We start from the raw sequence: 71,023 nt of genomic DNA, 5'->3' as shown, positions 1-71,023 counted from the left end.
ACTCTGTGAGATTGTTTTCCCAACTTCAGCTATGAGAAACTAAGACTCAGAGAGGTGAAGTAAGTTGCCCAAGGTCATGCACTAGTCAGGATTCGAACACCAGTCTGACTGACTTCAAACCCTGTTCTCTTTCCACTATTGTTGTTGTTAATGTGTCGAGTCGATTCTGATTCATAACAACCCTTTGTACAACAGAACAAAACACTGCCCAGTCCCACACCATCCTCACAATCGTTGCTATGTGTGAGCCTATTGTTGTAGCCACTGTGTCAATCCATCTCATTGAGGGTCTCCCTCTTTTTTGCTGACTCTCAATCAAGCATGATTTCCTTCTTCTCCAGGGGCTGGTCCCTCCTGATAATATGTCCACTACACCACAGGTAATTATCTGACTGAAGGAGTGGCTAATAATTCTTTTAGAAAACACAGAAAGAAGGTTTCAATTTTCCTCATTGTTTTTAACCAAGCTGAAGCAGGTTATAGATTATGGCAGGGTCTGGCCTTTATGCAGAGGGGACTTGAGGCCATGCATATTAGAGATTTCAAATGTGTCCCAGCATAAAATGTCTAGTGTATAGATTCATCAATGTTTATGAAGTATTGAACATGGGCCACACAATGTACTAGAGACTTTCTTGAATACATTCTCACATTTAACCTCAAAGCAACACTGCAACACTGAAACCTACATGTCATCAACCTCACTTTACAGATGAGGAAACTGAGGCTCAAAGGGCAGAAGTAACCAGCCTAAACCAAGATTCAAACTCGGGCCTCCTGAGTTCCTTTCTGCTATACCACAGCGTCACCTTTCAAAAATGTCTCATAGGACTAAAATTTCTGTAAAAGTTGCCTCTTGACTGCTCGGCACTTTTACGTTTCTGCCCCGAGACTGACGACTTCACCAACCAAAGGTTGAGGATCAGACAGGAGATGAGAAGGACACCAAAGACCTAGTGTCAAACTGTTTTTCTGCCCTTTGTTAACTCAGGTCACTGAATTCAAGAAGTCATCTGAGGTGGCTGCTCCCAGTGCTTCAGGACATACACTTTCCAAGAGAAGCAAGACCCTTGTGAGGAAAAGAAGTGCTCCTAGGTTGAGAGAGATAGGGCCTTACCATTATTTCAAGGGCAGTAATCCTGTGCAAGAAGGGAAGTGAGCCATAGTAACAGCAGCCAGCTTCTATCAGGAAATGACTCTGGGCTGGAGTCCCTGTATTGCGCAAACAGTTAACATACTTGGTTGCTGTCATGGATTAAATTGTGTCCCCCCAAAATTTGTGTCAACTTGGCTAGGCCATGATTCCCAGTAGTATGTGGTTGTCCTCCACTTTGTGATCGGATGTGACTGTCCTTCATTTTGTGAGGTGTTATAAATCCTAACCTCTGCCTGTGGTTATAATCCCATTTGTAAATGGGTTGTGTTTGTTACCTTAAGGAGGCGGGATTAGGTTATGTTAATGAGGATTAGGTTATGTTTGTTATGTTAATGAGGCAAGATTAGGGTGTATCTTTAGTCAATCTCTTTTGAGATATAAAAGAGATTAAACAAGCAAGCTAGAGAGCAGAGTTGGAGAAGAGAGAGAGATTCCAAGCCACACTGAGATCTCCAAGGGAACAAGCTGAAGGGACAAGGACCTTCCCCCAGAGCCAACAGAGAGAGAAAGACTTCCCCTAGAATCGGCGCCCTGAGTTTGGACTTCTAGCCTCCTAAACTGTGAGGAAATAAGTTTCTGTTTCTTAAAGCCATCTACTTGCAGTATTTCTGTTATAGCAGCACTAGATAACTAAGACAGCTGCTAACCAAAAGGTTGGAGATTTGAGTCCACCCAGAGTCACCTCGGAAGAAAAACCAGGCAATCTACTTCTGAAAAATCACACTGAAAACCTTATGGGGCACAGTTTTACTCTGATACATATGGGGTTGCCATGAGTTGGAGTCAACTCGACGGCAACTGGTTTTGGTTGGACTCTGGGCCAGCACTGTCTTGTCTTCCTTACAACCGCCCTGCAAAGGAGCTGCCATTGCTATCCCCATCTCATACAGCCAGTCCGTGGAAGAGCCAGGGTGTCAATCCAGTGAGTCTAATTCTGGAGAATTTCATCCCTCACAAAGGGACCTTGCACAGTGACTTGCACTCACATGCTCAGTAAATACTGGCAATGATGATGATGATATTTAATGAATAAACAAGGAAATAGTTTATGAGCCTTAGATCTGCACTGCCTAATACGGTAGCCACTAGCTGTAGGTGGCTTTTGAGCATTTGAAATGTGGCTAATGCAGCAGAGTGACTAAATTTTTTATTTTATTTAGTTTTAAATTTAAAAACTGAAACAATGTAAAGTTTTTTTTTTTCCATTAAACACAACTTTATTGTTTTGGTAAGACTACATTTCACTTCAATATTGCATCCTGTAAGATATTGCCATTGCATCGTGGTGTCCGTGTTGGACATGTGTGTCATTATCACATTAAAATTTGCATATTAATTATATGTTGAAATGTTATATTTTAGGATATATTGGGTTAAATAAAATATATTATTAAAATTAATTTCAACTGTGCCTTTTTACAGTGTTTAATGTGGCTACTAAGATTTTTTTTTAATTGCGTATGTGGCTCACATATTTCTAGAAGCATGCTGGTATAAATCTTTGGGAGAATTCAGTTCAGAACATTTGGGATGTTCTAAACAATGGAAGTCAAGTTTTTTTAAGTAAAAATTTGCTTTCAGTAGTAGTGACCATTCTGTCCATAATTCTTTCCCTGGAAATTATTGATAACCTCAGTAAAACACAAACCAGAAAACTATGATGAAAATTTTGGATGTACTTGATTTCTTCTCTCTTTTTTAATATTATAGTTGAGAGATAAACCTAACTACAGGCCTGAGATTTATTCTATATGTTTCTGCTTTTGACAACAACCTATTGACCCCTTGGGAGTTACCTACCCTTTGGGAAGCCCCTCTGGCTTCTTTGACTCTAAGTTGCGGCTGTTGCTGCCTATTTTCTTTTTTGCTTATCAGACCAGAAAAGAGTACCTGGAAATAAGCCCATCCCTGCAGCCCCTTCAATCCCTATCATTATTTTGCCCCTACGCATTTTACCACGTCTGACTTTCAATCATTTCCTGAACTTTTATGAGATTCTAGCCCAGTCCACTGATTCCTACCTTTAATTTTTCTTCTTTTCTTTAACCGGTCTACATTGTCGATCATAGTGGATTCTGAAACAGATCTTGGAACCCTGGAGAATAAGGATTCCTCAGATATCCAACTTGACTCCTGCCAAGTGATATTCCAAGATTTAAACCAACACCCTGATGACTTCTGCCACACAGCTTGGCTTTCAAAGTACAATCAAACTTTTCTCCTTCCCTTGCCCTGCTGACTCCCATGGACCCCCTGGACCTGGTGAGAGGAGTAGCAATCCCATTCCGCAGGAGGACCGCAACGTGTCCCAGAGCAAAGGTGAGGGAAGCCAGGACTGGAACTTTTCTGAGCTCACAGGTGGTGAGGCAGTCCAGCAGAGCCTGCACCCAGTAGCCCACCCTACCTGCTCCCCTTCTCCCCAGAGGCCTCCTTCTCCAGGACACCCTCAAGGGCACAAAAGCAACTAGGTGATGGTAGGGCCCTCCACAATTGCTACCAGCCCTACCTTCGCTGTGTAGGCTTTCTGCCTGCAGAGTCGTGACATTCCCGGCTTTATATGCATTCGGTCACTCACAGGCCAAAGTGAAGGAGACTGGGCTTGACATGCATGCTACCACGTGGCTTTTGAAATGTTTGCTATTTCCATAGAGGAGAAAGCTTATTCTTTCCCCATCCTGCTCACTACGGTCCATTGTAAACTGGGTTCCTGAGCCAAAGAAACACCATAGTATCTTCTGTAGGCAAAGGACTTCCTAGAACTGGGGTTCTCAATCCTGACTGCACATTGAAATGACCTGGGGAGCTGTTAAATTCCAGAGCCTCACGCCCCATCCCAGACAAGTTAAATCAGAACCTCTGGAGGTAGGTCTGGCATCAGTTTTTTTTAATGCTCTGAGAGAGATTCTGGCTGGCAGGCAGGGTTGAGACGTCTGCTCTAGATTCTAGAGTTTAGAACGTGTCCTTCAGGGCCTCCAGTTTGCCTGTGATGATCTCTCTTAGACTCCAGTCTCATGTTTTACCTCAATCCCACTTCATGTGATTTTGACTCTGCATCTTCATACGCCCCAGAAGACTCAGGCAGGGGTCATTTTACAGAAACCAGCTAGGCCTTCCAGACTCAGTATCTTAGTTATCTAGTACTGCCATAACTGAAATACCACAAGTGGGTGACTATAACGAAGAGAAAATTATTCTCTCACAGTCTAGAAGGCTAGAAGTCGGAATTCAGGGTGCTAGCTCTAGGAGAAGGCTTTCTATTTCTGTTGGCTCTGAGGGAAGGTCCTTGTCAGCAATCTTCATTTGGCCTAGGAGCTTCTCAGCACAGGGACCCCAGGTCCAAAGGACACACTTCACTCCTGGGGCTACTTTCTTGATGGTTTGAGGATCCCCTGTCTCTCTGCTTGTTTCTCTCTTTTATATCTCAGAAGAGGTTGATTCAAGATACAATCTAATCCTGTAGATCAAGTCCTGCCTTGTTAACATAACTGCCTCTAATCCTGCATCATTAATATTATAGAGGTTAGGATTTACAAAATGTAGGAAAATCAGATCACAAAATGGTGGACAACTGCAGGATACTGTGAATCATGGACTAGCCAAATTGACACACATTTTGGGGGGACACAATTCAATCCACGCCACTCAGACTCTGGCAGTAGGAGCCCAGATGCAGGTACAGCACATTGTCCCTCCCGGAGCAGTGGTTCTCAGACACTCGGGCCCTACCCCAGGCTGATTTCATTAGCTGAGATGAGCACAGCAGGATTATTTTTTAAGTTCTCCAGGAGATTCAGATGCAGGTCCAAGGCTGAGAACCATTGATTAGCGTGCCCTAGATCCCCGATTGCACTTGAATTTGTTCTCCGTACGTACAACTCATTTTCTTAATGTATTATTTAATTTAAAAAACCTACAGTTTGCTTTTGTTCAAATATCACTATCAACTTTCCTTTGCCAGCAGAAAGCTGCCCTCACATAGACTTTCATATATGGAACTATATAGGAGGAGACAGATCCTGAAACATACAAGTGTTGGAAAACAATCCCAGTTCTTTGGGGCCACCCAATGTGATGGTCCTGTCTGTGCCACACTCCTAGAGCCTAGAAAACACTCATCTTCTTTGTTGTTTAGGTTTGTTTTGTTTTTTGATCTTACCAGTTGCTATCGAGTTGATTCCAGCTCATGGTGACCCCATATGTGTCAGAGTAGAACTGTGCTCTATAGGGTTTTCGATGGCTGATTTTTCAGAAGTAGATTGCCAGGCCCTTCTTCTGAGGCACCTGTGGGTGGAACTGAACCTCCAACATTTCTGTTAGCAGTTGAGCATGTTAACCATTTACACCACCCAGGTGTTCCTTTTAAAATCTAAACCACTGCAAGTACTATAAGGAGCATAATCTAATCACAATTAATTTTAAAAATCAGTGACTTAAAAAAAAGTCAGTGATATCGAGGTCTTAGGCCAAGTCCCTCATCTGTAGCTGTGGAAATGGCCTGAATCCCTCTGCAAGGCAGATCGGCAAGGCCCCTCAAATCGCCAGCAAACTTGAGGGGGTACTTTTAGGTTAGAATTGTTGATAAAATGAGGTAATGCAAATCTCTCTGTAATAAGATAAAGATGGCTCCATTCATTTTGGAGCATTTCAATGGTAATAAAAATAAAACCAGAAAAAACCAAACCTGTTGCCTCCGTTGGTCGATTCAGACTCATAGCAGCCCTATAGAGTAGAACTGCCCCACAGGGCTTCCAAGGAGCAGCTGGTGGATTCGAAATGCTGACCTTTTTAGGTTAGCAGCCAAATGCTTAACCACTGTACCAGGGACCCATGGTAATAAAAGCTACTATTTATTGGCACCTATTTTTTATTTATATGTAAGATACCATACACTATACCAGATACTTGCATTATCTTATTAATTCTCAGCAGCCATACAAAGTTTTCGTTGTTGTTATGTGCCATCAAGTCAGTTCAGACTCATGGCGACCCTGTGTACAACAGAATGAAACATTGCCCAGTCCTGTGCCATCCTCCCAGTGGCTTTTAGGCTTGAGCCCATTGTTGCAGCCACTTTGTCAATCTATCTCATTGAGGGTCTTCCTCTTTTCCGTTGACCCTCTACTTTACCAAGCATGCTGTCCTTCTCCAGGAACTAATCCCTCCTGATAACATGCCCAAAGTATATGAGACTAAGTCTTGCCATCCTTGCTTCTAAGGAGCATTCTGGCCATATTTCTTCCAAGACAGATTTGTATGTTCTTCTGGCAGTCCTGGTATATTCATTTTATGTTAGTTTGGCTAGGTTGTGTGTCTCTAAAAATTTGTCCATTTCCTCTAGGTTTTCAAATTTGTTGGAGTATAGTTTTTCATAACACTCTGTTATGATCCTTTTTATTTCAGTTGGGTCTGTTGTAATATCCATTTCATTTCTTATTTGGGTCATTTGCGTTCTCTCCTGTTTTTCTTTGTCAGTTTGGCCAGTGGTTTGTCAATTCTTTCAAAGAACCAACTTTTGGTTTTGTTGATTCCTTCTATTGTTTTTCTATTCTCTATTTCATTTATTTCTGCTCTGATCTTTATTATTTCCTTTCTTATGGTGGCTGTGGGCTTCTTCTGCTGTTCTCTTTCTATTTGTTCAAGTTATATAACTAATGTTTTGATTTTGCCCCTTTCTTCTTTTTTTGACGTGTGCATCTAGTGCTATAAATTGGCCTCTAAGGACTGCCTTTGCTGTGTCCCAAACATTTTGGTATGATGTGTTTTCATTCTTGTTTGATTCTAGGAACGTTTTGATTCCCTCTTTGATTTCTTCCATTATCCAGTGGTTTTTAAGCAGGGTGTTATTCAGTTTCCATGTAACTGATTTTTTTTTCCTTACTCTTCCTGTTGTTAATTTCTACTTTAACAGCATTGTGGTCAGAGAAGATACTTTGTATTATCTCAACATTTTGGATTTTGTTGAGGGTTGCTCTGTGGCCTAAGATGTGGCCTATCCTGGAGGACGTTCCATGTGCATTGGAAAAGAATGTGTACTTTGCAGCTGTTGGGTGGAGCGTCCTATATATGTCTATGAGATCAAGTGGGCTGATTATGCTCATTAGCTCTTCTGTGTCTTTGTTGAGTTTCTTTCTGGATGTTCTGTCCTTTATTGAGAGAGAGCAGTGTGTTGAAGTCTCCTACTATTATTGTGGAACTGTCAATTTCTGCTTTCAGTGCTGTTAGAGTTTGTTTTATGTATTTTGGAGCCCTGTCATTGGGTGTGTAGATGTTTATTATGGTTAAGTCTTCATGACGGATCATCCCTTTAATCATTACATAGTGCCTTTCTTTGTCTTTTATGGTGAATTTTGTTTTAAAGCCTATCTTATCTAAGATTAGTATTGCCACTCCTGCTTTTTTTGGTAGTTATTTGCTTGATATATATTTTTCCATCCTTTGATTTTTAATAAATTTATGTCTTTGTTTCTAAGGTGTGTCTCTTGTAGACAGCATATTGATGGATCCTGTTTTTTATCCATTCAGCCACTCTGTGTCTCTTTATGGGTGCATTTAGGTAATTTACACTCAGTGTAATTATTGATAGGTGTGAGTTTATTGCTGTCATTTTGTAGTACTTTGTTTTTTTTTTTTTTTGTGGTGCTAATATTTCCTTTGTTCCTCTTACTCTCCTGTGCTGACTTCCTTTTGTGGATTTCTTTTGTTTTTGTAGATTTTGATTTTATTGAGACTTTATGTTTTTCTTCTTTATTTTGATGAGTGGGTTTGCTAACTTTCTTTGTGGTTACCTTGAAATTTACCCTTATCTTCCTAGGTTTGAACCAGTCTATTATTACTTGGTATCGCCTTGCCTTCCTCTCCATTAGAAAGTTCTATACTTACACCGTTTATTCCCTCTTTTATTGTTCTGACGTTGTTGTCATTTACAGATTAACCTTTCTGGTTGCCTGTTGCAATTCTTTTCGCTTTGGATAGTCCTTGAGTATTCATTTCCTATGTTAGTAACTGGACAGTACAATCTTGTGTCCTAGATTCAGGCTGTGGTCTGATGTTTGTTCTCAGACTGAAGGACTCCCTTTAATAATTCTTGTAGGTTTGGTTTGGTTTTTACATAGTCCCTTAATTTTTGTTTTTCTGGAAACATCCGAATTTCACCATCATATTTGAACGAAAGTTTTGCAGGATATACTACTCTTGGTTGATAATTTTTTTCTTTCAAGGTTGTATATATGTCATCTCATTGTCTTCTTGCATGCATGGTTCTGCCGAATAAAGAGCTTAGTCTTATTGTTTCTTCTCTGTACGTGGCTTTTTGTTTTTCTTAAGCTGCTCGCAGGATTTTTTCTTTGTTATTGTTTTTAGTGAGTGTAATTATGATATGCCTTGGTGTTTTTCTTTTGGGGTCTATATGAGGTTCATTGAGCTTCTTGGATGGTCAGCTTTTCGTCATTCATGATATTAGGATAGTTTTCTGCCAGCAATTCTTCAACGATCCTTTCTGTGTTTTCCGTTTTCTCTCCCTGTTCTGGAACTCTGATCACTCCCAAATTTTTTCTTTTGATTGTATCCCACATAATTCTCAGGGTTTCCTCATTTTTCCTCATTCTTTTTTCTGGCTTTTCCTCAGAGTTTTATCCAAGTGTTTGTCTTCAATTTTGCTGATTCAGTCTTCCATCATTTCAAACCTGTTCTTTAGCCCTTCTATGACACTGTCCATTTCTCAAATCTTGTTTATCTTTTGGAGTTTTAATTTTTTTTGTATGATTTCTAGTTGTGAATTTATTTTAGCATTTTGTTCCTGTATTACTTTCCTGAATTGTTCCATTTTTTTGTCTGTATTTTCCATGAATTTGTCTGCCTTTTTCATAAATTTATCTATTTTTCCCTCATTTTTGTCTGCTTTTTCCTTTAACTCTTGGATTTCTTTGAATATTAGAGATTTGAACTCCCTGTCAGGTAGTTCTAGTGCATTTCCATCTACTGGAAAGTCACCTGGTGTTTTATTTTGGACGCCTACTGGAACCATCGTATCCTTTTATATATATATATATATATGTTTTTATATTGTCTGCTGTCTTCGGGACATTCAGTAGTTATTTTCTTCATTTCTTGGTTGTAGATTTGTTTGTTTCATCCTGCTTCTTTGCTTTATTTGGTTATGTCTGAGCAGGTGGGCTGTGCATTCTTTGTTGTTTGCTTGTCTGTAACAATGATACTTTTCACCTCCTTGTCCAATGGGCATGGCCAGTCATTCAGCTATGGTGCAGCAGGGCAGGCCCAGCTGAAGCAGAGGGGCTGGGATGAGTTTGTGGCATGTACTAGGGCCGACAGGGAGAGCCAGGAATCAGTGCTGGGCAGGTTCCAGTAGGCCATGCCTGTGCTACTTGGGGGTGTGATGTTCAGTGCACAGTGCAGGTAGGCAGAAAAGAGGGGGAAGGTTGTGATGTGTGGAGCTAATAGGGGTATGGGAAAGAGGAGAGAGAAACAGGAGCCAAAAACAAATAAGCAAACAAAGAATGAGAAAAAAAAAAAAAAAGAGTGCTAAAGGAGCTTGCTGTTGGAGTGGAGAGATGAGAAACCATGAAATGGAGAAAAGAAAAAAAGAAGAAGAAAACAGAAAAAAGGAGACAGGAAAAGAAGACAGGTATAGAGAGACAAGAACTAAGACATGAAGACAGAAAGGGAAAAAAAGAGAGAAAAGAAAAAAAGAAATGCCCTCAGGGATCCTACCTACGTGGCTGTGCAGATTGGGGGAGTGGCTCCTAAGCCATGCGGTGCAGCCCAGGTAGAAGGGGCTCCCATGCTGTGAAAAGAAAACAAAGACAACAAAGCAAAACAAGAAAAAAAGCCCCAGGGATCCCACCAGAGTGGTGTCACAGGCCGGGGGAGTGGTTCCCCAGTTGAGCCTGGCTTCACAGCCTTTTAAGAAGAAGCAAAGATGGCACATGGAGCCAGGTGTTCCAGAGAAAGGAGAAGGAGGTGGTACGAGGCACAGAAGAAACCAAAAGAAACAGAAAGAACCAACACCAGTTCAAGGGCCTGACCAGTGCCGGCAAGGTGAATCCAAGCAGCCTAAGGCCAAAGCAGTTTCTTCCCAATCAAGGGACTGCAGCTGGCAAAAAGCAGAGGAGGCCAAAGCGGGGCCAGGGCGTTAGGAAAGGGTATATCGCTGGTTACCCGATGGTCTGTCTCTTGCTGGGAACTTTCTGAACCTGCTTTCCCTACTCCCTGTCTGCAGATCTCCGATGTGGGTGGGGCAAATCCAAGCGGCATGGACACTGCACTTCCCGGCCAGCCGAGCCACTGCAGCCAGCCAGAAAGCTTGGAGGTAGAGCAACGGGGAGAGAATAGGGGGTGGGAGAGCTTGTATCGCTGGTTACCGAGTGCTCTGTCTCATGCTGAGTGTTCCGTGAAGCTGCTTTCCCGTGCTCCCTGTCTGCCAATCCCTAACAGGAATCCAAAATGGTGGCTCCTTGTTAAGTTAGCTGATGGGGCCCTGGCATGTATCTCTCCTTGCTCTCTGTCCTCTGTCAGTTTCTTATTCCATTCGGTGCTTGGCTGAGTTTTTTATTTCTTCACTTGACACTTCAGGTTCCAGAAATGACATTTGTCTCTGTTTTACTTAGTTTTTCAGGTCTTTGCTGTGAAGGGACAGCATGTTGCTTCTGTCTATGGCTCCATGTTGGTCAGAAGTCAGACCTGGTTTATTCAATATTCTTTGCCAGCACTACAATTCAAAGGTGTCAATTCTTCTTCGGTCTTCCTTATTCACTGTCCAGCTTTAGAATGCACATGAGGCGATTGAAAATACCATGGCTTGGGTCAGGCGCACCTTAGTCTTCAAGGTGACATCTTTGCTCTTCAACACTTTAAAGAGGTCCTCTGCAGCAGATTTACCCAATGCAATGCGTCTTTTGATTTCTTGACTGCTGCTGCCACGGGTGTTGATCGTGGATCCAAGTAAAATGAAATCCTTGACAACTTCTATCTTTTCTCCATTTATCATGGTGTTGCTCATTGGTCCAGTTGTGAGGATTTTTGTTTTCTTTATGTTGAGGTGCAATCCATACTGAAGGCTGTGGTCTTTGATCTTCATTAGTAAGTGAGTCAAGTCCTCTTCATTTTCAGCAAGCAAGGTTGTGTCATCTGCATAACGCAGGTTGTTAGTTAGTCTTCCTCCAGTCCTGATGCCCTGTTCTTCTTCATATAGTCCAGCTTCTCGTATTATTTGCTCAGCATACAGACGAAATAGGTATGGTGAAAGACTACAGCCCTGACGCACACCTTTCCTGACTTTAAACCGCTCAGTATCCCCTTGTTCTGTCCGAACAGCTGCCTCTTGTTCTATGTAAAGGTTCCTCATGAGCACAATTAAGTGTTTTGGAATTCCCCTTCTTCGCAATGTTATCCATAATTTGTTATGATCCACACAGTCGAATGCCTTTGCATAGTCAATAAAACACAGGTAAACATCTTTCTGGTATTCTCTGCTTTCAGTCAGGATCCATCTGACATCAGCAGTGATATCCCTGGTGCAACGTCCTCTTCTGGCAGTTCCCTGTTGATATACTGCTGTAGCCATTTTTGGATGATCTTCAGCAAACTTTTGCTTGCGTGTGATATTAATGATATTGTTCTATAATTTCCACATTCGGTTGGATCACCTTTCTTGGGAATAGGCATAAATATGGATCTCTTCCAGTCGATTGGCCAGGAAGCTGTCTTCCATATTTCTTGGCAAGGTAGACAAGTATTATTTCATCTACTTTAGAGATGTAGAAACTGAAGTTCAGAGAGGTTTAGTGGCTTGCCCAAGGTTGCATGGTGAAATAATGGTGGAGGTGGAATTCATACCTGGTTTGGCAGAGTCCAAAGTCCCAATCCCAGGCCCAAGAGTTTCTACCCTCCCAGACAAGTCTCATTGACCCTCTGTTCCTGCCTGCCCTACCTCCAGCCTTGGGTTCATTTCCATGAGAAGCAAGATGGTTTAATTACGTGTAAATGAGTCTTCTGTAGCATCGGAAAGTGCGTTGTGGAGGGGATGTGACAATGTGTTAGGAAAGTCTGCATTCACCTTTGGTGGTGGGATTCTAGACCACTGCACAGAAAGGGCATTCCAGTTGGACAAAAATTTATCTTCTGTTTTTACCAGCTGAAAGGGTGAAAAGAGAACATTCCCTTTCAGAAACACTGTTCCTGAACCTCCCTCTCACTCCAAATCCCAGGGAGGAGAGCACACCCTCCCCTGCTGGGTTGTGGTCCCCTGGGTCGTGTGAGGTCTAATGCCCCTGAAATGAGGACCTGGCGGAAAGGGGTCATAGCTGTGAGGAGAAAAGTCACCACACAAGGCAGGTGAGCCCCAAATTGCACTTTGTGCTTCTCAACCCTTAGCATTCAGAATTTTCCCAGCATGTTCCACTGACCTCATGCCCAACAGTAACTGAGCAGTGATGTCCTGACTTACTTCAGCCTTCCCTCTGTCCCCAGGAAAGGGCTTTCTGGGAAATACCTAACGTTGGGCCTGGGAACAGAGTTCTGCTTTAGGGAGTTTCCAGAGGGAAGGAAACTGACATTTCAGGAGCACCTTTTCCATGCTTCTCTGTGCTAATTAGCAAAAGTAAAACAGGGAAGCCCAGAACAGGCACTACCCTTCAGGGGACTGCAACATTGTTCTTAAAAGGGGAATTTGTACAAATGAGCTTCAGTGAACCAGAATGAAGGCTGGCAGATAGCACAGGAACTGCTGGCAGGCAGATGAACAAGGTGGAAATGGCAAGTGAACAAAGGTCAAGCCCAGTTGTGGGGAAAGGACAGTGCCAGATCTCCAGGGCAGAACAGAAAAGTAGTGCATCAGTCTTTGGGGGAGAGGAGGCCTGAGCAAGAGAAGCTAAACCTAGGGGCTGGAACCTGCTAACTGTATGGCATGTGGGTTGCAGGGATTTTTACCTTTTCAACTTGCTTGTTTGCTCTTCCTGAAGATTCCTTAATCTCAGGGAGCATTGATACCAGGCCATGTTCCAGACCCAGAGTAAGAAGTTTTCTTCCCAAGGTGGGGTAAACCTGTCCCCAGTTCGTTGATGACCCATTGAGGTCCTCAGGACAGCCCTTCCTGCTGGCCTTGGTACTCCTAGTTTTGTGTATTCTCTGAAGGTTCTGGGTTCTCCTCCAAATTCTTTCAAGAAGCCTCTTGTGCTTGGTCCTGCAATTCTGGAAGCTAACATTCATCTTCAAGAGTAATCCAGTAAGACAGTCTCTCCTTCTTGCTTTAGCCATCTTCCCACCCACCACTAGCCCGGAGAAGGCACCTACTGATTCATAAGGATCTGTCAGGATCTCCCAGGCACCTCCCTTTCTGAATCTCCGCATCTTCTGAAGCCTTTTCTCTTACTTACCTCAGAGTTTCTCAACGGGAGCACTGTTGACACTTTGGGGCTGAATAAGTCTTTGTTGTGGGAGCTGTCCTGTACTTTTTGATAGCATTCCTGTCCTCTACCCACTAGACGCCAGTAACGTATACCAGTTGTGGCAACAAGAAAATGTCTCCAGATGTTGCCACATGTTCCCAGCCCTAGCCTAAGGTCTTTTTCCTCACCTTCTAGAGATACAGCAGAACCTGGACTGGGGCTAGAGGCTGGGCAGTGGTAGCTGACAAGTTGGGGGAACCACTGGAAGGGAAGCACGTGCCTTCAAGACCACCCCAGCCCCACTGTCCATGAATCTGAGTTCCCTCAGACCAGAGCTTTTCACAAGTTGTCTCCTCTTGGCTCACGCTGTGTAGTTTTTGTTTCCCTTTTTTTTTTTTTTTATATAGGCTTCATTTCTTAGAACAGTTTTAGATTTACAGAAAAATTACAAAGAAAGGTCCCACATATCCTACATCTATTATTAACATCTTAAATTAGTAAGGTAATTAATTAATGAGCCAATATTGATACATTATTAACCATTATTCAGATTTCCTTCATTTTTACCTAATGTCCTTTTCCTGTTCCAGGATCCTATCCAGGATGCCACATTACATTTGGTCATCATGTCTCCTTAGGGTCCTCTTGGTCGTGATATTTTCTCAGACTTTCCTTGTTTTTGATGACCTTGCCTTGACAGTTCTGAGGAGTACTGGTCAGGTATTTTATAGACTGCCCTTCAATTAGGATTTGTCTGATGTTTTTCTCATGATCAGACAGGGGTTTTTGACAGGAAGACCACAGAATCAAAGTGCTATTTTCCTCACATTATATCAAGGGTACATACTATCAACATGATTTATTACTGCTGATGTTGACTGTGATCACCTGGCTAAGGTAGTGTTGGTTGAGTTTTTCTACTATAGAGTTACTTTTTTCCCCCTTTCCATACTGTACGCTTTGGAAGGAAGTCACTATGCACAGCCCACACTTACAAAGTGGGGATTTATGCTCTCCTTCCTTGAGGGCACAATATCTACATAAAATATCTGTGATTGTTCTGTGTGGGATATTTGTCTCTTCTTTTACATCTGCTAATTTAGTCAATCACTTACCAGTGTGGACTCATGGGTATTTATTTTATACTTTGGTTTATAATCCAATACTTCTTTATTTTGTTATTCAAATTGTTCCACATTTGGCCATTGGGAGCTCTTTCAACTGACTCCTGTGTTCCTTTGACATACTTCCATCAATTTTTTTTTTTTTTTTAACATTTCCTTACTTACTGGCACTACAAGATGTTTCAGGCTCATCTTGCATGTTTCCTGCCCTAGTCCTAGAATCAGTTATTTCTCCAAGGAGCCCTGGTTCCTTTCACTGGAGAATGATATTAGAAACCAAGGTCTGGGCTAGGTTAGCTGTTCTTGTTGCTACTAGGGTGTCATCGCATCTAGGCCCTCTCAGCTGACAGAACAAGGAAATATATATGTATATACTAAAAAAAATACTAACCCGTGTATATACACATATCTATGTCTGTATTAAGCTAAACATGAGTTTATATTGATGTCTCTAATCCATTACCATATGGATCATTCTAGCCTCTCTAACCCACCTTGTTTATTTGTAAACTCCCCCCCAACAGTGATCAACCTAGCTCCCACCATCTGCCATCCCTTTACTTAATTGCTTAGTTCTAATTTACATATATAGTAATATTAGAATCGTTAACCCCACCCCCGTATCCCTGTAGGAAACAATTTTATCAACTAAAGAACAGTACTGATGTGCGGTTCCTTTTGCCTTTAGTTTTATAGACTTCATTCATTTCTAAAGTTACTTAAGTCAACACCGTTCCCCTCAACCCCGTCAGTGAGGATGTTTCATACATTTGTAATACAGTTAGATTCTCTTGTCCCAGTCTGCATTCCTTCCTGGGTCTCCCCAACCTCTTAAATGATTTGTTTGTATTTGCATACATTAAGATTCATTCTTTGTGCTATAAAGTTCTATGGGTTTTGATGAATGCACCATTACAGTATCATACAGAATATCTTCACTGCTCTAAAAATCCCCTATGCTTCATCTGTTCAACCCTTCTCCCTACCCCAAACAGCAGGCAACCACTGATCTTTTTAATGTCCCTATAGTTTTGTCTTTTCCAGATTGTCATACAATTAGAGTGATTCAGCTTGTAGCCTTTTCAGACTGGCTTCTTTCACTTAGCAATATTCATTTAAGGTTGTCCATGTCTTTTTTATGACTTGATAGCACATTTCCTTTTATCACTGAATAATATTCCATTGTACAGATGTACCACAGTTTTTTATGCTTTTAGCTATTGAAAGATATTTTGGTTGCTTCCAATTTTTAGTGATTATAAATAAAACTGCTGTAAACATTTGTGTTTGGGTTTTTGTGTGGACATATGTTTTCCTCTCATTTGGGTAAATATCTAGGAGCATGATTGCTGAATCATACGGTAAGATCACGTATAGCTCTGTATGAAACTGCCAGACTATCTTCTGAAGTGGCTGTACTATTCTGCGTTCCCACCAGCGACAAATGAGAGTTCTTCTTGCTCTGAATCCTCACCAGCGTTCGGATTTGTCAGGATTGGATTTTAGCCATTCTTATAAGTGTATAGTGGTATCTCACTGTTATTTTAACTTGCAGTTCCCTAAGGAATTGGGATCAACTAGAAGGCAATTAACAACAACAAAAACAACAACGACAAATGATGTTGAAGATCTTCTAATATGCTTATTTGCCATTTGTGTATCTTTTTGGTAAGGTGTGTGTTCAGATCTTTTGCTCATTTTTTAATTTGATTATTTGATTTCTTATTATTGAGCTTTGTTATTTGCATATTTTGGATGCTGTCATTGTATGCCATTGAGTCGATTCTGACTCCTAGTGACCCTACAGGACAGAGTAGAACTGGCCCATAGTGCTTCCTAGGCTATAATCTTTACTGCAGCTGATTGCCAGATCTTTTCCCCCACGGAGCCACTAGCGGGTTCAAACCGCCAACCTTTTGGTTAGTAGCCGAGCTCTTAACCACTTTGTCACCAGGGCTCCTTGAATTTGCAATATATATTTAAAGTTAATCTAAGTTCACTTTCAAATAACACTGTGCCACTTTTTGGGTAGTATAGGTAGTTTATAACAGATTATTCCAAATTCTTTCCTCCTGTCCCTTCCAACATTACTGTCATGCATTTCACTTACCTGTAAACTATAGTCATCCAATATATTGTTGCCAGTGGTAATTTAAACAAACTGTTATCAGTTAGATCAATAAAAAGAAATTAAAAGATGTTATTTATTCCTTCTCTGACACTCTTCCTTTCTTTATGTAGCTCCAAGTTTCTGATCTATATGATTTTCCTTCTCTCTGAAGAACTTTTAATTTTCTTGTAAGGCAAGCTACTGGCAACAAATTCTCTCAATGTGTGTTTGAGAAAGTCATTATTTCTCCTTCACTTTTTCAAAATGTAAATCAAGATGAGTATTCACATACATAGGTAAAAACAACATAATTTGATTATATTTACAAAGACAAGTCACTTACAAACTGAGAATGCCAGTGGCTTGATCCTTTGTCATGTGTATTTTTAACAGTTAATATTTTTTTTAAAGATAATTTTACACTTACAGAAGAGTTGCAAAAGTAATCGAGTTCCTGTATACCCTTTACCCAGCTTCCTCTAGATGTGAACATCTTACATAACCATAGAACATTGATCAAAACTAAGAAATTCACCTTGGATTTAGGACTAATTTAGGATTTATTTGGATTTGACCGGTTTTTCCACTCAAGTCCTTCCTCTGTTCCAGAATCCCATCCAGCATCCCACATTGCATTCAGTTGGGATGTCTCCATAGTCTGCCCTGATCTGTGGCGACTTCTTAGTCTTTCCACGTCTTTCATGACCCTGATAGTTTTGAAGAGGACTGGTCAGTTATTCTGTAGAATGCCCCTCAATTTGGGATTATCTGATATTTTCTCCATTTCCAGCTTTTTCACTGACTACATTACATTCACTTTACTGCCCAGGCCAGGGATACAGTGACTACTATATGATCTAAGTATTTCTGAGACTAGCCTGGCAGGGTATTACAGAAGCTGGGGGTCAAAGAGTATGGACTGTGGAGCCATACAGCCTAGGTTCTGATCCTGGCTCTGCCACTTACCTGCTATGTGACCTTGTGAAAGTCACTTGACCACTCTGTGCCTCACTGTCCTTGTCTGCAAAATAGACACAATAATTGAACTGACTTCATAGGATTGCAGTGAGGATTAAATGGGTTAAAGTATGAAGCACATAGAACAGTGCCTCACATTAGCAGTCACTCCGTACGCCTTAGCTGTTACCGTGGCTACATTCTCTGCTACGGTCCTCCCTACCCCCCAGTCAAACTAGTGATACCTTGATGTTACTTCTCAGGTCTGCAATTATGAGCATGGTTCTGACCAGAGTGATGACTTTGCAGTAAAGCCCTGGAGTTTTTGGAAATGATCCTCATGTGCCATCCAGAAAAGCCATGTCAACTGGAGGGCCCAAACTTTGGATGCCTGGGCCACATGGAGGTCCAGGTTTCCAGATCCTCCTTGCTGTGCTCAGCTCTTACACTGCCCTCGTTATGCCCCACCCCCTCCCATCCAGCCCACATCAGCAGCCCTGGGATCTGCTCAGAAATTGTTCCGGGTCCCCTTTCTCTACTCCGTTTTTATGTTCCCTTTGTTCTTCATCCTTTTGGGCATCTTGCCTTGGACTCCTCTTCACCTTGCTCCTCTGAATTGATGTGAGGAATTGAAGCATGGTGGTATACACCCAGCTTTTCTAGAAAGCCCGTCTGGGTTAGATTTCCAGCTTTATCACTTAAAAATTATTTCGATCTGTTCTGTGTGCTTCAGTTTCTTTGTATCTAAACAAGGCTAATAATAGTAATAATAATTATAGCTACATTTAAAAACTAAAAACCAAACCCATTGCCGTTGAGTCGATTCCGACTCATAGCGACCCAATAGGATAGAGTAGAACTGCCCCATAGAGTTTCCAAGGAACGCCTGGTGGATTTGAACTGCCAACCTTTTGATTAGCAGCCACAGCACTTAACCACTATACCATCAGGGTTTCCATAGTTACACTTACTGAGGCTTTACTCTGTGTGAGGCACCACTCTGTTACCTCTCTTATTTAATGCTCCTCACAACTGTGTGACATAAGTAGTAGCATTATCCACTTTGCAGATGAGGAAATTGAGTGTCTAAGCGACCCTCCCAAGATCACACAGCTAAGACATGGAGAAGCCAGGATTCAAATCCAACCTGGCTTTAAAGTCCACACTCTTATTCCCTGCACTCTTTACCACATATGGTCTCATTGGGTTTCTGGGGCTAAGTAAAATAATCTATATAAAACAGCAACATGCCTGGCTCAGAGTTAATGTTCAGTAAACTTTAGCTATTTTTGTTGTTGTTAGGTGCCGTTGACTCAGTTCTGACTCATAGCGACCCTACATACAAGAGAACAAAATGCTGCCCAGTCCTGTGCCACCCCCACAATTGTTGTTATGCTTGAGCCCATTGTTGCAGCCACTGTGTCAAACCACCTCATCGAGGGTCTTCCTCTTTTTTGCTGACCCTCTACTTTACTAAGAGTGATGTACTTCTCCAGGGACTGGTTCCTCCTGATAACATGTCAAAAATATGTGACATGAACTCTCACCATCCTTGCTTCCAATGAGCATTCTGGCTGTACTTCTTCTAAGACAGATTAGTTCGTTCTTATGGGAGTCCATGGTATATTCAATATTCTTCACCAACTCTATAATTCAAAGGCATCAGTTCTTCTTCAGTCTTCCTTATTCATCGCCCAGCTTTTGCATGCCTATGAGGTTGAAAGGTGCGGCGTGAGAAAGAGATCATAGGGGCCTAGCACACCGGGTATTGTAGCATAGTTTCTGCACAGCTCACATAGTTAGTTTTCACATACCCTGGTGATTTTGAGATTTGTGGTTTGTTTCTTCCCTTCCCTCTCACTTTCTCCATGATTTTATGAAGCTTAAAATTAACCTATGTTCCTTTTGGAGAAGCAGAACAGCAATCAATAAGACCTGGGACGAGACAACTAGACAAGGGGAGCCCATCTTGTGACCAAAACCAGGATGGCATCAGAGGACCACTAAGAATACCCACAGAAGGTCAACATGTTTGAAATGTGGTCAACATGCCCCCTCAAAGGAGAACTGCCAATCTCCAGGTTCTTCAAGCCTAAGCCCTAACTCTATAAAAGCCTCCGGTCGGTCTCTGAGAGACAGGTTTTGGAGGAGCCCATTCCCCTCTGTCTCTTGTATGCCGGTATACAATAAAGCCTTCTTGCTGCTCACCTCACCCCTATCTCAGTATCTCAGTATGGTCTTTGAGGCAGGTGGCTCAAACCTGTGTTTTGCAGTAACAAGGTGACTGAAAACACCATGGCTTGAGCCAGACACAGCTTAGTCCTTAAAGTGACATCTTTGCTTTTTAACACTTTGAAAAGGTCTTTCACAGCAGATTTACCCAATGCAATGCATTGTTTGATTTCTTGACTACTGCTTCCATGGGCGTTGATTATGGATCCAAGTAAAATGAAATCCTTGCCAACTTCAATATTTTCTCCAATTATCATGATTTTGCTTATTGGTCCAGTTGTAAGGTTTTTTGTTTACTTCATGTTGAGGTGTAATCCATACCGAAGGCTATTATCAGTCTCCTATGATTTCTCTGTCTCCTTCACTTTTTTTTTCAATTGTGGTGAAAATATGCACAGCAAAACATACTCCAACAATTTCTACATGTATAATTCAGTGACATTGATTACATTCTTTAAGCCGTGTAACCATTCTTGCTATCTTTTCCCAAATTATTCCACCACCATTAACATAAACTCAATGACCCTGTAAGAGCCACGTGGGGCCGGCACATGACCTCCTCTAACTTCACAAGGTGGAAGGAGAATCAAGATCAACAGCCCAAGGCTGAGTCCTGTGAGGTGGAGCTCAAACATGCCTCCTCTCTCTCCCATCTTTACCAATTCTGACACCAACTGTCCCTCCCATGCCACCCTATACTTCTCAGCCGGGTTCGATAATTCATCGCAATGGCCACACAGAACTCACAGGCCATACTCACAGTTATGGTGTTTATTAGGGAAGTAAAAGGTTACCAGTAAGTTTCAGGAACTGTTCAGGATACAGTTCTTCTGTCAGGACAGCATCTTTTCAGCCACGCTCACAGTCACGCCTCTGTTTGGCCACTGGGCCTCTGCCCTGCTCTGGCAAGTGTTGTTACAAATCTCTTTCACTCTGCTAATAAATGCCGAGAGGCACCCCACTCTGCCAATAAGCCTCGGCCCAAAGATGCTCAGCTATAGCTCCATGGGTTGGAAAACGTAGCTCCACCAAGTGCCCAGAGGCACACGACTCCGCCAGCAAATCTCCTGCTCAAAAGCTCTCAGCTTTCCTACTCTGTGGGCCAGGAAGCCTACTGTGCTGTCTCCTACTGGTCCCCTAGTTCTGCTGCTGTTTGTCTGCCACCATTCCTTGCCATCTTCAATGTTAAAGCTCTCTCGGTCACCTGGTTTCAGAAGCTTCTCAGCACAGGGATCCTAGATCCAAAAGACACACTCCGCTCTCGGTTCTTTTTCCTTGGTGGTAGTGAGATCCTCTCTTCCCACGCCTGGGATGGCTCGTTTGAAGCTTAGAGGGATGGCAAAACTGACGAATCCCTTTGGTGGGTCACAATTACCTTATTTGCACAGTCCTGCCCAATAACTTGGGTGGGAATTACAGGACCATGGTAAGGCCACACAAAAGTGATCCATTACACCACAGCTCCCTAAGCACAAACTCTCCCTTCCTCCCTGAGGTGCAATGGATTACTTTTAATGTGGCCTTTCTTGCCATGGTCTTGTAACTCCCTCCAAATGATTGAGTAGGACCACGCAAATAAGGTACTTGTGGACTACCAAGGGGATTGGACAACTTGCTAACAATGCAAATAAAGTGTATGGCACCCTTGTTGGGTTGTTGTTGTTGTTGTTAGGTGCTGTAGAGTCAGTTCCAGTTCATGACCCCATGAACAACAGACCAAAACACTACCCGCTCCTGCGCCATCCTCACAATCCTTGTTATGTTTGAATTCATTGTTGTAGCCACTGTGTCAGTCCGTCTTTTCAAGGGTCTTCCTCTTTTTCACTGACCTTCTTCTTTACCAAGCAAGATGTCCTTCTCCAGAGACTGGTTCCTCCTGATAACATGTCCAAAGTATGTGAGACAAAGTCTCACCATACTTACTTCCAAGGAGCACTCTGGCTGTATTTCTTACAAGACAGACTTGTTCATTCTTCTGGCAGTCCATGTTATATTCAATATTCTTCACCAACACCATAATCCAAAGGCATAAATTCTTTGGTCTTCCTTATTCATTGTCCAGCTTTCCCATGCATATGATGCAACTGAAAATATCATGGCTTGGGTCAGGCATACCTTGGTCCTTAAAGTGACCAAGGTATTCTTCATGATGCTATCCATACTTTGTTATGATCCACACAGTCGAATGCCTTTGCATAGTCAATAAAACACAGGTAAACATCTTTCTGGTAGTCTCTGCTTTCAGCCAGGATCCATCTGACATCACCAATGATATCCCTGGTTCTACATCCTCTTCTGAATCCGGCTTGAATTTCTAGCAGTTCCCTGTCAATGTACTGCTACATCCTGTTTTGAATGCTCTTCTGCAAAATTTTACTTGTGTGTGATAGATATTGTTCGATAATTTCCACATTTTGTTGGACCACCTTTCTTTGGAATGGGCACAAATACGGATCTCTTCCAGTCAGTTGGCCAGGTAGCTGTCTTCCAAATTTTTTGGCATAGATGAGTGAGTGCCTACAGCGTTGCATTCGTTTGATGAAACATCTCAATTGGTATTCCGTCAATTCCTGAAGCCTTGTTTTTTGCCAATGCCTTCAGTGCAGCTTGGACCTCTTCCTTCAGTACTATCGGTTCCAGATCACATGCTACCTCCGGAAACAGTTGAACGTCAATAAATTCTCTTTGGTACAGTGACTCTGTGTACTCCTTCCATCTGCTTTTGTTGCTTCCTGCATCATTCAGTATTTTGCCTATAAACCAAAAAACCAAACCCTTTGCCGTCAAGTCGATTCCAACTCCTTCAAAATTACAACTCAAGGCTTGAAATTTTTCTTCAGTTCTTTTGGCTTAAGAAATGCTAAGGGTGTTCTTCCCTTTTGGTTTTCTAACTTCAAGTCTTTGCACATTTCATTATAATACTTACTTTGCCTTCTCTAGCTGCCCTTTGAAATCTTCTGTACAGTTCTTTTACTTCATCATTTCTTCCATTCACTTTAGCTACTCTATGTTCAAGAGCAAGTTTCAGAGTCTCTTCTGACACCCATTTTGGTCTTTTCTTTTTTCCTGTCTTTTTAATGACACTTTGCCTTCTTCATGTATGATGTCCTTGACGTCTTCCCACAACTCGTCTGGTCTTCGGTCATTAGTGTTCAATGCGTCAAATCTCTTTCTTGAGATGGTCTCCAAATACAGGTGGATATACTCAAGATATATGGAGTGAGACCAAGCAAATAAGTTGTACGGAACACTAATGAGGAGTTTGGTGAATTTTGCCTTCCCGCTAACTTAAAGGGAGACGCAGGGAGAGAGGGGGAAGCTGTAACACGGGAGACAGAAAGAGATGGTGGCGCAGCAACAGCACGAGCAAAAGCAACACGAGACAGTAGGAACCAAGAGATTGGCAGGAGATGGCTGCGGTGGGGATTGCCGACCCACGGAGCTAGGAGCTTTGTAATACTCGCCCTAGTAGGGCAGAGGTGAGGCCAAGAGATGGAAGAGAGGCCTGCTGGCAAGCATGACTAAAAAAAAGCTGTCCTGATTGAAAAACTGTACCCTGAGTCATTTCTGACCCTGAGTTTTACCCTGTTACTTCTCTAATAAACCACTTAACTATCAGTACAATCTATGAGTTCTGTGAGACACTGCAGAGAATTACAGAAACCAAAGACTAGAGGGAGAGTACTGAGGGGAGGAGGAGGAGTTGATGTTAGAGATGATGGAGTGGTACAGCAGTTTGGAAAAGTTGGACATTTGGGGCATATTTAACCAGCTTTGTGCTGATCCTTGTAAAAGAAAGTATACATTGCTCTCCCTCACCCCTGGTAACCACTAACAATTTTTGGTTTCTATACATTTTCCTATTCCATATAAGTGAGATCATATAGTATTTACTCTTTTTTGACTAATTTTGTTCAGCATAATGTATTCAAGGTTCATCCATGTGTGGCATGCATCAGAACTTCATTTCTCTTTATCACTGAATAATACTCCATTGTATATTTATATACCACATTCACTTATCCATTCATCTCTTGATAGACATTTTCATTGTTTCCCCCTTTTAGCTATTGTGAATGGTGCTGCAATGAACACTGATGTACGTGTGTCTGTTCGTGTTGCTGCTTTCAAGTCTCTTGGGCATATACCGAAGAGTGAAATAGTTGGGTCCTATGGTAGTTTATCCACTGCTGGTGGCAATGTTTTAGTACTGCCATTGTGGAAAACAGTTTGGTGGGTCCTCAGAAAGTTAAACATAGAACTACCATACACCAAAACCAAACCCACTGCTGTCAAGTCAATTCCAACTCATAGCAACCCCGTAGGACAAAGTAGACCTGCCCTACAGAGTTTTCAGAGAGCCCAGCTCTTAACCACTGCACCATCAGGGCTCCATTAAAACATTAAAAAATTACAGTTCCCCTCTAAGTCAATTGGCAAAATAATACTATTATGAAAACATTCTGCATCCTACTTTGAAATGTGGCGTCTGGGGTCTTAAATGCTAACAAGCGGCCATCTAAGATACATCAATTCGTCTCAACCCACCTGGATCAAAGGAGAATGAAGAACACCAAGGTCACACGACAACTATGAGCCCAAGAGACAGAAAGGGCCACATGAACCAGAGACTTACATCATCCTGAGACCAGAAGAACTAGATGGTGTCCGGCCACAACCGATGACTGCCCTGACAGGGAGCGCAACAGAGAACCCTTGAGGGAGCAGGAAATCAGTGGGATGCAGACCCCAAATTCTCATAAAAAGACCAGACTTAACGGTCTGACTGAGACTAGAGGAATCCCGGCGGTCATGGTCCCCAAACCTTCTGTTGGCCCACGACAGGAACCATTCCCAAAGACAACTCATCAGACATGGAAGGGACTGGACAATGGGTGGGAGAGAGATGTTGATGAAGAGTGAGCTACTTGTATCAGGTGGACACTTGAGACTGTGTTGGCATCTCCTGTCTGGAGGGGAGGTGGGAGGGTAGAGAGGGTTAGAAACTGGCAAAATTGTTATGAAAGGAGAGACTGGAAGGGCTGACTCATTAGGGGGAGAGTAAGTGGGAGTATGGAGTAAGGTGTATATAAGCTTATATGTGACTGACTGACTTGATCTGTAAACATTCACTTAAAGCTCAATAAAAATTATTAAAAAAAAAAAAATTACAGTTCCCTAATACAGGGTTGCTATGAGTCAGAAACAACTCAACAGCAATGGGTTTGGTTTTGGTTTATGGTAGTTCTATAGTTCTATGTCCAGCTTTTTGAGGAAACACCCAAGTGTGTTCTACAATGGCAGTACCAAAACGTGCCCACCGGCAGTGGGTGAGGTTTCCTGTTTCTCCATAATCTTGCCAACACATTTTTTTTTTTTTTTTTTTTGTGGGTGTGAGGTGATATCTCATTTGGTTTTCATTTGCTCTTTCACTTTTGAAGGATAATTTTACTGGGTATAGAATTCTAGGTTGGTTGGTTTTTTTCTTAAAATACTTTAAATATTTCATGCTGCTTTCTTCTTGTTTGCATAGTTTCTGAAGAGAAAAAAGTTCAATGTATTTCTTATCCTTGTTCCTTTATAGGAAAGACATTTTTTCCTCTGATATCTTTCAAGATTTTCTTTATTTTTGGTTTTCTGCAATTTGCATATTGTATACCTATGTGTAGATTGTTTGATGCATATTTGTGTTCATTCCAAAGAAAGGTGATCCAACAAAATGCAGAAATTATCAAACAATATCATTAATATCACACACAAGTAAAATTTTGCTGAAGCTCATTCAAAAAGCATTTGCAGCAGCACATTGACAGGGAACTGCCAGAAGTTCAAGTTGGATTCAGAAGAGGACATGGAATGAGAAATATCATTGCTGATGTTAGATGGTTCTGGGCTGAAAACAGAGAATACTAGAAAGATGTTTATCTGTGTTTTATTGACTATGCAAAGGCATTTGGCTGCATGGATCATAACAAATTATGGGTAACACTGGCAAAGAAAGGGAATTTCAGAACACTTAATTGTACCCAAGCAGAACCTGTACATAGACCAAGAGGCAGTCATTCGACCATAACAAGGGGATACTGCATCATTTAAAGTCAAGAAAGGTGTGCGTCAGGGTTGTATCCTTTCACCGTACTTATTCAATGTGTATACTGAGCAAATAATCTGAGAAGCCGGACTACATGAAGAAGAATGGGGCATCAGGATAGGAGGAAGACTTATTAACAACCTGGGATATGCAGATGACACAACCTTGCTTGCTGAAAATGAAGAGTACTTGAAGCACTTACTGATGAAGATCAAAGGCTACACCCTTCAGTATGGATTGCACCTCAACATAAACAAAACAAAGATTCTCACAACTGGACCAATAAGCAAGATCACAATAAATGGAGAAAACATTGAAGTTGCTAGTGATTTTATTTTACTTGGATCCACAATCAATGCCCATGGAAGCAGCAGTCAAGAAGTCAAACAATGCATTGCATTGGGCAAATCTGCTGCAAAGGACATCTTTAATGTGTTAAAAGTAAAGATGTTACTTTGAGGACTAAGGCACACCTGACCCAACCCATGGTATTTTCAATTGCCTCATATGCATGGGAAAGCTGGACAATGAATAAAGAAGACCAAAGAGAAATTGACGCCTTTGAGTTATGGTGTTGGCAAAGAATATTGAATACACCAGGTACTGCCAGAAGAGCAAACAAATCTGTCTTTGAAGAAGTACAGCCAGAATGTTCCTTAGAAGCAAGGATGGCGAGATTTGGTCTCACTTACTTTGGACATGTTATCAGGAGGGACCAGTCCCTGGAGAAGGACATTATGCTTGGTAAAGTCGAAGGTCAGTGAAAGAGAGGAAGACCCTTAGCAAGATGGATTGACACAGTGGGCTCAAACACAGCAACAATTGTGAGGCTGACACAGGACCAGGCAGTGTTTGGTTCTGCTGTACATAGGGTCATAACCGACTCGATGGCACCTACCAACAACAGTGTTCTCTGAGCTTCCTAGATCGGTGGTTGGTAACATTAATTTTGTAACATTCTCAGCCATTATTACTTCAAATATTTCTTCCTTTCTTTTCCTTGTGGTATATCAATTGTGTGAAAGTTATAACTTTAGTAATTGTCCCAGTCTTTTGATATTCTGTTCCTTTTTTTTTTTTTTTCATTCTTTTTTCTCTTTGTATTTCAGTTTGGGAACTTTCTATTGACTTATCTTTGAGCTCACCGATTCCGTCGTTGGCTGGGTCTAGTCTGCTGATGAACCCATCAAAGCCATTCTTCATTTCTGCTGCAGTGTGATTTCTAGCATTGATTTTTGATTCTTCCTTAGGTTTTCCATCTCTCTGCTTAGCTTACCCATCTGTCCTGCATGATGTCTGCTTTGTCCATTAGTACTCTTAGCATATCAATCATAGCATTTAGAATTCCTGGTCTGACAGCCCCAAAAATCTCTGCCATATCTGAGCCTGGTTCTGATGTTTGCTCTGTCTCTTCAGACTGTGTTTTTTTGCCTTTTAGCATGTCTTGTAACTTTTTGTTGAAAGCCAAACATGACATATCAGGTAATAGGAACTGAGATAAGAGGCGAGGTTTGATGTTAATCTGGCTAGGAGTTGGGCTGAGATTAATATCCTTGTAGCTTTAGGTGAAAAAAAAAAAAAAAAACAGAGGCTTCAAGTACCTTCTGTGTCCTTGTTTTTGTCTCCCCTGTTGTCTTGGGGGAAACCCTGGTGGCGTAGTGGTTAAGAGCTATGGCTGCTAACCAAAAGGTGTCTTTGGATTTCCCTAAGAATGCCTCGTTAAGTAGAGTCTATGCTTTGCTGTTCTTTCTGCTGTAATTCACTCTTGTTACACTGGAGTCCTGTTGATATGGCAGTGAGGTATGGGGGAGAGGAAAAATTCCACAGTTTCATGGATAAATTTCGGTCTTTTAGTGGGTCTGGGTCCCTGGGCTGTCTTTTAGCTCCCCTTACCCCCATATACTCCTTAGGTGAGACAGAAATGCTAGAAGCAGCTGGAATTAGGTAACTGCCCTTCATCCTAGGTGAGATAAACAAAACAAAACAAAAAACCCCATTGCCATAGATTCCAACTCATGGCAACCCCATGTGTTACACAGTAAAACTGAGCTCCGCAGAATTTTCTTAGTTGTAATCTTTATGGAAGCAGATCACCGTTGGGTATGATTAAAACGCCAACCTTTAGGTTAGTAAAACCTGTTGCCGTAGAGTAGTTTCCGACTTCTTGTGACTCTACAGGATACAGTAGAACTGCCACATAGGGTTTCCAAGGAGCACCTGGTGGAGTCAAACTGCCAACCTTTTGGTTAGCAGCTGTAGCTCTTAACCACTACACCACCAGGGTTTCCTTTAGGTTAGTAGCCTAGTGGGAACCATGAATTCTTTTCCCCTGGAGAGTAAGCCTTTGTTATTAAGAATGCTATGGGCAAATTTCAAAATGGTTACTCTACCACCACCACCACCACTATAAGACATAAGGGGATTTTTCTTGGCTTTTCACCATGAGAACCTGGCAGGGTTCCTGGAGTTAAGATCCATGAAAGTCTGGTGCCCCTCCTAAGACCGGGCCCCCAGAAGTTTCTCTCACAAGTCCACACTCAGCCTCCAGCAATTTGTCAAAATTACCACTTAAGCGCAGAACCCTCTGGAAACTCTTCCCACTCTTCTGACTGGCAAACTCTTACTCCACCAGCAAGCCTTCTGTGGGGACACCCTCTCCAAGCTCTCTGTACACCCGTTACAGTGCCATGCCCTGGGTGTTGCTGCTGCTCTGTCAGTGTTCCTCAGCCCGAAAGGGCCCCCCCCGGCAGCTGAATCCTCCCCTCACCTGAGGCAGAGGAGTCATGGGGCAGGCACTGTACCTCCCCTATGGCCCTTTTTTCATCCTAAAGGGACACCAGGACACCTTGGCTGCCCTTGACCTCGGCCCTCTACAACCGGGGAGAGAAAGGGAGGTGTGGAGGGGAAGGAACACCTGTGCATGACACCTGCTGTTCAGGGCAGTAGGGGAAGGAATCTGGCTCTGAAGGCAGGATCTTTCAAATCCCAAGCTCCACCCTTTATCAGCTCTGTGAGCTTCAGTAAGCTATTTACCTTCTCTGTGCGTCACTTACTTCATCTATAAAACTGGTTAATAAACAGTATCTAGGTCAGTCCCACAGCCTCCGCCACCGGCCGCCCCTCTGCCAGCAACTCCAGCGCCACCTCGGGCCGGCGGTCCTCGGGCAGGAGGGAGCGAGGCGGGCCGGCCACTGACCGGGCGGCGGAGGCGGCGGGGACCACGCCGGAGCAGCTCTTCCCGCGCACCCTGTGCGGCATCTCCGTGGGGCCCGCCAGGGAAGACCGTGCGCTGTAAGAAGTTTCCACAGCTGGAGGAAGCCTACAAGTGGAATTTGGAATTCCCGAAGTGCCTTTGTGAAAAGCTGGAAATAATTTCTTTAGAAATGTCTCTTAGTTTTCCATAGGACATCCAGAAACCATGAACAGCTTTAGTCGTAAAGAGTTTGACTGCCATTTCCTTGTTGCAGGTTTTACTGCCAAGGACATTCTGGACTAAAAAACTAATGAAGTCTCTTCTTCAGATGAAGATGCCTTGGTGACATCCTAAAGGAACATCGAAGATGGTTCAAAGCTCTTCCACGTGTCACCCCCTTTTATGCCGTCAAATGTAATGACAGTAGAGCCCTGGTGAAGACCCTAGCTGCTATCGGGACAGGATCTGACTGCGCTAGCAAGACTGTAACACCACTGGGGCTTGGTGTACCTCCAGAGAGGATAATCTATGCAAATCCTTGTAAACAAGTATCTCAAATTAAGTATGCTGCCAGGAATGGAGTTCAGATGATGACTTTTGATAGCGAGGTCGAGTTGATTAAAGTTGCCAGGGCACATCCCAAGGCCGAGTTGGTTCCAAAGCAGTCCGTGGCCTGCGTGTTAAATCTGGTACCTGTCTTACCCATGTAGTGCTGCCTAACAAGTGGATGGCTTTAACAAAGAGTTTATTCCTTCAACAGTAAAGTAGGCTGAAAGTCCAAATTCAGGGCGTCAGCTCCAGGGGAAGGCTTTTTCTCTCTGTCAGCCTTCTCATCAGTCTTCCCCCAGACTAGGAGCTCCTCTGTGCAGGGACTCCGGGTCCAAAGGACACACTCTGCTCCCAGCACTGTTTTCTTGGTGGTAAGAGGTCCCCTTCTCTCTGCTTGCTTTCTTTTATATCTCAAGAGATTGCCTCAAGACACAACCCAAACTTGTAGATTGAGTCCTGCGTCACTAACACAACTGCCTCGCATTCTCCCTCATTAACATCATAGAGGCAGGATTTGCAACGTATAGGAAAATCACACAATACTGGGAATTGCAGCTCAGCCAAATTGATACACACATTTTGGGGGGGGCAGTGCCGCACTCAGAACCAGCAAGCTTCCTTTGGAATGGGCTGAAGAGCTAAATATTGATATCATTGGTGTCAGCTTCCATGTGGGAAGTGGCTGTACCGACCCTGAGACCTTTGTGCTGGCCATCTCTGATAACCGCTGTGTCTTTGACATGGGAGCTGAGGTTGGTTTCAGCATGTGTCTGCTTGATATTGGTGGCGGCTTTCCTGGATCTGAGGATGTGACGCTTAAATTTGAAGAGATCACCAGTGTAATCAACCCAGCAATTGACAAGTATTTTCCATCAGATTCTGGAGTGAAAATCATAGTTGAGCCAGGCAGATCCTATGTTGCATCAGCTTTCACCCTTGGTGTTAATATTGTAAAGAAAATTGTATGAAAGAAACAGATAGGCTCTGATAAAGCTGAATCAAGTGAACAAACCTTTATGTATTATGTGAATGATGGAGTTTATGGATCAGTTCAACTGCGTCCTTTATGATCACGCACATGTAAAGCCCCTTCTGCAAAAGTGCCCCAAGCCAGATGAGAAGTATTATTCATCTAGCATGTGGGGACTGACATGTGATGGCCTTGATTGGATTGTTGAACACTGTGACCTGCTAGAAATGCATGTGGGTGATTAAATGCTGTTCGAAAAGTTCGGTGCTTACACTGTTGCTGCTGCTTCTACTTTCGATGGGTTCCAGAGGCCAGCTATCTGCTATGTGATGTCCAGGCCAACATGGCAACTCATGCAGCAAATCGAGAGCCACGACTTCCCATCTGAAGTGGAGGAGCAGGATGTCAGCACGCTGCCTGCCCTGTGCTTGGGTAAGGGGCGTGCAACGCCATCCAGCGACTTGTGCTTCAGCCAGTACTAACGTGTAGGTGCCATTTCTCTAGGTGTTAACCGTGAGTTTAGCTTGAATTAAGGGATCTGGGGGGGACCATTTAACTTAATTATTGCTAGTTTTGAAATGTCTTTATAAGAGTTAGTTGGCACAGATACAACAATATGGAAGACTAGGAGATGGGGTCACACTTATCTGTGTTCCTGTGGAAACTATTTGAATATTTGTTTTATATGCATTCTTATTCATTTTTCAAACATGCTACTAAAGAATGCACCCAGCTGCCGAGCAAGCATTTGTACCTTGTCCAGTGGCAGGATGGGCCAAAAGCTGTGTTGTAACCTGCCTTAAAGTATCTTCAAATAAATAAATAGTATCTAGTGGGTGTCTAAGGATCCCTGGTGGCACAGTGGTTAAAGTGCTCAGCAGCTAACCTTTTGGTTCAAAGCCACCAGCTGCTCCTTGGGAGAGAGATGTGGCATTCTGCTTCCATAAAGATTACAGCCTTAGGAACCCCTTGCGGCAGTTCCACTGTCCCATAGGATAGAAAGCTGGAATCGACCGTAGTGGGTTTGGCTTTTTGTTCTACTGGGTGTTTGTTTAGTGATGGGAAAACGGGCAACACTACGGGTGATGGTTACACAACGTGATTAATGTCACTGATATCATTAAACTGTACACCTAAAAGATGCTGAATTGGGAAATGTGTTATATCTATTTCTACAACAATAAAAATACCTTTAAAATAAATAGCACCTAGCTCTCAGGTGAGACATTAGTGGTTCGGAGGTAGAATTCTCACCTTCCATGCGAGAGACCTGGCTTTGATTTATTGCCAATGAGCCCATGTGCAGCCACCACCCATCCATCAGTGGAGGTTTGTGTACTGCTATGATGCTGAACCGGTTTCAACAGACCTTCCAGATTATGACATATAGACTAGGAACAAAGGCCTGGCAAGCTACTTCTGAAAAAAATCACCCAGTAAAAACCCTATGAATCACAGTGGTCTGATCTGCAATCAATCACGGAATGGCAAAGGACTGGGCAGCATTTTGTTCAGTTGTACAAGGGGCTGCCACGAGTCGGGGGGGCCAACAGCTCTTAGGTAGGATGGCTTAAGGGAAATAACCCAATGTAAAGAAACTTTACCTTGTGAATGCTCAACAAGTGTTCCTTATTATTACTACGACGACCACGCTGGCCAAGCACCATGCCAGATGTGCCTACACCCTGGGTTCATTTAAACCATGGCCTAGCCAACAAGGCAGGGATGTTAGTCCCTCTCGTGGAGGAAGCAACTGAGGTGCAGAAAGGCAGAGCCATCTGCTTCCCCATGGCAACCACCATTCAGACCTCTTCCTTCCCTACAGTGGCTCAGTGGAGGCCCAGGGTGGGAAGTGAGGGGGGCTGTAGATTTGGGCTACACTAGGCCCAGCCCAAGGCACCCACTGGTGTGCTATGCAGAGAAGGTGGAGGATCGCAGGGGCATGGGGCAGGTAGCTGCGCCTCTAGCCCAGGCCGTGTCAGCTGTGCTGTGAGGTGAAGGAATCCTCACGTTCTCCAGAGCTCTGCCTACTCCTCTTTCCCTGGTACAGGTGGAAAGGAACTTCAAGGTTTTCCTCCATGCCAGGTGACTACAGGTCTGGGGGCTTTGATATCATATCCATCCCCACCAACTCCAGGGGGCTGCATTACTGTCCCCATTTTATATAACTCCCAGGTGACACAGCCAGGGCTGCCCAGGAGACTGGTCACAGAAAGCATCTCATTCCCCTCTCCTGGGCCTGGAGTTGAGAAAATCCCTCCCTCCAGCCCTGCACTGTGGTTCTGGCCTGTGTGCCCCTCACTGTAGTACGTGAGGCCAGTTTAGGTTCACAAGGGCCCTCAGCCATATATCTGAACAGTCACGTGAAGTCTGAAGCTTCACCTCAGCCATCTTTGTTTAAATCTCTTGGCTTATGCACAAGTGGTACAGTGCACAACCCATACAACAGCACACAGCAGCCCTGAGATTATCCCAGCAGAGTCTTTTGAGACCAGCACTGTTGACTCCACCCTCCTAAACTCTGGGCCTCAATCCTTCCCTTTTCCAGCACCTCAGGTGTCCCAACATTATCTTTAAGCCAACCTTAACTGGTTGTAACAGTCTCCTCTGGCTTCTGCCCCAAACATTTGCAGTCAAACACCTAGTAGGGGCCATCTACCTTGCAGGGCCTGCAACCTCGCGTTCTCTTGTTGGCCCCAGGCTTCCCTCAGAATGTTTTCCCAAGACCAATCCCAGGGCTTCCCTCGGCTCTTGCTCTTGATCTCTCCTTGGCATCTGGTGATCACTGGTGATCTGCCCTGTACTTTGGGAACGCTCCAGAGATTCTACTTCTCTGCATCTTCCTCCTCCTCCTCAGGAACGTCACCTGCCCTCCCTCAAGCCAAGACCTCAGTCCTTGCCACTGCGCCCTGTCTGCCCTCAGCCCAGTCCTGCAGATCTATTTCTTCAGTTGCCCTCCTTTCTCCATCTACCTCCATGAGGCAGGATGAAGCAGCCCTCCTGGGGGAGATCGGAGTCCAAGCCCGACAGGGCCTGCAGGTGGCCAGACTGCCCAGAGGGGCACAGAGGGAGCGCCCTGGAATCCCACAGGCCTGTGGGGGCACAGGAACCTTGTGCTTTGGGTTTCTCCTCTCACCCGGAGCTTCCCCTGGATGTGTTGTCCCCAGCCCTGCACCAATTCCTTGCCAGCTTAGAATTCAGAAAGGTGTCATCTTTTCCCCATCCCCTACCCCTCAACCAAAGGTGACAAACTAGTGGCCCACAATACATTTTGTTTGGTCTGCCATATTTTTTGAAAGTTTCAATTGCTATCTTTTAAAAATCAGAAGATTTCACTTAAGGATCCAGAATTCTGGTTTCTTTTGAAGAAACAGGAGATCTGGCAACACTAAGTCCACACTCCTGCCTGGTGACAAACAGCTGGAGCTGAGCCTCAGCTGTCCCTCTTTGCGGGGCTTGCACCCTGGTTTCTGGAGTTCCAGCCCTCCCTGCGTCTCAGTCCACTGACATCAGCTGCCTGGCTTCCAAACTGTGTCTCTGCCCAAGGTGGCTCAGAGCAGAAGGGCCAAAACCAGGCTGATCAGAGATGGTCCTGTTCAGCCCCGCTGGCCCAGGAACCCTCCCACCATGCTCAGATCTCAGCATTTGAAGGAGGGTGAGTGGGGCAGGCAGACAGCAGGGTGGACAGTCCCAGGGGGCCTCACTCCAGCCTCTCCCCATCACTGTTTATTGCTGGTGGTGTCCAGGCACAATGTATGTCCTGGCCCAGCTCTGCCTGCCACTGGGCTGGCTGTCGGTAGCTTCAGGCCACTCACATCCTATGGGAGCTGGCCTGGCCCAAAGCCTTGCACTGGGTGAGCAGCAGTGTAGCCTGCAGGCACAGGCTTTGTACTGTCCAGCCCACTCAGCCGAATGTGCACCAAGGGGTGGCAGCCTGATCGCAGTCCAGCATGATGTTGAGGACCGTGCAGGGGGCTCCACCCACAGACAGCGCTGTCCGGGCATCCACACGGTACCGCACGGTGCTTAGGCCTCCCTCCCGGTCCACCTTGAATTGCTCCTAGGGAGGAATGGAGGGGAAGCATGCACTCAGGGTTTCTGGGGGTCAACTGTCCATTGATCCTGCACAGCCGTGTCCTCAGAGGTTCTGTGGTCCCCACTGAAGAGGAGGAACCCAAAGCTCCCAGAATGGGCGCCCATGCCCATGGCTACAGCCCACTGGGAAGTAGGACAGCAGGGGTTCTTGTTGGACTAAATGCTTCCTGGTGAAGAGGCTGTTTGAGTGACAGGGCATCTGGGATTCTGGCACCTTTGTCTGAGCTGACCCCACCCTGGCCTGGATCCTGAGGTCTCTGTGACCCACAGTGCCCAGGGTGCCCCTAGCGGCCACCAGTGCAGGACATGGCGCCCAAGCAGAATGCCCATCAACTGACCAAAGGGCAAGCAGAGGAGGTCAGGCCGCATAAGCCCCAGGAGTGCTTGGTGACTTGCTTGGGCCAACTGGTCCCACATCACCACCTACCCGTCCCCAGTGAGGGGCCAGCCAGCACCTGTTTTTGAGCTGCAATGCGCTTCTGGTCCCTCTTGCGCCAGGCTGGGTCATGCAGGTGTTGAAATGTCTTATACCCAGTTGTGATTCCGGAAGGGCGGAAAAGCTAAGGAGATCAAAGAAAGTTAGTGTCAGACAGCTCCTCCCTGGAGCTCTGGCCTCAGCACCAGCACCCTGGGGTCCCACAGCCTACCAGGGAAAGAGTCAGGGGCCCACACTCCCACTTTACAGAAGAGGAGACAGAGGTGCAGAGGGCAAGGGACAGTTAAATGACCACGAGTCAGGGTCAGGGCTGGGATTGTCTCCAAACACCCAGAACTGCACCTGAGGAAGGAGAAGGGAGGCTCAGGGTCGTTACTGCTGTGATGGCTGAGGGAGGCGGGGCCCAGGAGTATTACCTGGAGTCCAGCTCCTTTAATGCGGCGGTAGAACTCGTCATCCTCACGGCCCCAGCCCCAGAAGCGGTTGGACATGCCGTTGCACTGACAGAGACAGGCAATGTCACTTGCCTGTCCTCCTGGTGCACAGCATGGTCTCCTGTCACTCAGGGGCACCCAGCCCGCGCCAGCTCATCCAGAACACCCTCTCCTCCTCCTCCCCTTGTTATTCTGAGTGAACACCCAGGGGTGTGCATGGCAATGTAGTCTCTGCTGTTGTGGCTCCCCCAACCTCTGCAGTAGGCAATTGGGGAAAATAGTCAGCACACCCCAGCCTCTTTCCCTTTTCTAATGGGGCCTTGGAATTGTACGTGATGATCAACTTCTCAGAAACTTCTGACTAGCCTAAGGAGCCCTCTCTGGGGAATGGGCTGAAGGGCCAGCTCTTGCTTGAGAACTACCCTCCCCCCATACTCCCATTTCTCTGGGGTAAGTCTGCCCAAATCTCTTCCTGTGTGTGAGAGGGACAGGAGGGCTCTGTGGTCAACACATTCTGTCACCTGGCTCAGGGGCTCAGTTCCAGCCACAGCTTGAAGAGAGGAGCAGGACACCTTGGCCCAAGCCCCTCAGTTCTTCCCACCCTGTGACTGATACAGGGACAGGCCCAGGACATGAGTCAGACCAACTAAGAGCCAGTGTGACTCAGTTCTAGGCTCCTGTTTGGGTGGTTGGGAAAGGGGGGGCTCTATCTTCCAGCAGACTTGAAGCTAGAGGGACACAGGTGGCAGCTGGGACAACCATCTTGCACCCTCAAGTCTGAAAATGAACTCAAGAGAGGGAAGGTGGGGCCGAGATGTGGAAGGAGAATTGGGGTCTCGGGGACACTGTCTCAGGCTGGGCAAGCTGCACTGAAGCCAGACCCCCACCTCCCACCCAGACTTCTCAGCCTTGAGAGCCAAGACACCTCCAGTTTCCTTCAGCCCCCCAGGAAGGTGGCTCTGCTGCACAGCCCTGACTGCTGAGCCCTCCCTGCTCCTCTTGAAGCTCTCTGGCTGCTCCGGGCTCCCTGCAGAGTGCCAGCGAGGGCTCCGTCCTCCCAGTGGCCTCCCTTGGGCAGGCGGCTCACCAGCTGGTAGTGCTGCTTGGAGAGCAGCAGGATGCCGCCCACGTAGGTCTTGTAGTGGTAGAGAGGGTGAAGCTCCGGGGAGGCCACGTGGAAGGGCCCGGCCTCAGGGAAGCCGTAGTCCAGCTCCTCATTGAGGGGCAGCAGGTCCACGTCGTGCATGGCAATATAGTCTGTGCTGTTGCTGCTCTCCAGGAAGCCCACGTTGATGAGTGCCGCTCGGTTAAACCTGTGCAGGGTGGCTGAGGCTGGGCACGCAGGGGCGAGCGTGTGCACCACACTCTCCCCGTCCCACCCTCCGGGGGAGCCTCTTCTTCACGGGGCTCTCCCCGGGACTCCCTCGCACCAGTGCTGCCTCCACCCTGACACTGGCACACCTGTCTCTCCATCCATCCCACAGGCCTGTCTTGAGCACCTACCATGTGCCACAAACTGTTCAGAGCACCAGGGACACAGCATGAAAAAACAACGTCCCCGCCCTCCAGCAGCTTACAGTTCAATAGGAAAACCAAAAAACCAAACCCGTTGCTGTTGAGTTGATTCCAACTTATAGTGACCCTATAGGACAGAGTAGAGCTGCCCCATAGAGCTTACAAGGAGCACCTGGTGGATTCGAACTCTTGACCTTTTGGTTAGCAGCCTGAGCTCTTAACCACTATTCCACCAGGGTCTCCAGTCTAACAGAACGAGACAAAAATAAACCAACAAACGTGTAATCAGCTCGATGATGGTAAGTGCTGTGGAAAGGCCGAGAAGGGTGAGAAGGGTCAAGCACTGTCAGGGATGCAGGGCTGTCAGGGAGGGTCATGGTAACAAGGTGACATGTGAGTGGAGGCCTGAGGCTGTACGGGATAAGTCGCAGGAAATCAGGGGGATAGGGCCCCAAGCAGAGGAACAGCAACCGCCGAAGCCTGAGACAGGAGTAGCCCCCAGTGTGGCTGGGCAGAGTGCGGGAGGGGAGTGCGGGGGGGAGGTTGGAGGTACCGGTGGGCTGTGCAGGACCTGGGGGGCGCTGGCAGGCTCCTTTAGCCCACAGAGGTGGGGGCCCAGGGAGGGTTCTGAGCACAGGCATGCCGTGCTTTGACTTCAGCCGTACAGGCTCAGTGCACCTGGTGTCTTAAGAAAAGGCTGCAGGGACAAGGGGGAGGCAGGGAGACCCGCTGGAGGCTGCTACAACTGAGGCAAGTTCATGAAGGCAGTCATGGAGGTGATAAGAAGGAGGCAAATTGCAGATGGTTTTAAAGTTGAAGCCTAGTGGATTTGCAGAGGAACTAGACTGGTGTGTGACTGAGGCTGACCCCGAGGTTTTCCGGCCTGAGCTGCTGGAAGCGCTGGCTGGAGCGGGGACAGAAAGCAGTAATTCAGCTCTCACCTTATTAAGCGTGAGATGCCTCTGAGGCCACAAGAGGGGCTGCATGGGCAGCTGGGTGCCAGTTCAGAGCTCAAGAGAGAAGCCAGGGACTCAATGGGACCCCCAGGAAGAGACTAACTAGGAAACGGGGGATCCTAAGCACCGAGCCCCACGGAGCACCGATTTTGAAAGACTAGGGAGATGCGGAAGCAGCAGCAAAGGAGACGAGAAATGGTGGCCAGTGAGGAAGGGGGAGAGCCAGAGAGTGCTGTCCCAGGGGTGGGGGAGGTCCTTTAAGAAGGAAGAAGAAATCCACTTGGCAAATGCTGCTGGCAAGTGGATGGGACGAAGGTGAGGATGGGCCTGAGAGCCGATGGGGAGCAAAGCCTGAGCAGGTCAAGAGAGAATGAGGGAAGGAAAGGGGTGGGAACAAGGAGACACTGCTCTCTAGGAGTTCTGCTCCAACAGGGAGCCAAGAAAGGGGGGAACCTGGGAGCAAGGGGGCCACTTTTTCCTTTTAGATGGGAGCTAGTTTGTACGTATGCATGCTGATGCAAATGCTCCAGGAAGAAGGAAGAACTGAGCGTGCAGGAGGGAAAAGGGTCGACTGCTGGAGTGACGTCCTTGAGGAGTGAGGGGGCTTGGGTGGGAGCAGGCATGGCTCATCCTCAATAACGGGCAGGAAGCTGGATGTGTGTACAGACACTGGTAGGTAGCTGCAGGGATACTTGTGAAACTTCTCTTCCAATTGGTTGTATTTTCTCAGTTAAACAGGAAGCAAAGCCACCAGTTGAGAGTGAGGAACGAGAGGTGAGGGGAAGGTGGGAAATGGCAGCTGTGAAGGAGAGGGAGAGCCGAAGGACAGAAGAGTGAGGTGACCAGCGTACGGATGCCTTCTGGTAGCAGTGGTCATAAGGGGGCCCAGCAGTGAGGCTGTGCGTGTGGATGGTTTTCTCCAGCCATAGTCGGCTGCCCGGGTGCAGGTGTGCAGTAGACAGAGTTGGATTCAGTAGGCTGGGTCTTGCCAGGCAGGAAGGGGAAAGGGCATTGAGGTGTATGCAGGGTGTGATTTAATGTATGTAGACTCATGGCCATGGAATCAAAGTCAGGTCAGGAAAAAGTATGGACTGGAGGGAGGGTGGTGACATGTGAGGCATCTGCAAACTAAAGGGCCTAGTGGGGTCCCAGAACCGGTAGAGTCCCTCTTCCAGAGGGAGGGCTGGAGGGAAAGGAGAGGAGGCTGGAGTATGAGATGCTTGGACTGTGGTTGTCAAGGGCGTAGTCTCTGGTAATGGCAAGTATTTTAGGGTGATGGCAGCTATGAGCACCTTGACCCTCCCTTTCCTGAATCCCCATGTCCAATCCATCAGCAAGTTCTGTCTCTATTCCCCCTCACTACTTCTCCCACCTTTCCTTCCACCACTCTGGCCCAGCCGCCATGGTCTTAGACAACTGCACTGACCACAAAGTGGCCTCCCTGCTTGCCCTCTGTCCTGGCATAATCTACTGCACATACATTAGCCACAGTTAGCTTTCTAAGATGGAAATCAGATCAGGGCCCTTCCCAGCCTCAAACCCTCCCTTAGATTCCCATCTCCCACCCTCCTGCCACTGCCCATGGAAATGCTCCCAGCCTGAGACACGCCGAGGCTGGCCTGCTGCCGGGAAAGGGAGCAGGCCTCGAGAAGCCAGGCAAGGCCAGGCCCTGGAGAGGAGGCACTGGGCCAGAGGGGAGTGTGAAGGTGGCCCCTACCTGAAATGGTCCACTTGGTTGAGCACATAGATGTGGTGCTGGATCTTCTTCCTGCTCAGGAAGCGATGCAGGTGGGGCACGAAGACCAGGAGCTCCTCGAAGCGCTCGCGGAAGGGCACCAGCACTGCCAGGCGGTGGGGACCCCAGGATGGGTCTTCTTCCCAGTGCTCAGGAGGCAGCTCTGGGGGGCAGACCCGAGGTGGGCCTGGGGTCTCCTGCCCTTGTCCCCTGGCCACCTGGGCCACGTCACCTGAGCAGCTGAGCTGCAGCCAGAGCAGGGAGAGGAAGCCCAGTAAGAGACAGGCAACGAAGAGGTGGAAGACAGAGCATTTCCGGGGCAGGCCAGCAGGAAGCAACCTGGACCTGGGACAAAAGCAGGCGGTGGGTCAGAGGGCAGGGCCAGGCCCCTAAGAGACCCCTTCCTGGCCTCCCCGAGAGTCAGCACACGTGGCCAGCCCACCCCAAGTGCCTTGGAGTTAGTGCAGAAGCAACTTCAGTGCTTTTGCTCGAGCCGCTCCCTGTGCGTTCGAATCCTGCCCACCTTTCTAGCCCGGCCCGTGCCACTCTACTCCCGGGAAGCCCCATCACCACTCTCAAGTCACAGAACTGTCCCAGTTCCTCAATGCTTTCTCTGTGAATCCTGGTCAGACCACGAGCTGCCTGCATGCAGAGCAAGGCTCCTCTGTCCTTGCACTCTCCCCTTCCCAGGACAGTGGCTCCATGTCCTGAGCCCATGGCAGGAGCACCACCTTACAGACATCCAAGGCACTCCCTTCCAAAGCCGCGCCCCTGCAGATCCACCCCAGCAGAAGCCTCAGCTTCATCCTGCTCCTCAGGCTTAGGAGAAAGACCCCAAGACAGGCGTGGGTGGTGGCATCCATCCCAGATGTAGTCACCAATACTTATGCTGGGAGGATCAGAGCTACCCCAAAACTAATGCAAGACCCACGGTGACAGCGTTAGTTCCCTGAACAAGTTTTAAAGCTTCAGACCAAGAGGCAGCCCATGTGACGAGAGATGAGGGACAGAAGAGGGGAAGAAAGATGAGGGCTCGGGACAGCCCCAGCTCGTTTCAGAGACTAGAAAGACAGCTGAGCATCTTGGACATTGGGGTGATGCTGGGAGAGGCTGCCTTTTAGGTTAGAAAGTACAAAGAATTCACCTGATTCCTCTGCCCTTCTCTCTGGAATTCCTGAGGATGCTGAAAAAGGAGCTGAGGAACCCAAGAAGAGGAAAGCTTCCTCCACACTTTCTCTGAAATAATCTGCAAAGGGGTCAACTTTTTAACTTCCATTTGGCTACCAGGTCCTGAAGAGTCTACCCCCTAAACCCCACTTTGATCATGAACAGCACTCCTCTGTTTACAAGGTGGAGTCCCTGAGTGGCACAAATGATTAAGAGCTCAGCTGCTAACTGAAAGGTTGTTTCAAGTCTACACCAACGTGCCTTGGAAGAAAGGCCTGGTGATCTATTTCTGAAAAATCAGCCATTGAAAGGCAACTGATTTGATTTGTTTGTTTGTTTACAAGACACAGGCCAGACTCTTTGGCTTGACAGTGAAAGCCCTTTGTGACCCGGCCCTTCTCAGGTTGCTCCCTACTGACCTGGGGCTGTCACACTGTGTGACACCCGTCATAGTCCTTCCTGCTCCAGCCCTCACACAGGCTGCTCCATCTGCCTGAATTGCCCTTCCTTATCTGCCTGGAAGCCCCCACTGACCCTCAGGACAAAACTCCAATGTCATTGTCAGCACTGCCCCACCCAAACACCTCTCTGGGCTCCCTCCCATGGGCATCTGGTGCTGCCCTCCTTTAAGCACGACTGTCTTCCACATTAGGTATCCCGGGGCTCAGACCTTGTCAGATTCACGTCTGTAGCCCCAGCCCAGGTCAGACAGTGAGGGCATGCTCATTTGCTTGGTAAGTTAGAGGATGAGTCAAAGCAGTCAGGGCATGCTTAAGGCCACACACTAGAGCCAGCCCAGCTCCTACCTTTCTCTAGAGGCGCACGTGCCAACCTGTAAGCCAGCAGCCCTGAAGCCAGGCCCAGGTCCCACACGTAGGACTTCTGACTTACCCCCCACTGTGCTGTGGTGATGCTTTCCACTGGGGAGGAGCAGAGCCCAGTCCTGGGAGTGACCTGGGAAGGCTGGAACCTCTACAGATTCTCCCTTGCCCTCTAGGCTCTTTCTGAGGGTGGAGTGGAGACCAGGGAGACGGACATGGGGTAATATCCCGCCTTGAGGCAAAGGAGCAGTGACCATTAACCAGGGCATGGATTGGGCATTATCTGCACTTGCTGTTCCCTCGGTCCACCTTCACCTTCCTTTGGGGATCACGTCCCCACAGGCAGCCTCATCCTGTGCCCCAAGGGCCCAAAGCGCTGAGCACCTTACCAATTCTGCAAGACGGCAGGCACTGAGAACAGCTGTCCTGGTGCCACCTGGTGGCAAACTCCAAATCTGCAGTCCCAGCACTCCCAGGCCCAGGCCACCCAAGCTCTAAGGGGCAATTCAGACCAGGATGTGTCTCCTTCACCAGTCTGTGCCCAAGGCTAGGAGGAGGAGGATTTAAACCCAGGCAGGCTGGCACCAGAGCCACCACTTTTAACTGCTACACTGGCCAGCATTTGTTGCATGGGTCTTTGTATCCCTGTATGAAAGGCACAGAGTTGACATCAGTACATTTTTCTGGCTATCATGTTCCAGAGGTTTACGGAAAGGGATCGGGAACTGGAAATGTTCCTCCATTACTTTCCTTTCTTCCCTCATACAAACCCTAGTGATACAAGGTTTGAACATTTAGCTGTTCTAGTTAAAGCACCCCAAAACTGCAAAATGACTGGAAGACAAATGGCACCTCATCTGTGCCAGACACAGTGTCAAGGGCTTTACATACATGATCTGCTTTCATCTTCAGACAGCCCTGCAGAGTAGATATTATGATCCCAATTTCAGAGATGGAAAAGCAGAGGTCAGAAAGATTAAGGGCTCCGTTCCTGGTCCCCTGGCTATTAAAGGGGTTCCAGTCCTGACTCCGAAATCCGTGCTTTCTATTACATTCCTGTCTTATTTCAACAAGAAGTCTGCAAAAGCCCCAAAAGTAAAGAGTTGTGCCCACTAAGTTCCAGAAGCTTTTGGCACCTGGCAAACTTAAAAGACATAAATGGAATGAGGTGTCATTTGCTGGGTGGAGAGCCACTATCAGGTGTTCTGCGTGAGAAGTTTTCTGGGCATATCTCAAGACTGAAGTGTTGGTGTCCCCCTAAATCTAGGCAGCCAATACCTTTGACCTCACTCTGCTTTAATGGGAAACATCATTAGATGTGGTCTGGGCCAAGTTCACATCTAACACACAGAGCAGGCCCCTCTGAAATATAGCTGCCCTAGAAATGAATTTGTGCATGTGTGCAGGGAGCCCAGAGCATGCCAAGAAATGACCAGCCAGCCAGAGATACAGAGTTTTCGTCTGTTCGTCTGGGTGATCATCAAAGGTTGGGGAAGCACAAGGGAGAGAGCTAGGGTCTAAGGCCAAATGGATATAATGAGGAAGGCAGAGATCAGGGAAACGGGATAAAGACCCTCAGAGACGCAGGGGCAGACACACACATGCCAACGGAGTCAGAGACCCGCAAAGAAAGACAGGGAGCGGCCAGTGGAAAAACACAGACACAAAGAGACCCATAATGCGAGAACGAAGCTCGGAGCAACGGAGACTCGCAAAGAAGGGCAGAGACCCCCACAGGGGGACAGAAACTCACAAAGAGCGGTCAACGGAGACCTGCAGAGGCAGAGACCAGCGGAGTGACGGAGACCGGTGGAGACGGAGGCCCACAGGGAGCGAGGCAGAGACCCAAACAGAAGAAGCCAGCGACCCATACGGAGAAGCACAGAACCGCAGACCCGCAGAGACGGAGACGCGGCGGCCTCGGGCTCGGAAACTCCGCGGGGCCGCCCGGGAAGGAGCACCGGGGAGGACAGACCCCGGGCCGGCCGCCACCGCTCACCTGCCGTCCTCCCAGGGCAGCTGCGCCGCTTTCCGCCGGGAGGGGAACATCGTCGGGGAAGGCGGCGGCGCATGAGGCTCAGCTCCCAGCCCCGGCCGGCCGGCCTCCCGGGCCTACGCGGCGCCTCCGCCCCCAGCCCCGCCCCGCCCCGCCCCTCGGTCCGCCTGGTCCGCCGCTCCGGCTGCGCCGTCAGCTCCCCGAGCCGCCGCGCGGAAGGTTCTGTCCGCAGGGGAACCACCCGTCTGCCGCTTCACTACCCAGCGGACTCCTAGCTGCCTCCGAACCCGCTGGACATCCCGAGAAACTGAGGCCCGAGGGAGAGTGACTGGTCAGAGGCCACCCAAAAAGTCACTGGGCTGGGACTGGAATCTAGATTCCAGACTCCCAAACCAGTTCTCTGGGGTGATCTGCATCTCCCTTCTCCCAAAGGCGGGAAACATCTGGACATCCCAGCTGTCAGCCCAGATGAAGCATACTTCCTCTGCAACTAGCTTGAGGGGAGGGAAGGAAAGGCCCAGCTCAGGGCTCATTCTTGGGTTCAGCCTTCACCCTAAATAGTAGTTAAGAGCCGGGCTCTGAAGACAGGTTGACTGGATTGGAAACCTGGCTCGACTGCTTCACTAGTGTTTTGGGGCAAACCACAATCTCTCCGGATCTGTTTCCTCACCTGGAGATACATGTGGTTACTGTTCTACATGATTGCTATGAGGATTACAGGAGAAAATGCAAACACACGTAGTACAGCTCTGGGCACATAGTCAACGCTATATAAACGATAGCTCTCATCCAGGAGAAGGGCCTTCCATGGAGCAAGAACTAAAAAAAAAAAAAACTAAAGAACTAAAGAAGAGAGTAATTCCTTCCTGTCACGGTGGGAACTTAGGCCCCTCTGGGCCAGCCTCCCACCTGGGAAAAGAGAACAACAGAGTTGTTAGACTTGGTCTCCCTTGCTCTTCTAGGCAAACTAAGTTTCATAGTAAATAGTTAATATCTATTGAGTTATTAGTCCCTGGGTGATGCAAGCAGTTTGCACTTGATTACTAAAGGTTGGCAGTCTGAATCCACGCAGCAGCTCCATGGAAGAAAGGCCCAGTATGCAGCTTTCATAAAGAATGCAACCAAGAAAACCCTATGGAGCAGTTCTAGTCTATAACACATGGGGTCACCATGAGTTGGAATCAACTCAAGGACAACAGGTATTGCGTTCTTACTATGTGCCAATCATTGTTCTAAATTATTTACTACTGTTATCTCATTGAATCCTTATGAGTTGTTGCTAGGTGCCATCTAGTGGGCCCCCAACTCAAGGCAACCCTGTTGTGATGCATAGTTTTCACTGCCTGATTTTTCAAAACTAGATTTCCAGGCCTTTCTTCCTAATCTGTCTTTGTCTGGAAGCTCTGCTGAAAACTGTTCAGTGTTAGGGCAACACACAAGGTTCCACTGACGGGTGGTGGCTGTGCTTGAGGCACACTGGCCAGGAATCAAACCCAAGTCTTCCACGTCAAAGGCAAGAATTCTACCACCACTGCCCCCCTAACCTCATGAGTAGGTACTCATTATCCCCACTTTAGAGATTAGGCAACTGAGGCACAGAGAAGCAAAATCAGGATGTGAACCCAGGGAGTTTTGTTCTATGACCTCAACCACTGTGCTTCAGAGAGGACTTCACTATGTGTGGGGAATTAACCATTCCCAGCCCATATTCTTCCCTCTTAAGCCCAGAAGCCTAAAACCCACTCCTCCCTGTTCCTGCTGAACTCTCCCAGGGCACTGCACCCTACAGCAAACCAGACCAAAAAACCTGTTGCTGTCAAGTTCATTCCAACTCATAGCAACTGGATAGGACAGGGTAGAACTGCCCCATGGGATTTCCAAGAAGCAGCTAGTGGATTCAAATTGCTGACCTTTCGGTTAGCAGTTGAACTCTTAACCACTGCGCCAGCAGGGCTCCACCCTAGAACCCTGGCAAATCCAGCCTAGGTTTGGCTAATGACAAAGGCCAGGCTGACCCCCTACAGAGAGCAGTCAGGGAAGGTCAATGATGGATGCAGGGAGGTGGGGCTGTGACCTGACAAGCACAAGCCCACCTTAAGGAGACAGCCATCTACCAGTCCAGCTAACTGTTGCTGCGCCAGACTGAAGCCCCACTAGTGTCAGATCTGATTCACCTCAAGAAATCAGATTTCACATAAAAATTCAAATTCTTAACTAATTAAAAAATGTAACATCCACAGTGACGCCATGCTGATAGTACCCTTGATATAATGTGTTAAGAATGGCACTTTACCTTCCAATACCCCATAATCTCAGTTTAATCATGTAAAAAACATCAAATTCAATTGAAGGAAATTCTACACAATATCTAACCAATAGTCCTCAAAACTGACAAGGAAAGTCTGAGAAACTGTCACAGCCAAGAGGAGCCCAAGGAAATATGACAACTAAATGCATTGTGAATGGGATCCTGGAACAGAAAAAGGACATCAAAACTAAGGAAGTCTGAATAAAGTATGGGCTTTAGTAAAAAATATATAATGTATCAATACTGATACATTAATTGTAACAAAAACACTATACTAATGCATGATGTTAATAACAGGGGAACTAGTTTTGCAAAGGAGTCCCTGGGTGGTTTAAGTGGTTTGCACTCGATTGTTAACCTAAAGGTTGGCAGTTTGAACCCACCCAGCAGCTCTGTATGAGAAAGGCCTGGTGACCTGCCTCCGTAAAAATTACAGCCAAGAAAACCCTATGGAGCAGTTCTATTCTGGAACACATGGATTGCCATGAGTTGGAATTGACTTGATGGCAACAAGTATCTGCAGTGTTTCTGTAATTCTAAAGCTGTCCTTTAAAACGGAACACCTAAGTGGTAACATATTCTCAGATCCCATCCTTCCAGTAGGGCTAAAGCAGTCAAGCAGTCCCCAAACTTTTCTCATCCCCAGTCTCCCGCACACTGCCAGTGCAGTAGAATGGGGTTCTCTTTATATATGGCCATTCTGGCCCTGAGCTTGTAGTTCTGCTAAAATGATTTGCTAGGCCACAACCTTGCAAAGGGACTTGACAGTTTTCTATGCAAATAAGGTACATAAAATCCTTGTGGGAATTGGTCAATCACTATGCAAATTAGGTAGCTGTAGCCTACCAAGGGGATTAGTTGGTTCTTGTTCTTTGTGGGAGATGTAAGCTTACAGAAGGGTTAATCCCACAGCAGCTGGGGGGGTCCTCACCACCATCGAGAGCTGGGAATGGTCCGAGTCCCTGTGCTGAGAACCGCCTATACCCAGGAGGCAGGGTTCTAACACTGAAGACAGTGCACAATGGCATGAGAAGGCGAGATGCCCCAGCAGTGGCACCAGTGGCAGCAGCACAAAATGGCAGGAAGCAGGAGACCTGCACAAGATGGCTTGGGTGGGCTTGCTGGCCCAGAGTGAAAGAGCTAACTGCCTTTGGGCAGGAGGCTTGCCGGTGGAGTAGTGTGCCTTGTCAATGGAACTAAAGAGTTTTGACACTTGCCTAAGCAGGGCAACGGCCAAGAGGAGGCTAGCATGGCCGAGAGAAGACAAACATGGCTGAGGGAAGGGCCTACTAGCCAGCCTAGAAGCGTGGCCTGCCAGCAGGCATGACCAAGAAGCCAAGAGCTGTCCTGACTGACAAACTGATCCTGTCCTACATTGTTCCTAATACTTTCAAGTTAATCCTGATCCTAAATTGTAGCCTATTACCCAATAAACCCCGTAACTGAGTACGGTCCCTGAGTCCTGTATGACAATTGCCAACAAATTACTGAACCGAGCAGAGAAGCAGACAGTGCCACGGGGAGGCGGCTGGTGTCAGAATTGGTAAAAAGGTTGGAGAGAGGATGTACGTCTGACCTCCACTTCATAGAAATCAGCTTTAGACTGATAATGGTTCTTCTCTCTCCTCATGAAGTTGGAGGACTTCTGAGCTACTAGCACATTACACCCAGATTAACCTCCTGTTAACTGTATCTTCAGGGGGTTCTTCCACTCCTACCTGGGGCTCAAGGCTCTTCCAACTCTAACCCAACCCTCCCTTCCAGCTTCCTCACAACCCTCTCCCTACCTAACACAGAATGTTCACCCATCTCCATACAGCTGATTACCTCTGCTTCCAACCATCACTGCCCTGCCTTCTCCTTCCATCAGAATCCTTCCTCTCCTTCAAGTTCCTTGCTGAAATCCCTTGCTTGCTTAAGTCCATCAATATCCTCACCCCAACAGCCCAGGGACTTGTCCTTCCTACACCTGCAACACTGCTCTGCTCAGTGCACACCAGGTTCCCTTACTGGCACCTTTCTGCAGCACCCACGATGACTCCATCCACTGACTCTGGAAGAGTTGCGGGGGGGGCAGAGCACCTCACAAGAGAGCTGGTACAGAGGAAATGGTGTGGATTTGAGACCCAAGACAATTCACCTGGTGGTTGGTCTTAGCAAGCCCACTACTCCATACAGGAAGGAAGTGGGGGGAGAATGGCAAGAATGAAACTTATGGATGGGGATTCATCTTGGAATGTGAAGTCTTTGCCCATTGAGAGAAGTGACGTTCCCTGAAGCACCTCAGTGTTGTGCCCACTGGCTACAGAGTAACTTTACAGTGGACAGGAAGTCAATTTTTTTTTTTTTAATTGGGAAACCAACACAACAAATTTAGACTTGTTGAAACTAAGATCCTGCAGGACCCATCTCCAACCAGCACCAAGGCCTGTTTGATTTGATCCTGGTTCCTCTGACCCCCCAAAAGACAAACCATGTGAAGAAGTCGGGGTCAGCCTCAGGGCCACTTTTCCACACTGCCACCCCCTCGATCCCCTCAACTGACACACACCCTGGATCAGCAGGCTGGGTGTAGGGCAAAGGAGGGAACAGTGAGGATATCAAGGTGGCAGAAAGTCAGTCATGCCCCAACCTGCTCAAAGTCCCCAGTTAGCAAAGGAAGACAGAAGAAAGACTGGCTTGCCCACATCCCTCCCCCACCCCTCCAATCCCAGACAGTAGGCCCATATCCCTGATCAGTAACACTGTGACTCTGAGATGTCATTGGGGCTCTTAGAGGTTTCACCAGCCCCTGAGTGATTACTGCACAGGGCCCAGAGCCCAGGGGAGGGGGCAGGCATTTGCCCCACCACCTGCTAAGTATCAGCTAGCCAAGCTGCTGCCCTCAGCTTGTGCCTGGGGTGCCTGCAGCCCCTTGCCCCCTCAGAGCATCCAGGACTGGGAATACTCCTCCTGCCAGAGAGGATCAGTTCCAGGAGGTCCTTTCTCCCCCAGCCAGGGAGGAAGGATGGCCTGTAAAGCCTGGGATGGCTACACAAGCTTCTTGGCTTCAAAGAAGCTCTTGAGGTGCCGCATCTGCCAGACGCCAATGGCCACGAGTATGAGGGTCTGCAGGATGGACCACCACAGCACGCGCTGGTTGGTGCTCTCGCTGGTCTGCCGGAAGCGCTCCTCCCGCCACTGTGGGAGGGAAAAACAGAAAGGAAGCCTGAGTTGGCTGGGCCCCACCCAAGGCTGCTAAAGCTGCTGGGTTCCCAGCCCCTGAGGATATCCAGGCCCATCCAGCTTTGCCCAGGTTCCAACCAAATGCCTGCGAAGAGCCACACCACCTGCCTATAGTCAGGAATCACCTGGGGACTGTCTTCACCCCAACCAGCCAGGTGACTACAAGCAACCCCCTCATTATCCTAAGTCTGTTCCTCATCTGTGAGGTACAGGCCCCACCTGGTCCTGCCCTGGTGCCTCGAGAAGAGGTAAAGTAGTTGTGGCATCACCCCACAGGACAGTGCTGTCCTAGAGCACTCAGGGGTGGACATGCTCTGAGCTCTCTGCTCAGCTGTCCCAGACAGCACCTTGAAGATTGTGGGCACAGGTTGCAAATTGGTGGCCCAGGGGCTGGATTTGGCCTATACGTGCATTTTGTTTGGCTCACACAGTGTTTTAAAATTTTAATTAGTTGCCAACATTTAAAGCCCAGTAAGATTTCAAATAAAAAACTGAATCCTCTTGAAAAACTGGAAGATCTAACAACCTGGGGCTGGCATTTCTGCAAGGTGGCCCTCAGCTGGCACTGAACAGTAGGGGCTCCCGTTTAGATGGTCACTGTCTTACTGATCCCTATGATTACAGGCTCTTGGACACAGGTGAGTTTTAGATCCTGGCCCTGGGAGCACCTGAGCCATGGAAACAGCACCCAAAAGTGCTGGTATCACTCTATCACCTACTGTGTGATTTAGGGTGATAACTGCCTCTTAGAGCTGTGTCCTCAATAACAAAGTGGAGTCAATAATACCCACCCCACCTTCTAGTATTCCAACGAAGTGGTAAAGATACACAGGTAAGTCCTTTCAGGGCTTCATAATGAATCTCCCAGGTGACCCAGTGGGCAGCTTCTGGGAAGAAGCCCACTGCTCCTGGCCCAACCACTCACCCGCTGATAGTTCTGCTCTTTCTGGATCTGCTCCACTTGTTCAACCAGCTGTCTCACTCGTAGTTGCAACTCACTCAATTTGTCTTTGGCTGCAATTTCTGCATAGTCATTGGCGTGTTCACCCACCTGGATGTCCAGGTGAACTCTCTGGGAACAGACAACGGAGATCAGGGGAATCAGGGTGCCCTGCTCCATCCTCCTGCCACGACTGACAGCTCATCTCCCAACTTCCTTGCTTTGTTCATTTAGCCAACCCTGACTGTGGTCTCCTCAGTGTCCAACCCTGTGGGCTCTGGGCGCACAGGCAGGAATAATAAGCTTTGGCTGATGCTCTGACTGAGGAATATACAATAAGCTCAGCAACCGTATCCTGTGTGCCCACAGGAAACTCAGTCTTCTTAGGAGACGTGAAATCCCACATACTCATCTCACACCCACAGTACCACCAGTTCCCAGTCCTGGCCAGGACTAGAGACTGAAACTGCTAGTCCTACATGGGTCTACTTACCAGCATGCCTCCAGCAAAGAGGGAGAACTTGGTGGAATTGGAGTGAAGACAGATCTGATGCTCGCCAGGGGTATGGGAGGTGAAAGTGAACCTGCCCTCAGAGCCATACTGCCGGGCCAGGATGACCTGGAGGAAAAGAAGGGGCTTCAGTGAGTGTTACGACAGGCATGCGTTGGAAGGAAACAGTGCTTAAGGCCCTGGGTGCCATAAAAGTTGACGAGCAGTGCTTTGGGGACCTCACAACACTGAAAATTCCGAAGTTGCTCAGCCGTAGTTGCCAAATGCTTGTCTGAGAACTACTGGGGCCTGGGTGGAGATGCTGGTTATCAGTTTGCCAGACAACCCCTCCTGGGAAGGACTTTTCTTTATTAGTACCTAAACGTCTTCTAACTTGTGGTGAGCTGGGTTTTTTTTTAATGAAAGGTGACAGGAACAAGGGTTTTGGTTTTCTGTTTGTTTGTTTGTTTGAATAACTTTGTCAAAATTAAAAGCTGCTCATTCTTTTTGGAAAGTACCCTGTTTCTAAAATTCCAAAGTCTAGACATCACTGCTTTAAAGCTGACAAAAACCCCTCGATTTCCATCACCACAGTTAGTCTCCCCACCACACATAGAGATAGGTGTATTTACATCTCACCGACCAAGGAAATAGGTGAAGAAAGGTAACTAACTTGACAAAACTATGCACCAGTCAGTAAGAAGTTGAGAGGAGCAGCTAGCCCGGTAGGAGCCCAAGTTTGGCCTGGAATGAAAATCCAGGATCTTCCCACAACAGCAACTGTCTTTTCCCAGTTGAGTAGATGCGGAAACTAGGCGAGGAAGTACCAGCGCCTGCTTGGCCCGGCGCGGAAGTGCAAGGCGCAAGGCTTGGCGGGGTAAGGGTAGGCTCACCTTGTCCTCCGGGTCCTTGACTTCCACGAACATGCCAAGCCCGGGGGTGGCCGGCTGGTATTCCTCCCGCTGCTTGTCATACAGCTGCGTCCGGTAGTTACCTGTGGGGGAGCGGGGAGAGCCCTGGTCAGAGGAGCCCGAGGTGGCTCTGGCCCGCGGCCGCCAGGACACGCGAGGTCGTCTCCCCCCAGCTCTCGAGACCTGACTTTCCCAGACCCCCAGCGCCAAGACCGCGATCTTCTTCCAAACTACCCTCCTCCCCCCGCACCTATGACCATGGTCTCGTCCGGAATCTCCTCAATAAAGCATTTCTTCTCTGTCTCCCCGATGTGGAAGTAGAGAGCGCTGCTGCGGGCGGCAAAACACAATAGCAGCGGAAGAGCCCGCACCACCTTGCCCAGCCCGGCTCCAGGCCCGGGCCGGATAACCCGCGCGCCCTGCTCCGCAGCCATCTTGCCCATGCAGCCGCAGTCAGCCGCGCCACGTAGCCCTGCCGCCGCCGCGTGGCCTGCCGGGACCGCGAGTTCGACCGGACGGACTACAAATCCCGAGGTGCCTCGCGGCCCTGGCGCGGCAGTCCCTGATTGGGGCGCCACTCGTACCTGAGTCCGAGTTGGGGTACGCAAAATTGCAAAATTTTTTCTGTTGACTCTTGTCGCGGCCGGGCGACTGGTGATGATTATCAGCGTTTTACAGATGATGAATCTAAGGCGATTTCTTTGAGGTTGAGGAGCGAATTTCGAGCAGAGGCAGGATTTGAAACTTAGATGCCTAATTTTCCTCGGCACAGCATCTGTCACTCAGAGTTTGCTTCTGTTTTTAAAAATGGAACTTTAAAATACTGACATAAACAATGCAGGAATTTATCCTTGAAAAAAAAAATTCAAAGAGCCCAGATCTCTCTTTACCACTTCATTGCTCCCAAACTCCATCCACTCCTTAGAGGTGACTGCAGTTATAAATCAGGTCTGCATCCTCCCAGGTCACTATGTGGTGCAAACGGTTTGCAGTGAAATACTTGTTGGGACCCACCCAGTGGCTTTGCAGAAGAAAGGCCTGGCAATCTGCTTCTGTAAAAATTATAGCCAAGAAAACCCTATGGAGATCACCATGAGTTGGTGACTCCATGGCAGCAGGGTTTGGGTTTGGTATCCTCCCAGAAATTCATGTATATGCACATCTACACTCCTGCCCAATCTGGCAATGGCTAGTCTCTGAACAGGGGTTCTGGTTCCCCAATGGCCGGCCCATATGTGACCTCAAAAACCAAAAAACCAAACCTGTTGCCATAGAGTCAATTCTAATTCGTGGCAACCACATATGTTGCAGAATAGAACTGCTCAGTAAAGTTAATTAAAAAAAGTTAATTACCAGTCGGTAATTTGGGTCCCAGCTGCCAACCTTTAGGTTAGCCGTCCAACACAAACCACTTGCACCACCCAGGTCCAAGGTCCCACTCCTCCTTAGTCTCCTTTTGGAGAGCTCTCCACTCATCGTGAGATTGGCAGAGGTCTGGGTCAGCCCTTGTGGTCTTCTTGGATTTCGTCCATATTTCACTGTATTTGGCAACTTTTCTTGGTAGTTAGCTGTTTGGGATTGTGACTACCTCACGATTTCTCAATTGTTTTCATTTGGCCTTAGGGTGGGAAGTTTAGTGGAAATGCATTCGGTTTTCTTTTCAAGAAAAGGTTTTTACCTCATTTTCCTAACAGTAAAAGTAACAATATTCCATGATACGAATGTATCTTAAATTTTTAACCATTCCTCTGGTGAAAGATATTTAGCTCCCCCTCCCGCCCAATTGTTTGCCCTTAGATAATGCTGCAATAAAAAAATTCTTGTACATTTTTTAAAAGTAGGACATAGTTTAACTGATAAGAGATCACAAAATTGCCTCCCCAAAAACTTCGTACCAATTTACAGTCCCACTAGCATTTTTCAGAGTGCTTGCTTCCCACACTCTGGTCAAATGTACTCAACCTTTTTAATTTTTACAAAATTAATGGATGAAAATTTGCACCCCCCCAAAAAAATGAATAAAAAATTCTTTTGATTTCCATTTCCTTGATTACTAAAAGGAGCACTGGTGGCGCAATGGTTAAAGTGCTCAGCTGCTACCAAAGTTGATGGTTTGAACCCATGAGCTACTTCGAGGGAGGAAGATGTGGCAGTCTGTTTCCGTGACAATTACAGCCTTGGGAACCCTATGGGACAGTTCTATTCTGTCCTATAGGGTTGCTATGAGTCAGAATTGGCTGGAGGGCAATGGTTTTGTTCGTTTGTTCTTTATACAGGTAGTCCTCGACTTATGATGGGGTTCCGGTCCACCTGTAAGTTGGTTCTGACAGAAGTTGAATGCCTCATTTTTTTTTTAGGTTTTATTATTATTGCCTTTTATTATCATTAGCTTTATAAACCCAATCTTTATTTGTCTTTGGGGGATGGAAATACTACATATAAACTTACAGGTATATTTCAATACATACCTACATAAAAACACACAAAAATGATAAAAATTTAGTCTCACAATGAAAGAGAGTTGGACGGCATTGGTATTTTGTCAGTTGTGGTAATAACTCCACTTGTGGAAGATTCTGGATCATCTGGGATATCCCTGGGAATGGGGATGGTGTTCCTAGTCAGCAAATTGGTGAGAGTTGTCTGTATGGTCCTTTTCTATTTTTTTTTTTCTTCATATATTTCGTGGTAACATCTCACTGCTTCCAGAATCTGCCTATTAACTTTAGTAAAGTGATCAGCGTTTAGGTGTTCAAGCAACTGAAGCCCTTTTGACTTAGTTTAGAAAAAATTCTAGCTAATCCTTTCACTATAAAATTTTTTGACAACTTATCTCCTTCCTCTTCCTCATTCTTTCTTTCTTCTCCAGTGTTTCCTTCCTCTTCAAAATCCGTTAAGTCTGATCTGTCAGCTCCTCTTCTTTGTGGTCTATGAGCCATTCCACATCTGTGATATCAAGTTCTAAATTCAGTATTCTTGCCATATGGACGATTTTTCCGCTGATCTCTTCCATCATATTATCTCGATCAAAAGCATGGAGTGAGTTCACATAACTCAGCAATTTTGTCCATATCCCTTGCATGCATATTCCCTTAACCTCCTCCAGGGAAGAAGGAATGTTCCAGATACACTGACGGTTGTGAGGTTTGTCATCACTTGAATACTTTGTAAGTCAGGGACTATCTGTATCCACTCTATGCTATTATGTCTGTATGATCTTAATGCTAATGTAACCACCATACAGGATTAATAAATGACAACATTTTGTAATATTTGTTTTGCTGTACCCATTATCCAGTTTCTGCCAGTGGTAACATCTTGCAATAGTACAATATCACAATCATGATAGTGACATTGATACAATCAAGATACAGAACATTTCGGTCACCACAAAGAACCTTCATGTTGCCCTTTTATAGCCACACCCACTTCCCAGCCCCCTCCTTCAACCCTTGCAGCCATCACTCTGTTCTTCATTTCTATAATTATGTCATTTCAAGACTGTTATATAAGTGGAGAAGCCCCGGTAGCACAGTGGTTAAGAGCTCGCCTGCTAACCAAAAGGTCGACAGTTCGGATCCACCAGCAGTTCCTTAGAAACATTGTGGGGCAGTTCTACTCTGTCCTGTAGGGTTGCTATGAGTCAGAATTGACTTGATGACAACGGGTTTGGTTTTGGTCTTATATAAGTGGAATCATACAGTATGTAACCTTTTGGGTTTGGCTTTTTTTTACTCAGCATAATTCTCTGGAGATTTATCTAGGTTGTTGAATGCATTAATAGCTCCTTTTTATTGCTAAGTAGTAACCATGTTGTGATGCACCAGTTTCTTTAACCATTTGAAGGACATCTAAGTTGTTTCCAGTTCTTGGCTGTTACACATAAAGGTGCTATGAACATTCGTGTACAGGTATTTGTGTACACAGAAGTCTTCATTTCTCTGGGATAAATGCCCAGAAGCATGATTGTTGGGTCATACGGTAGTGCATATTTAGTTTTTTAAGAAACTGCTGAACTGTTTCCCACAGTGTTTGTACCATTTCACATTCCTACCAGCAACGTGTGAGTGATCCAGTTTCTCCACACCCTCACCAGCCTTTTGTGTTGTCACTATTTCTTTAGCCATTCTGATAGGTGCGTAGTGACAGCTGATTGTAGTTTTAATGTGTGTTTTCATAGTAGCTAATGAAGATCGTTTCATATGGTTATTTGCCCTTTTAATATCCTTTTTGGTGAAATGTCTCTTCATACTACTTTTCGCCCACCTTCTAATTGATTTTTGTTTGGTTTTTCTTTTGAGTTTTGGAAGTCCTCTGTAGCTTATCTTTTCATTATCTTAACAGGGTCTCTTGCAGAGCAAAAGTTTTAATTTTGATGATGTCCAATGCATCAATTTTTCTTTATTGTGCTTTAGGTGAAAGTTTAATCAGCAAATTGGTTTCCCATTCAATAGTTTGTATATAAAGTGTTCCATGACATCAGCTGGACTCCCCTCAATATGTCAGCACTGTCCCCATTTCCACCCTGGGTTCCCCATTTCCTTTTGTCCAGATTTTCTACCCCTACTTGCCTTCTCACCTTTGCTTTTGGACAGATATTTTCCTTCTGATCTCATATAATTGACTGTTCTAAGGAACAGGTTCCTCTCAGATGTTTTTGTTGATTTTATGGACCTGACTATTGTTTGGCAGAAAGGTGATCTCTGGGAGTGGCTTAAAGTGTGCATCAGGGTTGTATCCTTTCACCATACCTATTCAGTCTGTATGCTGAGCAAATAATCTGAGAAGCTGGAATATATAAAGAAGAATGGGGCATCAGGATTGGAAGAAGACTCCTTAACAACCTGCATTATGCAGGTGACACAACCTTGCTTGCTGAAAGTGAAGAGGACTTGAAGCACTTATTGATGAAGATCTAAGATCACAGCCTTCGGTATGGATTACGCCTCAACATAAAAAAAAAAAATCCTCACAACTGGACCAATAAGCAACAAGATGATGAATGCAGAAAAGACTGAAGTTGTCAAGGATTTCATTTTACTTGGATCCACAATCAACACCCAATGGAAGCGGCAGTCAAGAAATCAAAAGCCACGTTGCATTGGGCAAATCTGCTGCAAAAGACCTCTTTAAAGTAATGAAAAGCAAAGATGTCAGCTTGAGGACTAAGGTGTGCCTGACCCAAGCCAAGGTGCTTTTAATAGCCTCATATGCATGTGAAAACTGGACAATGAAAAAGGAAGACTGAAGAAGAATCAACACCTTTGAATTGTGGTGCCGGTGAAGAATACTGAGTATACCATGGACTGCCAAAAAAATGAACATACATGTTTTGGAAGAAGTACAATCAGAAATCTCCTTAGAAGCAATGATGGTGAGATTACATCTCACATACTTTGGACATGTTGTCAGGAGGAATCAGTCCCTGGAGAAGGGCATCATGCTTGGTAAAGTAGAGGGTCAGCAAAAAAGAGAAAGACCCTCAATGAGATGGACTGACACAGTGGCTGCAACAACTGGCTCAAGCATAACAACGATTGTGAGGATGGCGCAGGACTGGGCAGTGTTTCATTCTGTTGTGCATAGGGTCGCTATGTGCATAGGGTCAGAACAAACGCCACAGCACCTAACAGTAACAATGGCTAATAATCACAAGCATTTCTTTATGTGTCTGTTAGGCACCTGAATGTCTTTGGTGAAACCTTGTTCATATCCCTTGCTTATTTTTTAAGTGGATTAGTTGTCTTTTTGCTGTTGATGTGTTGAAGTTTTCTATGAATTTTAAAGATTAGACCCTTGTTGGATATGTCATAGCCAAATATATTTTTCTGAGTCTGTAGGTTCTCTTTTTACCCTTTTGGAGAAATCTTTTGATGAGTGTAAGTGTTAAATTTTTAGGAGGTCCTGTTTATCTAGTCCATCTTCTGCTGTTTGTGCATTTCTGGTTATGTTTGGTACTCTATTTATGCTATATATTAGGGCCCCTAATGTTGCCCCAGAGCCTTGGTGGCACAGTGATTAAGCATTTGGCTGCTGCCCAAAAGGTCAGCAGTTCGAATCCACCAGTCACTCCTTGGAAACCCTATGAGGCAGTTCTATGAGTCGGAATCAACTTGACAGCAATGGGTTTGGTCTGGTTTGGAACATTGTTTCTATTTTTTCTTCCATGATCTTTATTGTTTTAGGTTTTATATTTAGATCTTTGGTCCATTTTGAGTTACTTTTTGTGTATAATGGGAGGTATGGGTCCTGTTTCATTCTTCTACAGAAAGACATCCAGTTTTCAGCACCATTTGTTAGAGACTGTCTCTTCCCCATTTAATGGACTTTGGCCCTTTGTTGAAGGTTAGCTGTCCATATGTGGGTGGATTTACATCTGGGTCCTCAATTCTGTTACATTTGCCTATGTTTCTGTCATTGTGCCAGTACCAGGATATTTTGACTATTGTGGCTATATAGTAGGTTCTGAGATCAGGTAGTGTGAGACTGCCTACTTTGTTCTTCTTCTTTAATAATGCTTTACTTATTTGGGGCCTCTTTTCTTTCCATATAAAGTTGGCGATTAGTTTCCCCATCTCATTAAAGAATGCTGTTGGATCAGAATTGCATTGTATCTATAGATAGCTTTGGGTAGTACTGACATTTTCACAATGTTAAGACTTCCTATTCATAAAAAATTCATAAGCATGGTATATTTTGTTTTGTTTTTGTAGGTCTCTTTTGGTTTCTTGCAGTAGTGTTTTGTAGTTTTCTTTGTATAGGTCTTTTCCGTCCCTCGTTAGATTTATTCCTAAGTATTGCATCTTTTGGGAGCTATTGTGAATGGTATTGTTTTCCTGATTTCTCTTTGTTAGTGTAGAGGAATCCAACTGATTTTTGTATATTCATCTTGTATCCTGCTACTTTGCTGAAGCCTTCTATTAGTTCCAGTAGCTTCCTTGTAGACTTCAGGATTTTCTATGTATAGGAGCATATCATCTGTAAATAGCAATAGTTTTGCTTCTTCCTCGCCTATCTGAATGCATTTTATTTCCTTTTCTTGTCTTATTGCTCTAGCTAGAACTTCCAGTATAATGTTGAATAAGAATGGAGTCTTAGTCATCTAGTGAAAGTCCTAAACTCTCAGGTAAGTTTTAAAGAACAAAAACATTAAAGATAAAATTGAAGTCCCCTCTACCCCTCCCCAAATGCAGCTACTGTATTAACTTTAATTTATATATATTCTGCTAATAAGCAAGTTTGAAGATAAATTATGGCATATTCCTATAATTAAATATCATGCAGCCGTGGAAAAGAATGAGGAAGATCTATAGAGGCTAATTTGGTAGATTCCCATAATACATTATCACATTTAAAAAAGCAAGAAGTGCACACACACACACGCATGCACACATAATTGTGCATAATATCATTCAAATTGTGTAAACAAAAGCGGTATATATAATTATATGCATTTAGTATTTAGTAGTATATAGAGAGAATATTTCTGGAATTATACGTAAGAAAGAGGTTAACTGTGCTTGCTTGTATAATGGAAGAATAGGGATCTGGGGTCTGTGGTGGAAGGGAAACTTGCTTTTTAAACTTTTTATTGAGGCATAAAACACATACAGAAAAGTGCAAAAGTTAAAACATTTGTAGCTCAATGTAGTTTCACAACTGAATTTTCCTAATTAATCGGGACCAGATCAGGAGAGAAATTTGCTTTTAGTTGTATAGTTTTATGCTATTTAAAATTATTTCCCATGTACAAAAATTTCATTTCACTTGGATGAAAAAATCAAGTTAATTTTTTAAAATCAAATTATAAATGGCTTAGTAAAGTATAGATCAGTCCTTGAATATTCCAAACCTGAGAGACAGACTTTGTTTAGAGTGTCACGTCAGAAAGATGGGTCATAACTTGTGTTTCTGGTCTTTGAATCTCTAGAAATATCCCTGTAGATACTTGGTGTAATGGGCGCAAAGTCAGATTTCTGACTACATATGGGGTCCTTCTCTTGATCCTTTCACAAACATTTCCTCTGGTCCCCAACCAGGGTGATCTTCTGTGGAGAAATTTTGTGTGTGTGTGCTTTAGATGAAGGTTTACAGAGCAAATTAGTTTCTCGTTAAACAATTAATACACATACTGTTTTGTGACATTGGTTGCCAACCCTGCAACATGTCAACATTCTTTCTCAACCTTGGGTTCCCCGTTTCCATTTGTCCAGCTTTCCTGTCCTCTCCTGCCTTCTCATCCTTGCCCCTGGGCTGGTGTGCCCACTTAGTCTCATATATGTGGTTGAATTAGGTGTATTACTGATTGTTTTATGGGCCTGTCTAATGTTTGACTGAAGGGTGAACCTCAGGAGTGACTTCAGTACTGGGTTAAAAGGGTGTCCAGATGGACAGGCAATGGAGTCTCTGAGCAAATTCACCAGGAGTGGAAGCAATCTATTAGAGGGGCTAGTGTGAGCAGCAGAGCCTACAGTTTGGGTGAATCAGGCCCAGTTGGTTGGTTCCAGGTCCAGTGTGGCACTGTTCATGATGTCCCTGGATTTAGCACCTCCTCACTCCCCCACCCACATTAACACTTCCAGTGCCTGGCTGTCCTGGGACAGAGAGCACAGGGAAGAGATCTCTCATAGGAAATCCCTTTGAAAAATGGTCACAGGAATAGAAGGTGTTTTCCCAAAGTCCAGGGAAGAAGATGATCACAGAGGTTAGTGGTCCAGAGGAGGACGCAGTGGTATAGTGGTGTTCTAGGGATGGTGTGGAAGTCACCAGCAAACCAACAGAATCCACCCCAACACCACAGCAGATGAACTGCAGATGGAAGCGCTGATTTTATGTACAGAACATTTTATCCCTGATGTATTCCCACTCCCATTGCCCCAGCTCCAGATGCCTAAAGGAAATAATGAGGGGATCATCCAAGAAAATTCAGGCTTAAAGTATGGAGATTTTAGAATTTCCTGTAATGTGCATTACTCTTCCCACTTCCTTTGCTTTCACACTTGCTTTCTTTTCCCTCCTTCCCCACTCCCTTCCCTTATCTATTTATCCATCCATCCATTCGTCCATCCATCTTCTCTTTTTCCTCCCTTCCTCTTCCCTTTCCCCTTTTCTCTATTTCCTCCTTTCCTCTGTTCTCTCTTTCCTTCCTGTCTTCCCTTTCTCTAACATTCATTGCACACTCACACTGTTCCTGGCTCTGTGCTAAGCTTTGGGGAGCACAGAAATAAATATATGGCAGACGCCTATGTCTTTCTCTCTCCTGAAGAATTTGCTTGTAAATGGATATTTACAATTCAGTGTGGGGAACACTGATAGAGGGATTCACAAGGCTCAGCAGAGGAAAGCACTGCTAAGGGCATGCAGCTTGACTTGGGTTTTGAAAGGATGAATAGGAATTAGGCAAGTGGAGAATGGGGCAGGGATGAGGGTGAGGCCACCACGCAGAATAGGCACAGCATATAGTAGAGGCTGGCTAGAGCCTGCGATCTTAGGGAAACCACAGGTGGGGCAGGTATATGGATGAGCCTTCCTTTGCATCTCACAGATGGTGCCCAGGTACAGTGGTTTTGGCAGCCAGTGTGGAAAGAGATAGCTTCCAAGTGGGAGGATTCCGGAATGGTAGATCACTGCTCTTATATTCCCAGCCCTGTCAGTTTGTTCTATCATCAACATAATACTTTTCCTACTTGGGAAGTGTCATGGGCTGAATTGTATCCCCTCAAAATATGTGTTAACTTGGTTAGGCCATGATTCCCAGTATTGTGTTGTTGTCCTCCGTTTTGTGATTGTAATTTTATGTTAAAGAGGATTAGGGTGGGATTGTAACACCCTTACTAAGGTCACATCCCTGATCCAATGTAAAGGGAGTTTCCCTGGGGTGTGGCCTGCACCACCTTTTATCTTAAAAAAAAAAAAAAATTTATCTTACAGGAGATAAAAGGAAAGAGAAGCAAGCAGAGAGTTGGGGACCTCATACCACCAAGAAAGAAGCACCGGGAACAGAGTACATCGTTTGGACCCGGGGTTCCTGGGCAGAGAAGCTCGTAGCCCAGGGGAAGATTGATGAGAAGGACCTTCCTCTACAGCGGACAGAGAGGGAAAGGCTTCCCCCAGAGCTGATGCCCAGAATTTGGACTTCTAGCCTACTAGACTATAAGAAAATAAATTCATCTCTGTCAAAGCCATCCACCTGTGGTATTTCTGTTACAGCAGCTCTAGAGGACTAAGACAGGAAGCCATATCGCCCTTCCTAATCTGGGTCCTGGGCCTTGAGATTTTGCTGTGAAGCCTCTGGTGCACCATCTCCTTACATGCCTGTCATTCCAGAACCTGAGAATTTTCCGTTTTTGTCCCTTTAGGGGCTTTCTGTGGGCAGTCCTGACCACTAGACCACTGCCCTGGAACTATGTGACTTAAAATGGTCTGCAGGCAGGTGCCAGTCTGTGAAGTGTATGCTATCAGTCTGCAACAATTACAGAAATTGAGAGTAAGTGTTTAGTAGCTTTTAAAGAGAATTTACATTGTTGTGACATCAAGCACATGATCGATTTCATTGTTACCATATTTTGGAAAAGTATGGTGAAGGACTGGAAATTTAAACAGTCTTTCACTACAGATGGTAATACTGGTTTACAACACAACCATGGTTCAGGACAGTAGACAGCAACACACCCTGCTGCCTAAACATAAGCGTCATCACCTCTGCTTCAGCTTCCCGTCTGGCAAATGTCTCTAGTGAACGCCTAGCTCCCAAATCTAATGGGTGACTTCGGTCTGTGTTTTAATTGACCTCTCTAAGGCATCTGATCTTTGTTGACATCCAAATGTTAGTTTTGTTTAAAAATAATTCCCAATGAAAAATCGGAAACGGATAGTGGTGATAGTCACACAACGTGATGAACATAACTAATGTCACTGAATTACACATGCAAAGAATGTTGAAATAGCAAATGTTTTATTAAAAAGACAGACAGATAGATAGCTGCTGTCAAGTCGATGACCCATGGTGACTTTGTGTACAACAGAAACATGTTGTCATCCTCATGATCACTGGAACGCTCAAGTCCATCATTTCACTTAACATGACAACATCCTCAGTGATTGATCCCTCCTGATGATGTGTCCAAGGACAATGTTTCACTATGATCCATAAGGTTTTCATAGCTTAATTTTCAGAAGTAGATTGCACCAAGCCTTTCTTCCTTGTCTGTCTTAGTCTGAATGCTCGCCTGTCCACCATGGGAGACCCCGCTGGTATTTGAAATGTCAGTAACACACAGTCACCACAGTATGACTGACAGACTGACAGTTGGGTAATAGAAATATATACTTACCATAATTTTTAAAAAATCGCAGTGAAGGAATAAAAACTGTTTCCCTAGGACTATCAACAGGCCATACCACTGAAATGTAGAGGACACTTCCTGGTGGCTAAATATGTTCTTAATCTTACAATACTGCATTGACATTGTTCATTACTTTTTAGTGAGTACTTACAGGGCAGAAGACAGGCCTTATTCATTTCTGTGTTCAACTTGTAACATAAGGCCTGACATGAAGTTTATATGAACAAATGTCTACCGGTTATCAGCTATGTAACCTCAGGCAAGTTATTACTCAACTTCTCCTTGCCTGTTTCCCCAGCTGTAAAATGGGAATAATATTAAAATCTATCTCATAGCATTCTTTTTTATATATAATATTTTATTGTGTTTTTGGTGAAAGTTTACCCAGCAAATTAGGTTCCCATTTAACAATTTCTATATGTATTGTTCAGTGACATTGGTTACATTTTCAAAATGTGTCAGCATTCTCATTTCCATTCTGCTTGTTCTATTTCCATGAATCTAGCTTCCCTGCCACCCTTAATCTTCTCATCTTTTCTTTAGGGTAAATGTTGACCAGTTGGTGTCATATGGAGCCCTCGTGGTGAAATGATTAAGAGCTTGGCTGTCAACCAAAAAGTCAGCAGTTCAAATCCACCAGCTATGGAAACCCTATGGGGCAGTTTCTACTCTGTGCTATAAGGTCACTGTAAGTTAGAATTGACTTGATGGCAGTAGGTTTGGTTTTGGTTTTTGGTGTCATATAGATGATCATTTAAAGGAGCACAGTACTCTCAGGTGATACTGTTTATTTCATCAGCCAATCTATTATTTGGCTGAAAAGTGACCTCTGGGAGTGGCTTCAGTTCCAATTTTAAAGGGTATCTCAGAGCAATAGTCTCGGGGGTTCCTCTAGTCTCTACCAGTCCAGTAAACCTGGCCTTTTTTAGGCATTTGAGTTTTGTTCTACATTTTTCTCCCATTCTATGCAGGGCCATTTACTGTGTTCCTGGTCAGAATGGTTGGTAGTGGTAGCCAGGCACCATCTAGTTCTTCTGGTCTCAGGAGAGATGAGGCTGTGGTTCGTGTGGACTATTAGTCCTATAAACTAGTGTCTTATCTGAGCCTTTGGTTTCCTTCTTTTTCTTTTGCTCCAGTAGAGTACAGACCAACTGTCGTATCTTAGATGACACCTCACAAGCTTTTAAGATAGCAGATGCTACTCAACAACTAGGACGTAGAACATTATCTCTGTGAACTATGTTATGCCAACAACCGAGTTGTCTCACAAGATCGTTGTCCTAAGCCTTCAAACCCAGTAAACCTGTGAGGTGTTTGGTTGTATCTAGGAAGTATCTCCCTCATGTTTCTATCAGTTTTTCGTACTGAGTGGGCTTGCATATCACTGTGATGCTGGAAGCTATGACGCCAGTACTCAGATACCAGCAGGGTCACCAATGGAGGGCAGGTTTCAGCTGAACTTTTTTCCAGACTAAGACAAACTACGAAGGACCTTGCAGTCAACTTCTGAAAAGAATTAGCCAGTGGAAAACTTATGAATAGCAGCAGAACACTGTCTGATACAGCGCTGGAAGATGAGTCCCCTAGGTTGGAAGGCACTCAAAGGATGACTGGGGAAGAGCTGCCTCCTCAAAGCAGAGTTGACCTTAATGACGTGGATGGAGTAAAGCTTTCGGGACCTTCATTTGTTCATGTGGCACGACTCAAAATGAGAAGAAACAGCTGCAAACAACCATTAATATTCGGGGCCTGGAATGTACGAAGTATGAATCTAGGAAAATTGGAAACTGCCAAAAATGAAATGGAAGGCATAAACATCGATATCCTCAGCATTAGTGAGCTCAAATGGACTGGTATTGGCCATTTTGAATTGGACAATCATATAGTCTACTATGCTGGGGATGACAACTTGAAGAGGAATCGTGTTGCATTCATCGTCAAAAAGAACATTTCAAGATCTATCCTGAAGCACAACACCATCGGTGATAGGATACTATCCATACACCTACAAGAAAGACCAGTTAATACGACTATTATTCAAATTTATGCACCAACCACTAAGGCCAAAGATGAAGAAATGGAAGATTTTTATCAGCTTCTGCAGTCTGAAATTGATGGAACATGCAATCAGGATGCATTGATAATTACTGGGGGCTGGAATGCGAAAGTTGGAAACAAAGAAGAAGGATAAGTAGCTGGAAAATATGGCCTTGGTGATAGAAACAACACCAGAGATTGAATGACAGAATTTGCAAGACCAACAACTTCTTAATTGGAAATACCATTTTTCACCACATAAACAGTGACTGTACACATGGACCTCACCAGATGGAACACACAGGAATCAAATTGACTACATCTGTGGAAAGAGACAATGGAAAAGCTCAACATCATCAGTCAGAACAAGACCAAGGGCCAACTGCAGAACAGGCCATCAGTTGCTCGTATGTATGCAAGTTCAAGCTGAAACCGAAGAAAATCAGAGCAAGTCCATGAGAGTCAAAGTACGACCTTGAGTATATCCCACCTGAACTTAGAGACCATTTCAAGAATAGATTTGAAGCGTTGAACACTAATGACCAAAGACCAGACGAATTGTGGAACGACATCAAGGGCATCATACATGAAAAAAGCAAGAGGTCATTGAAAAGACAGGAAAGAAAGAAAAGACCAAGATGGATGCCAGAGGAGACTCTGAAACTTGCTCATGAACATTGAGCCGCTAAAGCAAAAGGAAGAAATGATGAAGTAAAAGAACTGAACAGAAGATTTCAAAGGGTGGCTTGAGAAGACAAAGTAAAGTATTATAATGACGTGCAAAGAAGCTGGGGATAGAAAACCAAAAGGGAAGAACACACTCAGTGTTTCTCAAGCTGAAAGAACTGGAAAAAAAAATTCAAGTCTGAAGTTACGATAGTGAAGGATTCTATGGGGAAAACATTAAATGACACAAGAAGCTTCAAAAGAAGATGGAAGAAATATACAGAGTCATTATACCAAAAAGAATTAGCTGACGTTCAACCATTTCAAGAGGTAGCATATGATCAGGAACCGATGGTACTGAAGGAAGAAGTCCAAGGTGCACTGAAAGCACTGGTGAAAAACAAGCCGCCGGGAATTGATGGAATACCAATTGAGTTGTTTCAACAAACAGATCCAGTGCTGGAAGTACTCACTGGTCTATGCCAAGAAATATGGAAGACAGCTTCCTGGCCAACCGACTAGAAGAGATCCATATTTATGCCTATTCCCAAGAAAGGTGATCCAATCGAATGCAGAAATTTTTGAACAATATCATTAATATCACACTCAAGCAAAATTTTGCTGAAGATCATTCAAAAGCGGCTGCAGCAGTATATCGACAGGGAACTGCCAGAAATTCAGGCTGGATTTAGAAGAGGACGTAGAACCAGGGATATCCTTGCTGATGTCAGATGGATCCTGGTTGAAAGCAGAGAATACCAGAAGGACATTTACTTGTGTTTTATTGACTATGCAAAGGCATTCAACTGTGTGGATTATAACAAATTATGGATAACATTGCAAAGAATGGGAAGATCAAGAAGCAGTTGTTCAGACAGAAAAAGGGGATACTGAGTGGTTTAAAGTCAGGAAAGGTGTGCATCAGGGTTGTATCCTTTTATCATACCTATTCGACCTGTATGCTAAGCAAATAATCTGAGAAGCTGGACTATATGAAGAAGAATGGAGCATCAGGGTTGGAGGAAAACTCATTAACAACCCGCGTTATGCAGATGACACAACCTTGTTTGCTGAAAGTGAAGAGGACTTGAAGCACTTACTAATGAAGACCAAAGACCATAGCTTTCAGTATGGATTACACCTCAACATAAAGAAAACAAAAATCCTCACGACTGGGCCAATGAGCAACATCATGATAAATGGAGAAAAGATTGAAGTTGTCAAGGATTTCATTTTACTTGGATCCACAATCAATACCCATGGAAGCAGTAGTCAAGAAATCAAAAGATGCATTGCATTGGGCAAATCTGCTGCAAAGGACCTCTTCAAAGTGTTGAAAAGCAAAGATGTCACCTTGAAGACTAAGGTGCCCCTGACCCAAGCCATGGTATTTTCAATGACATCATACGCATGTGAAAGCTGGACAATGAACAGGGAAGATCAAAGAAGAATTGATGCCTTTGAATCGTGGTGTTGGCGAAGAACATCGAATATACCACGGACTGCCAAAAGAACAAACAAATCTGTCTTGGAAGAAGTACAATCAGAATGCTCCTTAGAAGCAAGGATGGCAAGACTGCATGTTACATACTTTGGATGTGTTGTCAGGAGGGATCAGTCCCTGGAGAAGGACACCATGGTTGGTAGAGTACAGGGTCAGCGGAAAAGAGGAAGACCCTTGACGAGATAGACTGACCCAGTGGCTGCAACAATGGGCTCAAGCATAACAATAATTATAAGAGTGGCGCAGAACTGGATAGTGTTTCGTTCTGTTGTGCATAGGGTTGCTACAAGTTGGAACCTACTCGACGGCACCTAACAATAGGAAGTATCTGTAACTGTGCCCCCATGTGAGTTATTATATATATGAACATATATGCAGCACACACAAACATGTATATACATATGCCTACAGATAGCTATACATGCACACCCATATACTCACATGCGCCTTCCTATACACATCTATGGATACATATCTACCTACGTAACCACGCACATATTTTTTCATTGTTATTACTGTTGTTTCAAAATTGTATGTTATAGCACTTACCAATATTGTCCCTAATTCTCGTGAATTTCTTAGTGTCATCATTTACCTTTGTCAAGTTGTGCAAACCTACCCATATTGGGTATTGCCTTTCCCATCACCAAAAATAACAAATAGAAAGTGATTCCCCTTGCTTTCCCCTCCCATCCCAAGTAACCACCAAAGAACGCTGTTTTCTGTATGTATACCTATTCTTGTCTTTTCATAAAAGTGAGACCATACAATATTTGTTCTTTTGCATAGTGTTCTTTTTAAGGTTAAATCAGGTAATACAATTAAAAGTGCTTAAAACAGTGCCTGGCACTGATGCATAAGGAATATTACTGTTATTACCATCATTATTAGATGTTGCCGAACATACCAATAAACACGTCTTATTGTTGGGCACTAGGAGGTAGAGGACTTCATCCAGCTGGGCCAGGTAGGTGCTGTTATTAGCATCCATGGAGTTGACTCCAGCTCATGGCAACCTTATGTAAAACAGAATGAACTGTTACCCCATCCTGCATCATTCTCATGATCACCAGCATGTTCGAGTCCATTACTGAGACTATTGTGCCAATGCAAGGGTTTCCCACGCTCTCATTAGCCCTCTAGTTCACCAAATCACCTCTTCCAGCAATTGATCATTCCTGATAATGTGTCCAAGCAAGTCAGACAGTGTTCTGCTGTGATCCATAAAGCTTTCATTGGCTAATTTTCAGATGTAGATCTCCAGGCCTTTCTTTCTAGTCTGTCTTAGTCTAGTGGGTCCACCCATTTCCGTATTCCAACTCATGGCAACCCCACGTGCTACAAAGTAGAACTGTTCCACAAAATTTTCTTGGCTGTGATCTTTACAAAAGCAGATCACCGGGCCTTTCTTCCATGGAACACTGAGTGGGTTCGAGCCGCCAACCTTTAGGTTAACAGCCGATCGCAAACCACTTGTGCTCCCCAGGCTCCTTATCTGGTGGGTAGGGCTAAGGATTTATGTTGACTTGTTTGAGTCTAAGCTGCTCTACCCAGGGCACCGTGAGCTTTGGTTTTTTTTTTTTTTTTTAATAATTTTTATTGTGCTTTAAGTGAAAGTTTACAAATCAAGTCAGTCTGTCACATATAAGCTTATATACACCTTACTCCATACTCCCATTTAATCTCCCCCTAAGGAGTCAGCCCGCTCACTCCTTCCAGTCTCCCCTTTCGTGACGGTTTTGCTAGTTTCTAACCCTGTCTACCCTCCGATCTCCCCTCCAGAGAGGAGATGCCAACACAGTCTCAAGTGTCCACCTGATACAAGTAGCTCACTCTTCATCAGCATCTCTCTCCTACCCATTGTCCAGTCCCTTCCATGTCTGATGAGTTGTCTTCGGGAATGGTTCCTGTCCTGGGCCAACAGAAGGTTTGGGGACCATGACCGCCAGGATTCTTCTAGTCTCAGTCAGACCATTAAGTCTGGTCTTTTTATGAGAATTTGGGGTCTGTATCCCACTGTTCTCCTGCTCCCTCAGGGGTGCTCTGTTGTGAGTTTTGGGATTTTTGAGGTTTGCTTTTCCTGGGTCCCTATCTTATCATGTCTGCCCCACTCTCCCATCCCCTTCAGCTGTGTATGCCCTACATCCCTACCACCTTCCTCTACCTCCAGGCTCACCCACACCCTCTTGATCTCCACTGCAGAGGGAGGACACTGGACGAAGGGCTCCATCAAGCAAGGGGACCAGGCACCTCCTGCCCCCTCAGTGTTTCAGCCCAATTTACCTCCTCCCTGGATGCTTCCATAACCTTTCTCTCCTCACTCCCTTAACTGGACTACTCGCTGTTCCCTGACATCCTAGATGGGACCTCCCTAGCTGGCCTACCACAGCCACTGCTGATGGGGCAACTGCTGGTATTGCCACGAGGGCATGCTCTACCTCGAGGTCCACGAGATGGAGAAGTGCCTCATCCAGAATATCCCCAACGGCACCACGGTCTCATGTGCTTGGGTGATCATGGGCAGTCCCGACCGTCCCTCCCCATGACCAGAATTCTGAGATGGGCTAGGAGGACTGGGTACTGTGGGAACAGCACGGTGGGGACAGGCAGGAAATGGCTGGGCCACAGTCTGGCTGAAGCACCCTGTCCCCTGCCCATGTCCAGGCTGGGAGCGTGGAGGAAGCAAGCGTGATCCCGCCTGGGTTGAGGGGAGAAAAGCAGGGTTGGACAGGGCAGGAGAGAGAAATAGAAGGCTGCCGTCAGGCCCCTCACTCTCAGACTCTCAAAGGACTCTTGTGACTCAGGGGGTCCTGGTTGGTTCCTTGGTCACAGGGGTGGATGCAGATTAAGCCCCGCTGCCTCGCTATCAGGAGACTCGGTGGTGCACTGGGCTACTAACCAAAAGTTCGGAGGTTTGAGTCTACCCAGAGGCACCTTAGAAGAAAGGCCTGGTGATCCACTGCCAAAAAAATTCAGCCACGTAAAACCCTATGGAGCACAGTTCTACTCCTGACACACATGGGTCATCATGTGTTGTAGTCAGTGTCATGGCAGTTTCAAGGCAAATGGAAAAGTACCAGTCCTCCTCACACTGGATCAGCTCGTTCATGTTAGTGAAGGACCTTGACAAAATGTGCTCCAGGCCATTACCCCCTCCAGCTCCCAGGCCCCAGCTTCAATGCCTAGTCCTTCCTTTCCCCATTTCACAGAGAAGCACACATCTCCTTACAGGCAGAAAAGCCGAAGAAGGGCAACTCTTTGCAAACTGTAGGGTATGATGCCTGTTTGTTGGCACTTTCCAGCCCAAGCTGATGCCGTTTCCTTCACGCCCTCCCCACTGGCCTGGTCTGTGGGCAACCTCAACCTTGGATACCCCAGACGTCCTCTTCTGGGAGCAGGTACATGGCCAGCTTGCCTAGGCTCCCTGGAGGCTGCTTCCTGTTGAAGCTCCTGGCTAGTCAGTATGGCCCCCAGAGCAGCTTTACCTTCACCTCCCTGGCCCCGGACAGCACCAGAGACAGGCTCTGTGATACTGAGCAGGAGGTAGGGTGGGGGTGCCCTATGCCCCATACAAAGCTAGATGGATGAATTATCCCAAGACGGAGGAATAAGAGTGAATATAAGTTATAGCTGGCAGAAGGTCTGATTTAAACATTTAT

The 71,023-nt window shown here is 45.6% G+C and overlaps 2 protein-coding genes and 1 pseudogene across 5 annotated transcripts; 1 reads left to right on the top strand and 2 right to left on the bottom strand.

The window, feature by feature from the left end:
• The first annotated feature begins 29,353 nt into the window (after nt 1-29,353).
• On the top strand, nt 29,354-31,272 carry LOC100665088 (ornithine decarboxylase-like; annotated as a pseudogene).
• B4GALT7 (beta-1,4-galactosyltransferase 7) lies at nt 29,503-44,053 on the bottom strand. Of its 4 annotated transcripts, none has more exons than XM_064279226.1 (6): nt 43,942-44,053; nt 39,937-40,299; nt 36,836-37,061; nt 35,731-35,849; nt 35,334-35,438; nt 29,503-34,843 (listed from the first exon to the last, which is right to left on the bottom strand). In XM_064279226.1, the coding sequence occupies exons 1-6, from the start codon at nt 43,989-43,991 to the stop codon at nt 34,810-34,812; spliced, it is 897 nt and encodes a 298-aa protein (XP_064135296.1). In that variant the 5' UTR covers nt 43,992-44,053; the 3' UTR covers nt 29,503-34,809. The 4 variants fall into 4 exon arrangements, with proteins under 4 accessions (XP_064135296.1, XP_003404738.1, XP_064135297.1 ...); XM_003404690.4 differs by having other exon boundaries at nt 29,821-34,843; nt 35,731-35,814; XM_064279227.1 differs by having other exon boundaries at nt 30,697-34,843; nt 35,731-35,814; nt 39,937-40,199; nt 43,942-44,009.
• A 4,525-nt stretch (nt 44,054-48,578) lies between these two features.
• On the bottom strand, nt 48,579-52,270 carry TMED9 (transmembrane p24 trafficking protein 9). The gene is made up of 5 exons (XM_003404689.4): nt 52,063-52,270; nt 51,795-51,895; nt 50,905-51,030; nt 50,397-50,543; nt 48,579-49,426 (listed from the first exon to the last, which is right to left on the bottom strand). The coding sequence occupies exons 1-5, from the start codon at nt 52,253-52,255 to the stop codon at nt 49,277-49,279; spliced, it is 717 nt and encodes a 238-aa protein (XP_003404737.2). The 5' UTR covers nt 52,256-52,270; the 3' UTR covers nt 48,579-49,276.
• Nucleotides 52,271-71,023: the final 18,753 nt, after the last annotated feature.

Source organism: Loxodonta africana, chromosome 2 (genome assembly GCF_030014295.1).
Source record: "Loxodonta africana isolate mLoxAfr1 chromosome 2, mLoxAfr1.hap2, whole genome shotgun sequence".
NCBI lineage: Eukaryota > Metazoa > Chordata > Mammalia > Proboscidea > Elephantidae > Loxodonta > Loxodonta africana.
This window is presented reverse-complemented; position numbering and strand designations above follow the sequence as displayed.

Excerpts from the sequence above, each read along its gene's own strand:
- B4GALT7 (XM_003404690.4), bottom strand. The coding sequence starts at position 43,991 with ATGTTCCCCTCCCGGCGGAAAGCGGCGCAGCTGCCCTGGGAGGACGGC. Across the intron at positions 37,062-39,936 it reads AACCAAGTGGACCATTTCAG|GTTTAACCGAGCGGCACTCA; the intron begins GTAGGGGCCACC and ends CACCCTGCACAG. Across the intron at positions 35,815-36,835 it reads CCAAGCAGCACTACCAGCTG|TGCAACGGCATGTCCAACCG; the intron begins GTGAGCCGCCTG and ends TGTCTCTGTCAG.
- TMED9 (XM_003404689.4), bottom strand. The coding sequence starts at position 52,255 with ATGGGCAAGATGGCTGCGGAGCAGGGCGCGCGGGTTATCCGGCCCGGG. Across the intron at positions 51,896-52,062 it reads GGACGAGACCATGGTCATAG|GTAACTACCGGACGCAGCTG; the intron begins GTGCGGGGGGAG and ends GCTCCCCCACAG. Across the intron at positions 50,544-50,904 it reads TCTTTGCTGGAGGCATGCTG|AGAGTTCACCTGGACATCCA; the intron begins GTAAGTAGACCC and ends GTCTGTTCCCAG.